Here is a 72,089-nt window from a genome sequence, read left to right on the forward strand (position 1 = left end):
AATCTTGATCCCAAATAAATAAACTTTAAGAATGATAGATGTACAGTGGGCAGCAAAAATCTACTCCTATCATAACTCGGATCGAACACGCTAGATTTACAGATTAGCAAATCTAAACAACAACATTAATGTAGTATTGCCCTTTTCTAGATTAGTACTTCATGCACGTAGTTAAACAGTAAAAAACGGCAAAAGTTTCAAAGTCTTGTCTGGGGTTGAAAATTTAGCAATAAAAAAGACAGCTACGTATCAAACTGGGAGATCGTATGATCTAGTGCATGTGAAATGCCCTTCAACTTTTAGGGCACAAATCTGAAACTTCTGTGGAGGTGCACGATACAATCATGCCAGATTACTTTAAAGGATCGTCGTCGTTGAAATACCAGGCGCTGACGCGTTTGAACAGGCAGATGTTATAGGCATCATCTTTCACATGGGATTAGGTGACCAGTTCCTTGGTTTCTTACGAATGTGGAGAGGAGATACTATGCCTTTGGTTGCATGTGGGAGATGACCCATTTGTGCCTGCTACAATTGCTCTGTGCAGTTTTATAATGGAAGACAACGAAGAAGATGCATGCATTGGACAAATTTAAAACTTACATATCACGGGGTGATCCAGATGAGTGTTTACGTGTAGAAGCAAACACAAGCTAAAACATATATATATATATATATATATATATTAAGTTAGAAGTTAATTTAATGACTAATTAAATGATCATGATTATTCTTTCCTATTAACAATTAAAAACTCAGCCACATCAAGAGAGTTTAAGTAAATATACAACCATTTTTAAGAACTAACCTAATAACTTTACTTTTAGGTTGACTAAGTTTCTAGCCATAAAAAAACTAGTTACATGAAAATCCTATTCAGAAAAAAATTCGTTGATGTTCTTAATATTCCATACAGATCGTAGCATAAATTTTTAAATAGATATAATTTTGCTTTCTGCAATTCACTTCCAATTATTTTTTTTGAAAAACGTTTTTATGATCTTTTGTCTAACAATTGTACGTTATGCTAAATTAAGAATCAAAAGAAATTTATTTAGGAAATTAATGCATATCATAACATAAATAGTCGTCATCAATCACAAAATTAAATTTTATGAAATTAAATTTAAGATCAAAATACAAAAATCTTAAAACAACAGGTTTAAAAATTACGAAAATTGACACTTTAAAAATCAAATTAAAGTTTTTCCTGCCTTATCAAGAGTGAAAATGAAAAAGGTTTTTTTTTTTTTTTTGTTAAATATTGTACTTGTTATTTCAGTTTTTTTCAACTATAACCTGAATTTCAATTTTACAATATTGATTTTTAATTTAAAAATAAGGCATTCTTAGACACTTTAAATACACAATAGCATGTAAAGAAAAACATATCCGAACACATAAAATGATGCAAATATAACTTGCAATGATAAAAATAACAAAGAAAAAAAATATTCGATGACTAAAATGAAAAAAAAAGCAATATTCCTTAAGTACCATTAGAAAATTGAAAAACATTAACGGAATACTTCGATGGTGAATAAATACAATTTCATCGACTATTTGCATTGCCGATGGAGTTATCGAGAGAAACACATAGTTAGAAATATTTTTATTAGATATTTGCTATCTGTCAACATTACAAATTACTGACGAAAACATTGATAAAATATTAATGCCAAAGAAATAAAATGCACCAACCACATATTCTATCAGTCATTTCATAGATAAATAAAGATACAAACAAATTACAATTTTTTTAATAAATTAACTTAAAATATAAATGGATTACAGAAAGAGTTTGCTTATTTTATTTATCAAAACTTTACAAAAAAAAAACAACAATCAATGCTAACATTGTGGATAGATGTAAATCAATGCCAGCAGATTGGGGTGGCTAACTTTGTGAGAAAATAGAGTGGGCGGCTGCTGGTATCTTTTTAGCAGGAGAAGGAAGAAGAAGATGAAAAAGAATAGGGGAGGAAGTGTCGGTTATAACTTATTTATATTTGTTGATTATAATATTTCGTCAGCAATTCTGTTAGTAATCATGATGTATAAAATTGACAGAATCGTCAATGAATTTTTTTTTATTTTTTATCCCATCAAATATTTTATAAATAATTATTGACAAAACATAATCCAATGTTATTTCTATCAGAAATTACCGACAGAAATTCTCCTTCATAATTTCTTTCAGAAATTAACAATTGTTTTCTCCAATTATTTTTGGTAATGGAATAATAACGTTCATAATGAAAGCTGAGTAAGTGATCAGCAGCTGTAGCATTTTTCATTGTTAGTGGTAATTTTTAAAACATCAATTTTATTTTAATTTCTCACATTGATTATAGAATAATATAATTTCAAATGCTTTATTACATCACTTGCAAATTCTTTTACTCAATGCCTTTTGACCTTTTAATTATTCTTCAGAAAACATGCACATATATTTCTTTAATCAAATATATATAAAAATGAGAAATCATATGAAACATATTTAAAAGAATTCAACATGTGAATATAATAAAAAAGTTGGATTAAATAAATATACTATATCTAATAATTGAAGATTGATTATTAGCATGACAAATAAAACTTCAATTGAATTTAGTATTAGTCATTTGATAACTTTAATTGATCGAACTAATGAAAAAATGTATTTTTATTTTATTAATTATATATAGAAGTTGTTTGTTTTTTTAGATACTGGTACCAAATTCAAACTTAATATTATGTGTATATTTCATCACATAATAAAAAATCAATTAGATAAGTACATTTTATCACATAATATGGATTAAAAAATAATTCATTGCATCAAATTAAGGACTAAAATGAAATTCTCAATGCATCTTTGCTTCTTTTCCACAAATACCCCTAAAACTCTATTACTAAAAGCAATAATTAAAACTTAGCCACATTCCAACCTCAAAGGTCCCATGGTCATAAGACTCATAACCTTAATTGGGACTTGGGAGTTTGGAAATACAACTTGTAATCATTGCAAATAAAAGAGAAGGGGTATAATAGTAATGAGTTACTGTTAGTATAATACATTCCACATTGTTGATGCATACAAATGAGCAAAACCCTGAGACGACAAGATAGAATGAAAGAAATACAGTTATCACTTCTTCTTCCCTGCTTTCCCTTCCTTTAATCTTATAACTTCATTGGCATACCTCACACCCTTACCTTCATATGGTTCAGGGGGTCTCCATCTCCGAATTGAAGCGGCAAACTCACCAATGGAGCACTTGTCATTTCCACTGACAGCAATCCTGGTGTTCTCTTCCACCTTCACTTGTAGGTCACCAGGGGTTGTCATCCTAACTGGATGAGAGAACCCCAGACTTAACACCAAGTCTTTTCCTTCTATGTTTGCACGAATAACCGACACCAACTAGTTGAAGGTCTCTTCTCAAAATCGTTAGATACTCCCACCACCATGTTGTTGGTAAGTGTCCTGTGTGTATCAATTTGCTTAAGGGTTCAAGTAAGGCATAAAAAGAAGACCTTGGCGAACATTTTCCAAGGCAGGTATCGATATTTCTGTATTTAGTTTCTCCTGTCCTTGATGTCCATATCAGTATAAAAAGTTTCTGAGAAAATCCTTAACAGATACTGCCATGAAGATAGGCACTTTGGGTAGAATATCAAACAGCTAGCGGTGTTTATTTTCTCATACAAATCATGCAGCTCTAAACACAAACAAGCAGTATCAATGGTCATGAAACAGGGGCTGCTTGATTTGCATTCAGTTCTGAAATTTCATCTAGTTCCGCATCTAAGGGTTGACACTATTACATTATTGTCAATTGGTACTTCTACAGCAGTTTCTACGTTCAAGCATCCTAAGTGAAAATGCTCTTGTTTCAGAAAACAAAGTCATGAACATTTTGTTGGATCCTATATCTATTACTTTATTTGGCATGATTCACATTGTCATATCTATAAAGGTGGAATTGTCAACACATAATCCATGTCCATAATCAGAGTTAGACCTGAAATGACTACTTCAAAGATCGAAGTTTCCTTACAGAAAAGACGAGACATGTCAAAATCACAGCGAATTATTCCCATCAAAGACTAGGCAATAACCTCAACTAAAAGTAGAATGAAAACCCTCATTAAAAAAGAAGTTAAAATGAAGATAATTGGTGAAATACATTATATATCAATAAAGTCAGCAATTCATATCCAAATTCTTTAACTGTGCACAGTCACGTTAGCATGTATGATTTTGGTCAAATCCTAATACAGCAAGTATAATCTTCCACAGACAGGATGCTTCAGGAACACCAGAACCAGGTCAACAGTGTCAAGTGAGGTTTAGGTTTCAACAGTTCCATCATTATTGAAACAACATAGTTGGCTTGTAAACTACAATTTAGAAGTAATCATCATGGCAGCAAATTCTTTACAAATAAATTTTCTTCTAAAATTATTTATTCTTCTTCTCTCCCAAAATTTGCATGCATGATACAGAGTAGGTAACCTCTCTTAGTCCCTAAATTTGTCAATGTCGCATGCCAGAACTAGTTCAAAACCAGATTGAAGCAGTTTACGCATTCCTAATACAACCTCTGAAGGTCCAAGAATAAAGCGTTTGAAAATGAAATAAGTAGTTAGTCTAATAGAAAGCATCAAGTGCAACAATACTAAAAACAAAGAAATAAAAGGCAATCAAAATATTAGAGCCAAATGATGGAAGACTTTACCTGAAAAGTCCATGCATTTGGTTTGCTATTCTAGTGTCCACAGCCTTTTTGACCTGAAGGATTCCATTCTCGTCCCTCTCAATCTTTACTTCTTGTGGATAATTCCTTGAAAGTCCCCCCAATAGACCCTTTACTTTTAAATTCTGGCCTTCCAATGTGATTGTCACATTAAATGGAACTTGAACTGGTTGCTTCCCTATCCACGACTCCTTACATTCTATAATCTCTCTCGAGAAACCAACACGAGTTACAGGAACACTAGGTGCACAAATTCCGCTTCTTTCGTCCAAAAATACAGATCTCAAATTGCTGATACACCAGAAGAAGAGAAAACTTCAGAATGCTTTTACAAAATATGAACTCATTTTCCCTTCAGTTATGTACGTAACAAACAGATTTCTGAGATACAAGACCGTATCTTACGTACTAGCAATTTATACAAGCATGCAAATAGTTAATATCACCCAATAGCTATGAGCACTACGTTTCTTCTTTTGGCCATTTAAGATACAAAAAGGAAATACCTAGTGGCTACATCATTAATCCAAATCAATAATAACACACTCTCTTATTCTCATACCTCCTCTTTTAATACACATTTATATTCCTAACAGCCTACGAAGCTGAAAATCAGCCAACAAATTTCTCAATCAAGTTACATTTGTACTATTGAATTATATGATTCCATTATGTAGTTCAACAGCAGTATTCCATTGCCATTGAAGACGAACAAGAGCACTCATATAATATGGGAAAGACCACCGATCAACAAAAACCAACCAACAAACTTCAACAGATAACCCCTATTATCCAACAAGTTTCAACACCCAAGATATCATAATCTTTTAGAAAGCACTTAACTTATATTACCAACAATGCAGGTTAGAATGCAATTGCTGCTCTTCATAATCCATAAACCACTACTTTTTATGTCCATATTCGATGCATAACACAAGCCGACTCTTAAATACTTTCGTACTGTGGTCATTTCCCTTCAAATCATTAACATGTTTGCAGATAGCATGCCTAGTTGACTCAAAAACTTGACACTTGACAATGAGACACAAAGTTCAGTCATTACAAAGCTTCCAATTAAGCAAACCCATGTAATAATTTCTAGTTTTAGCCCAACCAAATCATCTATTTCAAGAAATCTTAAATTCTCCTTAAAGAAAACCAGCATTTTGGTTACCAAGAACTACCCATGACACAAAAACGTAATGTGCAAAAAACCCTTTAATAACGTAAGATAGTTGAAAATGATAATAGAGGGTTAGTTTCTTGACCTGGTCTGAAAAGAAAAGTGATTGAAGAAGAAGCCATTGTCAAGAGCTTTCCAGCATCAGTGAGCAACTGTTTCGCTAGTTTTGATAAGAGAGGGAGAAAAGGGCCTCTCCAAAACGACCGTTTATCCAGCTATTCTTCAGAATGGCGAAATTACCATTTCTATGGAGATTGAAATCTTTGCTATCGTTCCTTTTCTTGTCTGGACATTTCTACCCCGATCCTAGTGCTCGGCTCTAACGGCTTACTAGGTAGCATTTGATTGTTATCGTAAACAGATAAAAAAAAAAGATAATAAAGATAAAAATATATTTAATTAAAATAAAAAATTATATTTATGAATAATTTTATAGTGAGTTTTTATAATTTTAAAGTAGAAGGTAGAAAAAGAAAATGTTGAGATATTATTTTTTTATTTTTAAAATATATTTATGAAAAACTCTCAATTCTAAAATTGTTCAAAAATATATAACGATTCAAATAATAATTATTATAATTTTTAAAACTAACTTGAAGGTTGATCTAAGATGAGATCCAAGTCGTGAGCCGAAAAGATTAACATCAGAATAAAAATGGTTGTTATTATAATTTTAAAATTTCAATCGAGGGTCGATTTAGGGTAAAGGGGGTCATAGGTTGGGTTGACCGTTGACCTTTGTTAACTCAGGTCAATAAAAAGATAAAATTAGTTATTATCATAGATTTAAAATCTGAATCGGGAGTCGACCTGAGGCAAGACCTGAGTTATAGATCGGAAGGGACAACATAATAGTTAAAATGATTATTATTATAGTTTTAAAACCCGACTATGAGGTCGACCCGAGTCACGGGTCAAAAAGATCAACCCGGGTTGACCCGAGTTAATATAAAAATAAAAGTGGTATAGTTTTAAAACCTGACTCTTGGGTCGACCCAATGATAGGTCGTGAGGGTCAACTCAAGTTAATGTAAGGATAAAAATAATTGTTATCATAATTTTTAAACCCAATTTAGATATCGACTCGAGATGAACTACCATAAATCCCGTGATAGATTTAATTAGTCATTAAATTAACTTCTAACTTAATATATATATTAAGTTAGAAGTTAATTTAATGACTAATTAAATGATCATGATTATTCTTTCCTATTAACAATTAAAAACTCAGCCACCTCAAGAGAGTTTAAGTAAATATACAACCATTTTTAAGAACTAACCTAATAACTTTACTTCTAGGCTGACTAAGTTTCTAGCCATAAAAAAACTAGTTACATGAAAATCCTATTCAGAAAAAAATTCGTTGATGTTCTTAATATTCCATACAGATCGTAGCATAAATTTTTAAATAGATATAATTTTGCTTTCTGCAATTCACTTCCAATTATTTTTTTTGAAAAACGTTTTTATGATCTTTTGTCTAACAATTATACGTTATGCTAAATTAAGAATCAAAAGAAATTTATTTAGGAAATTAATGCACATCATAACATAAATAGTCGTCATCAATCACAAAATTAAATTTTATGAAATTAAATTTAAGATCAAAATACAAAAATCTTAAACCAACAGGTATAAAAATTACAAAAATTGACACTGTAAAAATCAAATTAAAGTTTTTCCTGCCTTATCAAGAGTAAAAATGAAAAGTTTTTTTTTTTGTTAAATATTGTACTTGTTATTTCAGTTTTTTTCAACTATAACCTGAATTTTAATTTTACAATTTCTAATTTAAAAACAAGACATTCTTAGACACTTTAAATACACAATAGCATGTAAAGAAAAACATATCCAATACATAAAAGGGTGCAAATATAACTTGCAATGATAAAAATAACAAAGAAACAAAATGTTCGATGACTAAAATTAAAAAAAAGCAACATTCCTTAAGTACCATTAGAAAATTGAAAAACACCAACGGAATACTTCGTTGGTGAGTAAACACCATTTCATCGGCTATTTACATTGCCGATGTAGTTACTGAAAGAAACACATCATTAGAAATGTTTTTGTTAAAAATTTGCTTTTTGTCGACATTACAAATTACTGACGAAAATATCGATGAAATATTGGTGCCAAAGAAATAAAATGCACCAACTATATTCTATCAGTCATTTCATTGATAAATAAAGATACAAACAAACTATAAATTTTTTAATAAATTAACTTAAAACATAAATGAATTACAAAAAATGAATGAATTTGCTTATTTTGTTTATCGAAAACTTTACAAAAAAATTCAACAGCTAATATTGTGGATATATGTAAATCAATGCCAGCATATTGGGGTGGCTAACTTTGTGAGAAAGTAGAGCGGGGGCTGCTTGTATCTTTTTAGTAGGGGTGAGCAAAAAAACCGAGAAACCGAGTAAACTGAGTAAACCGAGAAAAAAAACAACCAAAAAAACCGAACCGAAAAAAAAACCGAGTAAATCGATTATTTTTTTTGTTAAAATTTTCGGTTGGGTTTGGTTTCGGTTTACAAAACCGGAAACAGGCAAAACCCCAACCGAACCGAACCGGTTCGGTTTAAGGGGTACTATAAATACGAAAAAAAAAACACTTTCTCATTTCTAAAACCTAATTAACCCTAGATTCTCTCCTCTCCAGCGACTCCTTGCAGCCGCTCCCTCAATCCTCACAGCCGCACTTCACAATCCACACTCTCACTCACTCTGTAACAAAATCAAGTAAATCCATCTTCGATTCTTCATCCATATCTCTCTCTGGCTCTCCCATACCATCTTCATCTTCAAAACAAACAACCTAGCCAGTCAGCCACATCCCTCTCCCACACGGCCACAAGTCGCACGATACACACACACCACTCCAGAGTCCAAATCTAGCAAACCAGTCCCTCCCTCTTTCACATCCAAACTTGAATCGCGTCCCAACTCACACCAGGTATGATTTTTTTTTCTATCAATCTCTGCTTTTTTTATTTGTTTTACATATGCTTTGTGATTCTGTGTATTTTTTGGTATATCGTTACAAAAAAATCAATGTTTGAGCATTCTGTGTATTTTTTTGTTGATTTTTATAACTATGCCATTTTTCCTATTATTTTTTCAAATTGTGCTACCTTGTCATTTTTTCTTGCTGTGTGATGAAAAAAACAAACTCTGTGTTTGAAGGGAAAACATGATCAACCTGTGGGCTAGTTTGAGACCATAAAGTCTGTTCTGTTGCTGCCTCAAGTTGCCTTTCACACCCGAAATTAAATCGTGTCCTAACTCGCACAGGTATGATTTCTTTTTTCTGTCAATCTCTGTTTTTATTTTTTTCCTTTTTATTTAGTTTCTTGGTTCTTTTAGTTTGTTTTTATATTTTGTTTCCCTGTTCTTTGTCAATCATTTTAGGTTGTTTGTTGCTGCAGTGTGTTACTCTGTTTTATGTGTATTTATTATTTTTTTCTTCTTCAAAATTAGGGTGTATTAGTATCTGGGAGTTGCATAATATTTTTCTTTTGTTGCTGTTTCCTAATTGTTTGTTGATTTCTCATCATATGTCTCTTCACAGTATTGAAATTGCTATTGGATTTTTCTGGTTGCCATCTTTGTTATTTTTTAAGGTAGATGCTATTTTCTTCATGCTGTTGTTTACAGTTCAAGTTCTGGAAAAGCATTGTGTGATTTCCTCTTTCATTTTGATATTGGTTGGAAGGAAAAGATATAGATGTTGTGAAATTGGTTATGTTTGGCAGCATGTTTCATTATGCACAGACATTGTTAGGATTGTCTTCAAAACTGGTTTCTATGACTAAGAATTTGTTGCTTTTATAATATAGGATGTAAATTTGTTCTTATTGCATCTTGAAATAGACTGTTAATCAGAATTTCAAGGACAATTTGATGGTTGGCAGATGGCAGTGAACTTAGGATTGGTTGGCAGTGAACTTAAGCTTGGCAGATGTTTTGGCTGATATTACTTTCCATTTTGTTTTTTTTTTGTTTGCCTGACATTTAAGTTTTTATTAGTTTGATAATTTCTTTGAATTTTAGTACATTTAAGTCTATTATAAATTATAAAATTGGTTGCATCATGGATCAATTTCAACTGATATTAGAAGCTTGATAAATGATCTTGAAACCTACGAAAACCTTGAGTCAGGTAAATTTTTTTTAATAAACTTGCACCTATTATTTTGTAATTTATTAATTAAATTTTTTGCAATCATCTAACATGTCTACTTTTTTATTTTGTAGAATTTGGTGGAAAGTTACATTTAGTAACGGATGATAATTAGTTCAAAAGTTACTATGATGGTAAAAAACTACTTTTTATTTTTACATATTCTAATTTATTTTATCATGTTATAATTTTAGATCTTGATTTTCAGGTTTTGATGTCAATGGTATTACGGAATCAAAGTGCAATGTTCTTGTCATCTTGATGTGCTTTTTGATTGGGATGATGTGCACAATGAAGATTTATATTTTTTGCATGAAGTGTTTTATTTTTTATGGTAATGTTATTTGTTGTTTTTTTTAAGCTTTTTTGAAGGCAATGCTTTGTAATTTAAATTTTAATTTGGTGTGTGTGTTATTTAAACTTTGATGCATGAGGAGTCCAAACTCCAAAACACAAATATTAGAAAGACTTGCAACAATTAAACACAATATTAGCACTAATAATTTAATATATATAAATATTTAGTGACAAAAAATATTAAATATATTATAGAATTTTGTAACAAAATTAGATAATATTTACATTAATTCCAAGCCTATTAGAAAGCTCATCAGAAAACCCATTAGAAAGCCCAAAAAGGCCCAAAAAATCATAATACAGGTTTTCCGGTTTTTCTGTTAAAAAAACCGAACCGAACCGAACCGAAACCGGTCGGTTCGAACCGGTTTCGGTTCGGTTTCAGTTTGCATTTTTAAGTTTTTTAAATTTTGATTTTGGTTAGTTTTTTAGTTAAAAACCGAACCGAACCGGTTTTGCTCACCCCTGCTTTTTAGCAGGGGAAGGAAGAAGAAGGTGAAGAAGAATAGGGGAGGAACTGTTGTTAAATAATATTTATCTAGTTTTATTTATTAAGGGTAGAATATTATTTTCAGTTTAACCTATATATAATTTCTTTGTATTTAGGTTAACTTAAGCATTCATAATATACAGATTATTCAGAATTCTAGCCTCCTTTTTATGTTTGATCTGAATTATTTTAACATGGTATCAGAGCCTGGTTGGTCGAACCCTTGTCTTGCTAATTTTATGGAACTCACTGTCTATGTAGAAATCATGTTCACCAATGTCAGAGCCACTGCTGGTATCAAAATTGTTATCATCATCCACTTTATTCCCTGTAGGATGTTCCAGCACACTCAATGCATTCCTTTGAAGCTTAACTTCAGATCCATTTTTCAAAACATCAGACATGGGTTGTTTGACCTATTAAAAGATGGAGGATGAAGATCAAGTTTTGTGCTTTCGGCTGAAGAATTAATATCTGAACCTTTATTTTGGATTCTTCAGCTTCTGCAATTTGATATTTCTGTTCTGTCTCTGTAATTGTTTTAGTATTTCATCTTCTCTTCAGTTTCTGCAATTTGGTATTTGCGTTCAGTTTCTGTAATGTTTTTTGGAGTGATATTTTGTCTTACGCTTCTGCAAAATCTGGTATTTCGACATTCCTTCAGTTTCTGCAATTTGGTATTTCTGTTCTGTCTCTGCAATTGTTTTGGTATTTCTTCTTCTCTTCAGTTTCTGCAATTTGGTATTTGCGTTCAGTTTCTGTAATGTGTTTTGGAGTGATATTTTGTCTTCCGCTTCTACAAAATCTGGTATTTCGACATTCCTTCAGCTTCTGCAATTTGGTATTTCTGTTTTGTCTCTGTAATTGTTTTGGTATTTCGTCTTCTCTTCAGTTTCTGCAATTTGGTATTTGTGTTCAGTTTCTGCAATGTTTTTTGGAGTGATATTTTGTCTTTCGCTTCTGCAAAATCTGGTATTTCGACTTTCTTTCAGCTTCTGCAATTTCGTATTTATGTTCTGTCTCTGCAATTGTTTTGCTTCTGCCATGACATCTACTACCAAATAGATTATTTGGTTACGTTGGTTACTTGCTGATATGAGAGTTTTCTTTTCTCATCCTACTCGTATGTATTGTGACAACTAGAGTTCTATTCAGATCGCTCATAACTTGGTTTTTCATGAGCGAACTAAGCACATTGAGATTGATTGTCATCTTACTCGTCATCATCTCAAGCATGACATCATTACTTTGCCTTTGGTTCCTTCTTCCTTGCAGATTGCAGATTTCTTTACCAATGCGTATTTCATCTCTCGTTTTTGTTTTCTAGTTGGCAAACTCTCGATGCTTGTAGCTGTCGCATCATGAGTTTGAGGGGAGATGTTAAATAATAATTATCTAGTCTTATTTATTAAGGGTAGAATATTATTTTCAGTTTAACCTATATATAATTCCTTTGTATTTAGGTTAACTTAAGCATTCATAATATACAGATTATTCAGAATTCTAGCCTCCCTTTTATGTTTGATCTGAATTACTTTAACAACTGTCACTTATAACTTATTTATATTTGTTGCTTATAATATTTCGTCAACAATTCTGTTAGTAATCCTGATATATAAAATAAACAGAATTGCCAATGAATTTTTTATTTTTTATCCCATTAAATATTTTATTAATAATTATTAACAAAACATAATCCGATGTTATTTCTATCAGAAATTACTGGCATAAATTTTTCATCGTAATTTCTTTCAGAAATTAACAATTGTTTTCTCCAATTATTTTTGGTAATGGAATAACAATGTTCATATGATCAGCAGCTGTAGCATTTTTCATTGTTAGTGATAATTTTTAAAACATCAATTTTATTTTAATTTCTCACATTGATTATAGAATAATTTATGTATCAAGATATAATTTCAAATGCTTTACATCACTTGCAAATTCTTTTACTCAATGCCTTTTGACCTTTTATTCTTCAGAAAACATGCATATATATTTCTTTAATCAAATATAAAAATAAGAAATCATATGAAACATATTTAAAAGAATTCAACATGTGAATATAATAAAAAAGTTGGATTAAATAAATATACCATATCTAATAATTGAAGATTGATTATTAGCATGACAAATAAAACTTCAATTGAATTTAGTATTAGTAATTTGATAGCTTTAATTGATCGAACTAATGAAAAAATGTATTTCTATTTTATTAATTATATATAGAAGTTGTTTGTTTTTTAGATACTGGTACCAAATTCAAACTTAATATTATGTGTATATTTCATCACATAATAAAAAATCAATTAGATAAGTACATTTTATCACATAATATGGATTAAAAATTAATTCATTGCATCAAATTAAGGACTAAAATGAAATTCTCAATGCATCTTTGCTTCTTTTCCACAAATACCCCTAAAACTCTATTACTAAAAGCAATAATCAAAACTTAGCTACATTCCAACCTCAAAGGTCCCATGGTCATAAGACTCATAACCTTAATTGGGACTTGGGAGTTTGGAAATACAACTTGTAATCATTGCAAATAAAAGAGAAGGGGTATAATAGTAATGAGTTGCTGTTAGTATAATACATTCCACATTGTTGATGCATACAAATGAGCAAAACCCTGAGACGACAAGATAGAATGAAAGAAATACAGTTATCACTTCTTCTTCTCTGCTTTCCCTTCCTTTAATCTTATAACTTCATTGGCATACCTCACACCCTTACCTTTATATGGTTCAGGGGGTCTCCATCTCAAAGCAGCAAACTCACCAATGGAGCACTTGTCATTTCCACTGACAACAATCCTGGTGTTCTCTTCCACCTTCACTTGTAGGTCACCAGGGGTTGACATCCTAACTGGATGAGAGAACCCCAGACTTAACACCAAGTCTTTTCCTTCTATGTTTGCACGATAACCGACACCAACTAGTTGAAGGTCTCTTCTCAAAACCGTTAGATACTCCCACCGCCATGTTGTTGGTAAGTGTCCTGTGTGTATCAATTTGCTTAAGGTTCAATCCGACCGTTGGATCGCGCTCAAAGTTTTACAGAAGTTTTCGGAGGCCGTTTTCCTTGTATTACCTACGGAATCCTTACTCGTTGAAGAGGATGCCTTGTGGAGCCAGACCGGAATAACAGCTGAAAAGGGCCATAAATTTTGATACTCCCACCGCCATGTTGTTGGTAAGTGTCCTGTGTGTATCAATTTGCTTAAGGTTCAAGTAAGGCATAAAAAGAAGGCCTTAGCGAACATTTTCCAAGGCAGGTATCAATATTTCTGTATTTAGTTTCTCCTGTCCTTGATGTCCATATCAGTATAAATAGTTTCTGAGAAAATCCTTAACAGATACTGCCATGAAGATAGGCACTTTGGGTAGAATATCAAACAGCTAGCGGTGTTTATTTTCTCATACAAATCATGCAGCTCTAAACACAAACAAGCAGTATCAATGGTCATGAAACAGGGGCTGCTTGATTTGCATTCAGTTCTGAAATTTCACCAACTTCCACATCTAAGGGTTGACACTATTACATTATTGTCAATTGGTACTTCTACAGCAGTTTCTACGTTCAAGCATCCTAAGTGAAAATGCTCTTGTTTCAGAAAACAAAGTCATGAACATTTTGTTGGATCCTATATCTATTACTTTATTTGGCATGATTCACATTGTCATATCTATAAAGGTGGAATTGTCAACACATAATCCATGTCCATAATCAGTGTTAGACCTGAAATGACTACTTCAAAGATCGAAGTTTCCTTACAGAAAAGACGGGACATGTCAAAATCACAGCGAATTATTCCCATCAAAGACTAGGCAATAACCTCAACTAAAAGTAGAATGAAAACCCTCATTAAAAAAGAAGTTAAAATGAAGATAATTGGTGAAATACATTATATATCAATAAAGTCAGCAATTCATATCCAAATTCTTTAACTGTGCACAGTCACGTTAGCATGTATGATTTTGGTCAAATCCTAATACAGCAAGTATAATCTTCCACAGACAGGATGCTTCAGGAACACCAGAACCAGGTCAACAGTGTCAAGTGAGGTTTAGGTTTCAACAGTTCCATCATTATTGAAACAACATAGTTGGCTTGTAAACTACAATTTAGAAGTAATCATCATGGCAGCAAATTCTTTACAAATAAATTTTCTTCTAAAATTATTTATTCTTCTTCTCTCCCAAAATTTGCATGCATGATACAGAGTAGGTAACCTCTCTTAGTCCCTAAATTTGTCAATGTCGCATGCCAGAACTAGTTCAAAACCAGATTGAAGCAGTTTTCGCATTCCTAATACAACCTCTGAAGGTCCAAGAATAAAGCGTTTGAAAATGAAATAAGTAGTTAGTCTAATAGAAAGCATCAAGTGCAACAATACTAAAAACAAAGAAATAAAAGGCAATCAAAATATTAGAGCCAAATGATGGAAGACTTTACCTGAAAAGTCCATGCATTTGGTTTGCTATTCTAGTGTCCACAGCCTTTTTTACCTGAAGGATTCCATTCTCGTCCCTCTCAATCTTTACTTCTTGTGGATAATTCCTTGAAAGTCCCCCCAATAGACCCTTTACTTTTAAATTCTGGCCTTCCAATGTGATTGTCACATTAAATGGAACTTGAACTGGTTGCTTCCCTATCCACGACTCCTTACATTCTATAATCTCTCTCGAGAAACCAACACGAGTTACAGGAACACTAGGTGCACAAATTCCGCTTCTTTCGTCCAAAAATACAGATCTCAAATTGCTGATACACCAGAAGAAGAGAAAACTTCAGAATGCTTTTACAAAATATGAACTCATTTTCCCTTCAGTTATGTACGTAACAAACAGATTTCTGAGATACAAGACCGTATCTTACGTACTAGCAATTTATACAAGCATGCAAATAGTTAATATCACCCAATAGCTATGAGCACTACGTTTCTTCTTTTGGCCATTTAAGATACAAAAAGGAAATACCTAGTGGCTACATCATTAATCCAAATCAATAATAACACACTCTCTTATTCTCATACCTCCTCTTTTAATACACATTTATATTCCTAACAGCCTACGAAGCTGAAAATCAGCCAACAAATTTCTCAATCAAGTTACATTTGTACTATTGAATTATATGATTCCATTATGTAGTTCAACAGCAGTATTCCATTGCCATTGAAGACGAACAAGAGCACTCATATAATATGGGAAAGACCACCGATCAACAAAAACCAACCAACAAACTTCAACAGATAACCCCTATTATCCAACAAGTTTCAACACCCAAGATATCATAATCTTTTAGAAAGCACTTAACTTATATTACCAACAATGCAGGTTAGAATGCAATTGCTGCTCTTCATAATCCATAAACCACTACTTTTTATGTCCATATTCGATGCATAACACAAGCCGACTCTTAAATACTTTCGTACTGTGGTCATTTCCCTTCAAATCATTAACATGTTTGCAGATAGCATGCCTAGTTGACTCAAAAACTTGACACTTGACAATGAGACACAAAGTTCAGTCATTACAAAGCTTCCAATTAAGCAAACCCATGTAATAATTTCTAGTTTTAGCCCAACCAAATCATCTATTTCAAGAAATCTTAAATTCTCCTTAAAGAAAACCAGCATTTTGGTTACCAAGAACTACCCATGACACAAAAACGTAATGTGCAAAAAACCCTTTAATAACGTAAGATAGTTGAAAATGATAATAGAGGGTTAGTTTCTTGACCTGGTCTGAAAAGAAAAGTGATTGAAGAAGAAGCCATTGTCAAGAGCTTTCCAGCATCAGTGAGCAACTGTTTCGCTAGTTTTGATAAGAGAGGGAGAAAAGGGCCTCTCCAAAACGACCGTTTATCCAGCTATTCTTCAGAATGGCGAAATTACCATTTCTATGGAGATTGAAATCTTTGCTATCGTTCCTTTTCTTGTCTGGACATTTCTACCCCGATCCTAGTGCTCGGCTCTAACGGCTTACTAGGTAGCATTTGATTGTTATCGTAAACAGATAAAAAAAAAAGATAATAAAGATAAAAATATATTTAATTAAAATAAAAAATTATATTTATGAATAATTTTATAGTGAGTTTTTATAATTTTAAAGTAGAAGGTAGAAAAAGAAAATGTTGAGATATTATTTTTTTATTTTTAAAATATATTTATGAAAAACTCTCAATTCTAAAATTGTTCAAAAATATATAACGATTCAAATAATAATTATTATAATTTTTAAAACTAACTTGAAGGTTGATCTAAGATGAGATCCAAGTCGTGAGCCGAAAAGATTAACATCAGAATAAAAATGGTTGTTATTATAATTTTAAAATTTCAATCGAGGGTCGATTTAGGGTAAAGGGGGTCATAGGTTGGGTTGACCGTTGACCTTTGTTAACTCAGGTCAATAAAAAGATAAAATTAGTTATTATCATAGATTTAAAATCTGAATCGGGAGTCGACCTGAGGCAAGACCTGAGTTATAGATCGGAAGGGACAACATAATAGTTAAAATGATTATTATTATAGTTTTAAAACCCGACTATGAGGTCGACCCGAGTCACGGGTCAAAAAGATCAACCCGGGTTGACCCGAGTTAATATAAAAATAAAAGTGGTATAGTTTTAAAACCTGACTCTTGGGTCGACCCAATGATAGGTCGTGAGGGTCAACTCAAGTTAATGTAAGGATAAAAATAATTGTTATCATAATTTTTAAACCCAATTTAGATATCGACTCGAGATGAACTACCATAAATCCCGTGATAGATTTAATTAGTCATTAAATTAACTTCTAACTTAATATATATATTAAGTTAGAAGTTAATTTAATGACTAATTAAATGATCATGATTATTCTTTCCTATTAACAATTAAAAACTCAGCCACCTCAAGAGAGTTTAAGTAAATATACAACCATTTTTAAGAACTAACCTAATAACTTTACTTCTAGGCTGACTAAGTTTCTAGCCATAAAAAAACTAGTTACATGAAAATCCTATTCAGAAAAAAATTCGTTGATGTTCTTAATATTCCATACAGATCGTAGCATAAATTTTTAAATAGATATAATTTTGCTTTCTGCAATTCACTTCCAATTATTTTTTTTGAAAAACGTTTTTATGATCTTTTGTCTAACAATTATACGTTATGCTAAATTAAGAATCAAAAGAAATTTATTTAGGAAATTAATGCACATCATAACATAAATAGTCGTCATCAATCACAAAATTAAATTTTATGAAATTAAATTTAAGATCAAAATACAAAAATCTTAAACCAACAGGTATAAAAATTACAAAAATTGACACTGTAAAAATCAAATTAAAGTTTTTCCTGCCTTATCAAGAGTAAAAATGAAAAGTTTTTTTTTTTGTTAAATATTGTACTTGTTATTTCAGTTTTTTTCAACTATAACCTGAATTTTAATTTTACAATTTCTAATTTAAAAACAAGACATTCTTAGACACTTTAAATACACAATAGCATGTAAAGAAAAACATATCCAATACATAAAAGGGTGCAAATATAACTTGCAATGATAAAAATAACAAAGAAACAAAATGTTCGATGACTAAAATTAAAAAAAAAGCAACATTCCTTAAGTACCATTAGAAAATTGAAAAACACCAACGGAATACTTCGTTGGTGAGTAAACACCATTTCATCGGCTATTTACATTGCCGATGTAGTTACTGAAAGAAACACATCATTAGAAATGTTTTTGTTAAAAATTTGCTTTTTGTCGACATTACAAATTACTGACGAAAATATCGATGAAATATTGGTGCCAAAGAAATAAAATGCACCAACTATATTCTATCAGTCATTTCATTGATAAATAAAGATACAAACAAACTATAAATTTTTTAATAAATTAACTTAAAACATAAATGAATTACAAAAAATGAATGAATTTGCTTATTTTGTTTATCGAAAACTTTACAAAAAAATTCAACAGCTAATATTGTGGATATATGTAAATCAATGCCAGCATATTGGGGTGGCTAACTTTGTGAGAAAGTAGAGCGGGGGCTGCTTGTATCTTTTTAGTAGGGGTGAGCAAAAAAAACCGAGAAACCGAGTAAACTGAGTAAACCGAGAAAAAAAACAACCAAAAAAACCGAACCGAAAAAAAAACCGAGTAAATCGATTATTTTTTTTGTTAAAATTTTCGGTTGGGTTTGGTTTCGGTTTACAAAACCGGAAACAGGCAAAACCCCAACCGAACCGAACCGGTTCGGTTTAAGGGGTACTATAAATACGAAAAAAAAAACACTTTCTCATTTCTAAAACCTAATTAACCCTAGATTCTCTCCTCTCCAGCGACTCCTTGCAGCCGCTCCCTCAATCCTCACAGCCGCACTTCACAATCCACACTCTCACTCACTCTGTAACAAAATCAAGTAAATCCATCTTCGATTCTTCATCCATATCTCTCTCTGGCTCTCCCATACCATCTTCATCTTCAAAACAAACAACCTAGCCAGTCAGCCACATCCCTCTCCCACACGGCCACAAGTCGCACGATACACACACACCACTCCAGAGTCCAAATCTAGCAAACCAGTCCCTCCCTCTTTCACATCCAAACTTGAATCGCGTCCCAACTCACACCAGGTATGATTTTTTTTTCTATCAATCTCTGCTTTTTTTATTTGTTTTACATATGCTTTGTGATTCTGTGTATTTTTTGGTATATCGTTACAAAAAAATCAATGTTTGAGCATTCTGTGTATTTTTTTGTTGATTTTTATAACTATGCCATTTTTCCTATTATTTTTTCAAATTGTGCTACCTTGTCATTTTTTCTTGCTGTGTGATGAAAAAAACAAACTCTGTGTTTGAAGGGAAAACATGATCAACCTGTGGGCTAGTTTGAGACCATAAAGTCTGTTCTGTTGCTGCCTCAAGTTGCCTTTCACACCCGAAATTAAATCGTGTCCTAACTCGCACAGGTATGATTTCTTTTTTCTGTCAATCTCTGTTTTTATTTTTTTCCTTTTTATTTAGTTTCTTGGTTCTTTTAGTTTGTTTTTATATTTTGTTTCCCTGTTCTTTGTCAATCATTTTAGGTTGTTTGTTGCTGCAGTGTGTTACTCTGTTTTATGTGTATTTATTATTTTTTTCTTCTTCAAAATTAGGGTGTATTAGTATCTGGGAGTTGCATAATATTTTTCTTTTGTTGCTGTTTCCTAATTGTTTGTTGATTTCTCATCATATGTCTCTTCACAGTATTGAAATTGCTATTGGATTTTTCTGGTTGCCATCTTTGTTATTTTTTAAGGTAGATGCTATTTTCTTCATGCTGTTGTTTACAGTTCAAGTTCTGGAAAAGCATTGTGTGATTTCCTCTTTCATTTTGATATTGGTTGGAAGGAAAAGATATAGATGTTGTGAAATTGGTTATGTTTGGCAGCATGTTTCATTATGCACAGACATTGTTAGGATTGTCTTCAAAACTGGTTTCTATGACTAAGAATCTGTTGCTTTTATAATATAGGATGTAAATTTGTTCTTATTGCATCTTGAAATAGACTGTTAATCAGAATTTCAAGGACAATTTGATGGTTGGCAGATGGCAGTGAACTTAGGATTGGTTGGCAGTGAACTTAAGCTTGGCAGATGTTTTGGCTGATATTACTTTCCATTTTGTTTTTTTTTTGTTTGCCTGACATTTAAGTTTTTATTAGTTTGATAATTTCTTTGAATTTTAGTACATTTAAGTCTATTATAAATTATAAAATTGGTTGCATCATGGATCAATTTCAACTGATATTAGAAGCTTGATAAATGATCTTGAAACCTACGAAAACCTTGAGTCAGGTAAATTTTTTTTAATAAACTTGCACCTATTATTTTGTAATTTATTAATTAAATTTTTTGCAATCATCTAACATGTCTACTTTTTTATTTTGTAGAATTTGGTGGAAAGTTACATTTAGTAACGGATGATAATTAGTTCAAAAGTTACTATGATGGTAAAAAACTACTTTTTATTTTTACATATTCTAATTTATTTTATCATGTTATAATTTTAGATCTTGATTTTCAGGTTTTGATGTCAATGGTATTACGGAATCAAAGTGCAATGTTCTTGTCATCTTGATGTGCTTTTTGATTGGGATGATGTGCACAATGAAGATTTATATTTTTTGCATGAAGTGTTTTATTTTTTATGGTAATGTTATTTGTTGTTTTTTTTAAGCTTTTTTGAAGGCAATGCTTTGTAATTTAAATTTTAATTTGGTGTGTGTGTTATTTAAACTTTGATGCATGAGGAGTCCAAACTCCAAAACACAAATATTAGAAAGACTTGCAACAATTAAACACAATATTAGCACTAATAATTTAATATATATAAATATTTAGTGACAAAAAATATTAAATATATTATAGAATTTTGTAACAAAATTAGATAATATTTACATTAATTCCAAGCCTATTAGAAAGCTCATCAGAAAACCCATTAGAAAGCCCAAAAAGGCCCAAAAAATCATAATACAGGTTTTCCGGTTTTTCTGTTAAAAAAACCGAACCGAACCGAACCGAAACCGGTCGGTTCGAACCGGTTTCGGTTCGGTTTCAGTTTGCATTTTTAAGTTTTTTAAATTTTGATTTTGGTTAGTTTTTTAGTTAAAAACCGAACCGAACCGGTTTTGCTCACCCCTGCTTTTTAGCAGGGGAAGGAAGAAGAAGGTGAAGAAGAATAGGGGAGGAACTGTTGTTAAATAATATTTATCTAGTTTTATTTATTAAGGGTAGAATATTATTTTCAGTTTAACCTATATATAATTTCTTTGTATTTAGGTTAACTTAAGCATTCATAATATACAGATTATTCAGAATTCTAGCCTCCTTTTTATGTTTGATCTGAATTATTTTAACATGGTATCAGAGCCTGGTTGGTCGAACCCTTATCTTGCTAATTTTATGGAACTCACTGTCTATGTAGAGATCATGTTCACCAATGTCAGAGCCACTGCTGGTATCAAAATTGTTATCATCATCCACTTTATTCCCTGTAGGATGTTCCAGCACACTCAATGCATTCCTTTGAAGCTTAACTTCAGATCCATTTTTCAAAACATCAGACATGGGTTGTTTGACCTATTAAAAGATGGAGGATGAAGATCAAGTTTTGTGCTTTCGGCTGAAGAATTAATATCTGAACCTTTATTTTGGATTCTTCAGCTTCTGCAATTTGATATTTCTGTTCTGTCTCTGTAATTGTTTTAGTATTTCATCTTCTCTTCAGTTTCTGCAATTTGGTATTTGCGTTCAGTTTCTGTAATGTTTTTTGGAGTGATATTTTGTCTTCCGCTTCTGCAAAATCTAGTATTTCGACATTCCTTCAGTTTCTGCAATTTGGTATTTCTGTTCTGTCTCTGCAATTGTTTTGGTATTTCTTCTTCTCTTCAGTTTCTGCAATTTGGTATTTGCGTTCAGTTTCTGTAATGTTTTTTGGAGTGATATTTTGTCTTCCGCTTCTACAAAATCTGGTATTTCGACATTCCTTCAGCTTCTGCAATTTGGTATTTCTGTTTTGTCTCTGTAATTGTTTTGGTATTTCGTCTTCTCTTCAGTTTCTGCAATTTGGTATTTGTGTTCAGTTTCTGCAATGTTTTTTGGAGTGATATTTTGTCTTTCGCTTCTGCAAAATCTGGTATTTCGACTTTCTTTCAGCTTCTGCAATTTCGTATTTATGTTCTGTCTCTGCAATTGTTTTGCTTCTGCCATGACATCTACTACCAAAGAGATTATTTGGTTACGTTGGTTACTTGCTGATATGAGAGTTTTCTTTTCTCATCCTACTCGTATGTATTGTGACAACTAGAGTTCTATTCAGATCGCTCATAACTTGGTTTTTCATGAGCGAACTAAGCACATTGAGATTGATTGTCATCTTACTCGTCATCATCTCAAGCATGACATCATTACTTTGCCTTTGGTTCCTTCTTCCTTGCAGATTGCAGATTTCTTTACCAATGCGTATTTCATCTCTCGTTTTTGTTTTCTAGTTGGCAAACTCTTGATGCTTGTAGCTGTCGCATCATGAGTTTGAGGGGAGATGTTAAATAATAATTATCTAGTCTTATTTATTAAGGGTAGAATATTATTTTCAGTTTAACCTATATATAATTCCTTTGTATTTAGGTTAACTTAAGCATTCATAATATACAGATTATTCAGAATTCTAGCCTCCCTTTTATGTTTGATCTGAATTACTTTAACAACTGTCACTTATAACTTATTTATATTTGTTGCTTATAATATTTCGTCAACAATTCTGTTAGTAATCCTGATATATAAAATAAACAGAATTGCCAATGAATTTTTTATTTTTTATCCCATTAAATATTTTATTAATAATTATTAACAAAACATAATCCGATGTTATTTCTATCAGAAATTACTGGCATAAATTTTTCATCGTAATTTCTTTCAGAAATTAACAATTGTTTTCTCCAATTATTTTTGGTAATGGAATAACAACGTTCATATGATCAGCAGCTGTAGCATTTTTCATTGTTAGTGATAATTTTTAAAACATCAATTTTATTTTAATTTCTCACATTGATTATAGAATAATTTATGTATCAAGATATAATTTCAAATGCTTTACATCACTTGCAAATTCTTTTACTCAATGCCTTTTGACCTTTTATTCTTCAGAAAACATGCATATATATTTCTTTAATCAAATATAAAAATAAGAAATCATATGAAACATATTTAAAAGAATTCAACATGTGAATATAATAAAAAAGTTGGATTAAATAAATATACCATATCTAATAATTGAAGATTGATTATTAGCATGACAAATAAAACTTCAATTGAATTTAGTATTAGTAATTTGATAGCTTTAATTGATCGAACTAATGAAAAAATGTATTTCTATTTTATTAATTATATATAGAAGTTGTTTGTTTTTTAGATACTGGTACCAAATTCAAACTTAATATTATGTGTATATTTCATCACATAATAAAAAATCAATTAGATAAGTACATTTTATCACATAATATGGATTAAAAATTAATTCATTGCATCAAATTAAGGACTAAAATGAAATTCTCAATGCATCTTTGCTTCTTTTCCACAAATACCCCTAAAACTCTATTACTAAAAGCAATAATTAAAACTTAGCCACATTCCAACCTCAAAGGTCCCATGGTCATAAGACTCATAACCTTAATTGGGACTTGGGAGTTTGGAAATACAACTTGTAATCATTGCAAATAAAAGAGAAGGGGTATAATAGTAATGAGTTACTGTTAGTATAATACATTCCACATTGTTGATGCATACAAATGAGCAAAACCCTGAGACGACAAGATAGAATGAAAGAAATACAGTTATCACTTCTTCTTCCCTGCTTTCCCTTCCTTTAATCTTATAACTTCATTGGCATACCTCACACCCTTACCTTCATATGGTTCAGGGGGTCTCCATCTCCGAATTGAAGCGGCAAACTCACCAATGGAGCACTTGTCATTTCCACTGACAGCAATCCTGGTGTTCTCTTCCACCTTCACTTGTAGGTCACCAGGGGTTGTCATCCTAACTGGATGAGAGAACCCCAGACTTAACACCAAGTCTTTTCCTTCTATGTTTGCACGAATAACCGACACCAACTAGTTGAAGGTCTCTTCTCAAAATCGTTAGATACTCCCACCACCATGTTGTTGGTAAGTGTCCTGTGTGTATCAATTTGCATAAGGGTTCAAGTAAGGCATAAAAAGAAGACCTTGGCGAACATTTTCCAAGGCAGGTATCGATATTTCTGTATTTAGTTTCTCCTGTCCTTGATGTCCATATCAGTATAAAAAGTTTCTGAGAAAATCCTTAACAGATACTGCCATGAAGATAGGCACTTTGGGTAGAATATCAAACAGCTAGCGGTGTTTATTTTCTCATACAAATCATGCAGCTCTAAACACAAACAAGCAGTATCAATGGTCATGAAACAGGGGCTGCTTGATTTGCATTCAGTTCTGAAATTTCATCTAGTTCCGCATCTAAGGGTTGACACTATTACATTATTGTCAATTGGTACTTCTACAGCAGTTTCTAGGTTCAAGCATCTTAAGTGAAAATGCTCTTGTTTCAGAAAACAAAGTCATGAACATTTTGTTGGATCCTATATCTATTACTTTATTTGGCATGATTCACATTGTCATATCTATAAAGGTGGAATTGTCAACACATAATCCATGTCCATAATCAGTGTTACACCTGAAATGACTACTTCAAAGATCGAAGTTTCCTTACAGAAAAGACGAGACATGTCAAAATCACAGCGAATTATTCCCATCAAAGACTAGGCAATAACCTCAACTAAAAGTAGAATGAAAACCCTCATTAAAAAAGAAGTTAAAATGAAGATAATTGGTGAAATACATTATATATCAATAAAGTCAGCAATTCATATCCAAATTCTTTAACTGTGCACAGTCACGTTAGCATGTATGATTTTGGTCAAATCCTAATACAGCAAGTATAATCTTCCACAGACAGGATGCTTCAGGAACACCAGAACCAGGTCAACAGTGTCAAGTGAGGTTTAGGTTTCAACAGTTCCATCATTATTGAAACAACATAGTTGGCTTGTAAACTACAATTTAGAAGTAATCATCATGGCAGCAAATTCTTTACAAATAAATTTTCTTCTAAAATTATTTATTCTTCTTCTCTCCCAAAATTTGCATGCATGATACAGAGTAGGTAACCTCTCTTAGTCCCTAAATTTGTCAATGTCGCATGCCAGAACTAGTTCAAAACCAGATTGAAGCAGTTTACGCATTCCTAATACAACCTCTGAAGGTCCAAGAATAAAGCGTTTGAAAATGAAATAACTAGTTAGTCTAATAGAAAGCATCAAGTGCAACAATACTAAAAACAAAGAAATAATAGGCAATCAAAATATTAGAGCCAAATGATGGAAGACTTTACCTGAAAAGTCCATGCATTTGGTTTGCTATTCTAGTGTCCACAGCCTTTTTGACCTGAAGGATTCCATTCTCGTCCCTCTCAATCTTTACTTCTTGTGGATAATTCCTTGAAAGTCCCCCCAATAGACCCTTTACTTTTAAATTCTGGCCTTCCAATGTGATTGTCACATTAAATGGAACTTGAACTGGTTGCTTCCCTATCCACGACTCCTTACATTCTATAATCTCTCTCGAGAAACCAACACGAGTTACAGGAACACTAGGTACACAAATTCCGCTTCTTTCGTCCAAAAATACAGATCTCAAATTGCTGATACACCAGAAGAAGAGAAAACTTCAGAATGCTTTTACAAAATATGAACTCATTTTCCCTTCAGTTATGTACGTAACAAACAGATTTCTGAGATACAAGACCGTATCTTACGTACTAGCAATTTATACAAGCATGCAAATAGTTAATATCACCCAATAGCTATGAGCACTACGTTTCTTCTTTTGGCCATTTAAGATACAAAAAGGAAATACCTAGTGGCTACATCATTAATCCAAATCAATAATAACACACTTTCTTATTCTCATACCTCCTCTTTTAATACACATTTATATTCCTAACAGCCTACGAAGCTGAAAATCAGCCAACAAATTTCTCAATCAAGTTACATTTGTACTATTGAATTATATGATTCCATTATGTAGTTCAACAGCAGTATTCCATTGCCATTGAAGACGAACAAGAGCACTCATATAATATGGGAAAGACCACCGATCAACAAAAACCAACCAACAAACTTCAACAGATAACCCCTATTATCCAACAAGTTTCAACACCCAAGATATCGTAATCTTTTAGAAAGCACTTAACTTATATTACCAACAATGCAGGTTAGAATGCAATTGCTGCTCTTCATAATCCATAAACCACTACTTTTTATGTCCATATTCGATGCATAACACAAGCCGACTCTTAAATACTTTCGTACTGTGGTCATTTCCCTTCAAATCATTAACATGTTTGCAGATAGCATGCCTAGTTGACTCAAAAACTTGACACTTGACAATGAGACACAAAGTTCAGTCATTACAAAGCTTCCAATTAAGCAAACCCATGTAATAATTTCTAGTTTTAGCCCAACCAAATCATCTATTTCAAGAAATCTTAAATTCTCCTTAAAGAAAACCAGCATTTTGGTTACCAAGAACTACCCATGACACAAAAACGTAATGTGCAAAAAACCCTTTAATAACGTAAGATAGTTGAAAATGATAATAGAGGGTTAGTTTCTTGACCTGGTCTGAAAAGAAAAGTGATTGAAGAAGAAGCCATTGTCAAGAGCTTTCCAGCATCAGTGAGCAACTGTTTCGCTAGTTTTGATAAGAGAGGGAGAAAAGGGCCTCTCCAAAACGACCGTTTATCCAGCTATTCTTCAGAATGGCGAAATTACCATTTCTATGGAGATTGAAATCTTTGCTATCGTTCCTTTTCTTGTCTGGACATTTCTACCCCGATCCTAGTGCTCGGCTCTAACGGCTTATTAGGTAGCATTTGATTGTTATCGTAAACAGATAAAAAAAAGAAGATAATAAAGATAAAAATATATTTAATTAAAATAAAAAATTATATTTATGAATAATTTTATAGTGAGTTTTTATAATTTTAAAGTAGAAGGTAGAAAAAGAAAATGTTGAGATATTATTTTTTTTATTTTTAAAATATATTTATGAAAAACTCTCAATCCTAAAATTGTTCAAAAATATATAACGATTCAAATAATAATTATTATAATTTTTAAAACTAACTTGAAGGTTGATCTAAGATGAGATCCAAGTCGTGAGCCGAAAAGATTAAAATCAGAATAAAAATGGTTGTTATTATAATTTTAAAATTTCAATCGAGGGTCGATTTAGGGTAAAGGGGGTCATAGGTTGGGTTGACCATTGACCTTTGTTAACTCTGGTCAATAAAAAGATAAAATTAGTTATTATCATAGATTTAAAATCTGAATCGGGAGTCGACCCGAGACAAGACCTGAGTTATAGATCGGAAGGGACAACATAATAGTTAAAATGATTATTATTATAGTTTTAAAACCCGACTATGAGGTCGACCCGAGTCACGGGTCAAAAAGATCAACCCGGGTTGACCCGAGTTAATATAAAAATAAAAGTGGTATAGTTTTAAAACCTGACTCTTAGGTCGACCCAATGATAGGTCATGAGGGTCAACTCAAGTTAATGTAAGGATAAAAATGATTGTTATCATAATTTTTAAACCCAATTTAGATATCGACTCGAGGCAAGGCTCGAGTCACAGGTTGGGAGGGTCAACTTGGGTTGACCTAAAAAAATTATTTTAATAAAAGAATCAAAACAACTTTGTTTTGACCAATTATTTTTTTTTAAAAAATCAACATGTTTTTGACTTGTATTTTATATCCTGAATCCACTTAGTCATATGTCAACCTAAGTTTTTGATGGGTCAAGTTATATCGATCTTTTCTCTATTTTTTTCCAAACTCGGAATGGTTTAGATCTTAGTTTAACTTGTCAGATTAATCTAGGTTTTACAACTATGATTATTATAATATTATTAATTTCAATATTTAATATAAATTAAATTAAAAAAAATAATATGTAATAATTATTTTTAAATATGTAAGTTTTATAGTAATATATATGAAGGGTAAATTTTACATTTTATGCAAAGCTGGCCAGCATTGCACACCCTCCTTTAGGTGATATATTTTAGACAAGGACAAAAGATATATGTGCTTCTCTTTCACAGGTAGAGTATATTAACGTGAAAACCTGTGGGTGCTTCCTTTTCTCGCCACACACATTTAAAAAAGTGAGCATGCTTTTTCTTTACCGCCTTTTTTTTTAACAAGAGAAACCCATAGTCTTTACATCTGGTTTCAGTCTAAGTTTTTTTTAGAGGAAACTCTTTCTACCCTCATGTCCAAACATCCTCCTAGCATGTTATAACCTGTGTACAGACGAGGTGGGGAGCCTATATCTATAATCAGGATGTTGAATGATTTTCGTGTCTCCTAACTGTCTGGAGCTTCTTCCCCGTGAGCTTAGCAGCCAAAGAAAATATGCAACTTTAATAAAGTTGCAACCTTGAAGTTGATATGCAAGGAATCGCGAGTGAGGCTTGCTATAAATATTGGTTCTTGGAGTCTTGAGTGACTGAAGTTAAATATATGTGGCATGAAGTGTTGTTGGGGCTGACAATGGAAGCTATGGTTTGCACTGGTGTTTAATGATCTGGAGATGGTGCTGGAGGGATGCAATAGGGCAACAGTTATAATTAGTTTTTAATGGCCGTGGTGGCTGTCTCTCTCCTCCTTTCCAGGCTACTTGGGTTAGGATTTTGTGAGGTATATAGGAGAAATGAAGAGGTTCTGGAGCTTGTGAGCTGGTGGAATCTTGATTCTCGATGTTTAAGAAGAAATTATGATCATTAATTATAGCCAAGAAAGAAAGGTTGTCCTGCTCTGTAATTTGCATGGAGAGAACACCAACAGTCTCATATTTCAGACTATTGAGGATGAGTTTTTTACGTGTCACGAGAGCAACTTGGAGGCAAAGAAAGAAGATCTAAATGGTTGAAACTGGATAGGAACATCATGGTCATTAATTTAGGCACCTATGATCTTGATTGATTAAGAGATGAAATTGTAGAAGAGTGCAACTCGAGCACGTTCTTTATGATCCATGATTGAGATGGGTCATTGTGGTATTTTTTTGGGATATTTGGAGATAAAATAACTTATTCTTGATGGTTGGATCTTGTTGAGGGGGATCATTGCTGCATTTTGGGATAATTTTAGGGTATTTTAGTGAAAGGATGAGGGATAAAATTGGATTAAAATAGGGCAACTTTTAGTCCATGCCCTGCCCTTCTTTTCTGAGGTGATCCATCTTCAATCATCAAAAGGTTTTGATGAAGTTCACTAAACTATCATTTGGCTAATGCTTGCAATGAACTCTTTGCCACTAGCTGATTTAGATATTATCCATTACCCCTTATAGGGTACACAACATTGCTCTCCGGTTACTCAACTTTCAAATGATAATCCATAAGAAGTGTCAATATCATCTCACGAACTTTGCAAAGTCATTCAATGACCTCTTTTGTTTGAAAATTATTTTCATGTTTTGGACTCAAATCACAAATTTCAAGAATCATAGCTATTCAAGTTTAATTGTTGCGAACAAATCATGAAGATATAATTTTAAAAATGCTTCTTTGATCGTGACCCTAGGACACACCATTCAACACTAAAATGCAACTTTCATGCATAAGGATAAGAAGGAAATGTCAGCTAACCAAGTTATCAATGGCTAAAATAAACATTTTGAAATTTGAATCTTGTATTTTAAAAGTAGAAATTTATCCGTTGTGAGCTTTGATTTTTTTTTTTACTTTCCGGTAACTTCCAAGGGGTTTCTCTTTAGGGAAAGGATTATTTGATGTTTTATGCTAGTAAGATTGAAATTAATGAAAGTATATGATGATATGACCTTCTGTTTTTTAGTTTCAATACAAAAGACTCGAGCAAAAGTTCAAGGTTTTGTTTGAGGAAAAAATTATCTTATTTTTTAGCACTCATTTTATCAGCAGGAATAATAACGAGTATCTTATTTGTCATGTAATAAATCTTATGAAAAAATCTTTTGTATTTTGAGAATACCATTTAATGGTCTAAGTTGCTTGCTTGCTTGATTAAAAAGAAATTTTAACAACATGTAATGCGTGCTATGACTCTTGACAATGAAAGAAAAAGATTCATAGACTTAAAGAGTGTTTAAGATTCTAAAGACTTAGGATCACAATCATTTATTTGACTCTTTGTTTATTTCATTCTTGTTTTCTTTCATCATATTTCTTTGATTTGCCCTACCTTTGTTGTCATGGTGAGGCATCCTTACCTTGACCTGATCATTTGGATTTCTCGGGCTTTTTTTTTTAATGGATTTCTCATGACATCTCATTAGTCTTTCATTTTTTAATTTCTAATTGCATAATAGTATGGGGTATGATTTTAGTCAGAATCAACTCTTGATCTTTGGAACATTCATTTTCCCGTAGTGTGGGGGTGTGATGATAGTCATAATCAACTTATGATATCTGGAATTTTCATTTGCCCCCAGTATAAGTATGATCTTGATAAGAGTTTTTATGGAGAAGAACTTATTCAGGTTCAAATAGGGACCACAAATGATATATTTTTAGAATGTGAAAGGGATAAAAAGATGGTCTTTCATCATTTCAAGCGCAAGCGGTTAGAGTTGATAAGTCTTTTTATTGTGCAGTATAATGGTTTGGATTTTGCAAAGAATTGCATTTTTGTGGATTCTTGACTAGGGAATCCACTACATGCAATAATGCATTTAGTTAAAACACAACTCAAGAGACATGGTGAAATCAATTGTGATTTTTGGTTGAATTCTTATTTTATTTGAGGCTCGCAGGTTACATTTGGATTAGAATTGCTTGAATGATTCATTTTCTACCTTTCAAAAAGGGGTTTAAACTCTATTTTGAGAAAAATATCGAATTATTTTATTTGAGGCTTGTAGGTCATCGAATTATTTCTTGATATAGGGCAACCGAAACATCTTTTTTTTTCAAGTTAAAATGAAGAAAAAACGAATACTAACTAAACAACGCGCCGTTTATGGTTTCTCTTTAAAAAATAAACAACCTGTTGTCTACAATAACTTCTTCAATTTAATCCTTACTCGTTTAAATTTTGTAATAAAACCCTCAATTGAACCTGATTTTTGGGAATTTTTTCAATTTCACCTCTAACCGTCTTCAATTGGATTCTTTTCTTTTCGGGCCTTCTACACAATGATCCTTGGTTTTAGGATTCTCCAATTTGATTCTTAATTAACCTTCAAACTTCAAATCTCTTTTAATCTCTTTTAATAATTAGAATAAATATAGAAACAAAGCACATCACGTTTATAGCGATTTGTTTGTAAAGAATTGAAACCATAATTTATTACAATCATCTTAATATTAATTTTGTGTTCTTAATGATTTAATTATAAAATGTTATTCTTATTTCATTTAAATTAAAAATTATGAAGAATTATACATGTTAACTAGAATTTCTTTTAATTAAATTTATGACACTAACTGAATATAAACATGTAGAAAATATAATTTTAATGTTTTACATTGCTAAAAACTGATTGGATTTAAAATAAAATAATGAATTATTCATCGTCTTAGATTCTTTTTTCATTTAGAAAACAATGAAAAATTTATAAGAAAAAATTGTAAACGAAAACCTCTAAAATGTGTTCTCCAAGCCAAATACAAATTTACAAAATTTGAAAACAAGTTTACGAATTCTCTGAGTAGAGAAATATTATTTTATTAAAAGAAACAGGCTTAACAATAAAGAAACAGGCCTAACAATAAAGAAAGAGACTTAATGATATATAATAGTAAATAACCTATTTAATTTTATTAACCTATATCAACTTCATTAAACACACATTAAAGATGTATTAATGAACAAAGTAATAACTGACCAAGCATTCGAAAGCCTTTTACTTATAAATTAATTAGCAAGTCGTGTCCTTCAATTCAATTAAAGAATCCACAATCTTCATCTCTTCCCGGGTAGTTGAGTTTTAAGCAAGATGGCAATTTTTCAAACAAAATATTTCATGGTTCTATTGTGTTTGATTGGTGTATTTATGGGTACACCAGGACTCGCAGGACGCAGTATTGCACCATCGGGAGAATCTATGCCCCAGCTTAGCAAATATTTAGCAGGTTGTGCTGCAAAGTTGACTGGAAAATGTGGAGCAGAGATTTTTCTTAGTTTTAGTGGCAACAATAATAATCCATCAGACAGTTGTTGCCAGAAGCTCGTCGCAACAGGAATAGATTGTCATAATGCATTTACAGAATTTCTCGAAGCAAAAGAGCCCCAAGAAAATCCATCTAAGATTTCTCTAAGGAGCCTGGATATTTGGAATCATTGTGTTGCTGTTGCAGCTAAACCATAGAAACCCTTTCTCTTGACAGTTTAACAAATGGTTGTGTTTCTGTCGCAGCCCAACCATTACTCATCAATATGGTAATTTGTTTCCCCACAAAAACTATTATGCTATTTTAATAATACATGCTACCAAAACGCCTGCCTCTCTCGTTCCAATTGAAGTTGTAATATCTTTTACTTCAAAATTTCTTTTTTGAAAGTTACATTAGGATTTTTTTTAGCGAATCTGATCTCATTAAAAAACCTAAAAGGCTGTTTGTAACTCTCTCAATTCAATTCAGAAATTTAAATAAAATCTCATGTTTAAAATAATTATAAGTGCCAAGAACTGAATTTGAAATGAAATTCAATTTCTAAAAGTAGTAGAAAAGTAAATTAGAAGCCAATGTCTCTAATTTGTTGTACTAAAAAGAAATTAATGTTAAAACTAGCCTTTTCAAAGCACCCATCTACCTGTCAAAGAACCATCTCACCCAATAGCTTAAATTTTTGGGTTGAATTGGTTCTTTGACATGATATTAAAGCCTTGATGACCAAGCGGTCACGAGTTTGATTCTCACAATCTCTATTTATTTGATAAAAAGTAAGCACAAGCTAATGTGGGCCTATGCAAGTTTCAAGCCCAAAAAGCTTTCACTTGAGGGGGTGTGTTAGAGAATAATATAAATTATATCTTGAAACCTCACCAAATAGCTTAAGTTTTTGAGTTGAATTGGTTCTTTGACACTACCCACTCATTTTTTGAAAGATCTATGAAGGGAAGGCAAGGAGAGTAAAATAGAAAATAAAATGAATTGAAGTATATATCTTATAAATATGTGAATTGAACTTTTTTTCAATTAAATTCAAATTAAACAATATAATTGATTTGAATTATAGTAAAGAATCAGTTGCAACCAACATGTAAAAAATTATTAATCATCTTCATTGCACGATGCGAACAAGTTATATGATTAAAAAAACACCATTAATTACACACACACACACACACACACATACTCAGTTCACCGTGGATTGCTTCTGTAAATTTAGTTAATGAATTGCAATGAGTGAGGGAGATTTTAGGTGAACCAAACCAAATCGATGATTGGATCAGAATGGAACTGATTATCAATAGAACATATTTCATGGTTGGATTTATTGGAGTGTGGTCTTGATAAAACTCTTGAAGAACTAGCTAAGTTTGAAGCTTTTGTCTGAGTTGTATACCAGCCAATAATCCCTGCTCTTCCAAGTTAAGAGAGAAGAAAAACTGAGGATGTGAGTGAAGTCTTTCTCTGTTATGCTGTTATTATTTATGAAGAACGTGAGCATACAATGCTTGATAGATTTTACAGCAATAATTCTCAAAAGTATCCTTTACAATGATGGTAGTATTGTATTTAAAGAATATTGAAGAGCACATTTACAAGGATTCAAAGAGCTAATAACTAGGGATTATCTTCCATATAGTTTGATAGTAGTTATCTTGTTCTACGTGAACAAGGATATGGAATGGCATTTGAATTTGTCATCACAGAATCCTTTTAGTTTCAGGAGAATCACAACAATTTTCTTATCTTGTTAGACTATCATTCTGACTTGAATTTGTTGTCTGGTTGGTCGTCGGAACCACTAAAATATAATTCTGACTTAACTATCACAAACAAAATAAATTTGTAGTATGATTGTGAAAACCAGGTCGAACCCAAGGAAAATTTTGTTTAATCTTTTTACAGTATACTGAAATGAGAAAGAATGGAGGATTTGGATGAAAAATTCAAGAAATAATAATTCTGAAAATAATAAATTGATATCGTTAAATCAGTTCAAGGGTCCACACATCCATTCCTATAAATATGTTGATCATCGAAGTAAAATAAATATTCTTTCACGTCAAGCAAATAAATTTAATATCCCTTAAAGCTAAGGAAAATCAATGATATTATGAATACATTAATTAGGAAAAGCTCTCTAATCAATTTCTTACCATTAAGCGAATGTAATATTGAAAGCAATTTTCATTCACTTGGCAGTAGTCTTAGGAATAAAATTTATGCATTTATTCTAAGCAAACGTTTAAAAGCTTGACAATTTTAACTTAGTTTGTTCTTCCCTAATAAATTAAGATGAGAGTTGCAACAATCAAATTAATTCTTTTGCTTCTTACTCTAGTCCCTAACAACAATTACGGATTGAAAGATACTAGAAAGTATACATGCTATCTCAAAACAATTCAATAAACTTGAATAACAATCAATAGCATAATTCTGAACAAGGAAAAATAAATACTTGAATCTGAAAGAATTATAATGATAATGTTACTTCTCACAACGTGCTAATAGAGATGGTGTGTATCCCTCTTGAACCAAATTCAGGAGTTTAGTTCATGGTTGCTCGAAAATTGACAAAAACAGAGAAGAAAGGAATGTTTTCGGGCCTTGTTTCAGCTGTGTTCTGCTCTCTTTATCCTAACCTTTGGTACCAAAATCTTCAAGATTCTTAGACTAATTAGGAGTCTTCATGATGCTAAATTCATTCCTATTTATTTGGTCTTTAAGGTTGGATAAATCTCTCAGAATTTGTGTTGAAAACTGATTCTGCTGTAACAATTCTCTTGTAATTCCAACTCTGCTGCAACTTAGACTTTGTTTCTGACTTGGTTTCTTGCAATATCCGACTATCCCAGCTGTATTCATTCATTCATTCATGGTGTGTTAAAGGCTTGATATGCATCTTTCTTGGGTCCTAAGGCCCATCATTTTTATATCAGACTCTCAGCCATAGTAGGATGCTTGACATTGTTGGTTTCCTGATCACAGTAGGAAACCCATCTCGTCCTCCAGATTGCGTCCAGAGTTTGGCCTTGGAAATGATTTTATCTGAATTGGAATCCTTCATCAAAGTTGTAGTACTGGATGTGTAGATGAATTTGGGCTTTTGAATCTCTTGATTTTGATATCTGAAGCTCAAGATATTCCCGTTTGAATATCTAGTGTGAAAGTAGAGAATCTTGCTGCGAGTAGGATTCTGACCTGAGTTTGCAAGTGTGATTAGAGATCCAAATGAGATCGAGTTTTTGCCCATGATACCTTCCTGGAAAGCTTGACATGTGCACTTCAATTTAGATTAAGCCCACATTCTCATTCGGGAACTCTAACTTGGCCCAAAAACACTATTACAAGAAGCTAGGTCCAAAACATAAAATGCAGAATTTCTTATCTTTTAACAATTAATTCACGAAGTCTCTTCTGCATGCAAAACTCATAAAAATAACTTCCAATCAAGTCAAATAAGTTCAAAATATATTAAAAAGCATAGTGTAAAAGGAATAAAAACATATGTATATTTTGCACTTATTCTCAAAAGTATCCTTTACAGTGATGGTAGCAGAGTATTTAAAGAATATTGAAGAGGAAATTTGCAAGGATTCAAAGACCTAATAACTAGGGATTATCTTCCATATAGTTTGATAGCAGTTACCTTGTTCTGCATGAACAAGGATATGGAGTGGCATCTAGATTTGTCATCACAGAATCCTTTTAGTTTCGGGAGAATCACAACAGTTTCCTTATCTTGTTAGACTATCATTCTGTCTTGAATTTGTTGTCATTGAAGCATCTTTATCCCTAACTTTTCTCTAGCAAAAGGTGCCAATTTTGTAGGCATCCATTGGCAGCATTGTAAGAGAATTTTGCCTTATTGCTCTAGTAGCTTTTCAACCTTATCTCTCCATTGAATTCTCACAATGCTTGCTGTCAGATTGTGTTGTGCTAACACCCTCCGGCAAACTTGGTCGGGGCTGGAGGAAAAGTTTGGGCTGAAAATAATTGAGGGCAACTTTTGATACGGGTTTGGTGAAGATGTCAACAATTTAATTATTGGAGTTTATATGTCGGGTGATAAGATATCCAATAACAACTCGTTCTCGTACAAAATGATAGTCCAATTCAATATGTTTACTATGAGCATGAAACACTAGATTGATTGTCATGTGTAGTGCACTCAGATTGTCATAGTATAGTACTAGAGGAGTTGTGGGTGGGATGTGCAGATTTTTGAGAAGAAATGTCGGTCAAGTGATTTCGACTGTTGTATTAGCCATAGAGCGAATCTCAGCTTTAGTGCTTGAGCGAGAGATTGTATGTTGTTTCTTTGAACACCAGGAGATAAGATTTTTGCTAAGGAAAATGCAATAACCAGTAGTAGAGCGTCTGATTGAATGACAACCTGCCCAATCAGCATATGAAAAAGCAGAGAGATTAAGTGTAGTATATGAAGTAAAATGTAGCCTAGAGTAGTGTTCCTTTCACAAAACGTAAGATACGATGGACCATTTTTAAATGTGTGGTATTTGGGGCACATATAAATTGAGATACAAAATTAACACTATACAAAAGATCTGGACGTGTGAGAGTAAGGTATTGTAGAGACCCAACAAGGCCTCGAAAATAGCTTGGGTCGTCCAAAGGAGTGTCAGTTGAGGAGATCTTGGTCTTTGCTTTAAGAGGCGTGCTCATAGGTTTACAATCGATCATGTTCGCATGTTCAAGGATGGTAGGGGCATAATGAAACTGTGAGAAGTGAAGGCCATTCGGTGAACATGACCCAAGTCTTTCATGGCAAATTCACTACTAAGGATTTGTATACAATCTTTAATAAGTGGTCTAGTTGAACCTGTGAGTAGTATGCTATCAACATAGAGGAGAAGAATTAGTGAGCCATGATCAGCATGATAGGTGAATAAAGAAGGATCTGCTAGACTGCATAAGAAACCATATTTAAGTAAAAAGGTGTTGAATCAATCAAACCAAGCACAAGGTGCTTGTTTAAGGCCATATAGAGCATGTTGAAGCTTGCAGACATGTTTGGATATTAGGAATATGACATTCTAGGTGGTTGTTCCATAAATATATCTTTGAAGAGGAAGCCATACAAGAAAGCATTTTTTACATCAAGTTGTCGAATGGACCACCGCTGAACAAGGGCTACTATAATGACCATGCGAATTGTTGTAACCCATTTTTGGGTCCCCACAAAATATATATATAAAAATATATATCTAGCCAAAGGAGGTTAGAAAAATAACAGGAGGTAGAAGCGTTCAGAAAATGGTCGGAAAATTGGTCAATGAGGTTAAAAATACAAAGATTGGATTTTTGACAGTATATTCTTGAAGGAGGAGAGCCCTGTTGGAAGAAGAAAATTTAATTTGAAGAGAAAAGGCCAAAATTGGATATTTATGGACTCAATTGGATTTTATTGAAGGTTTAGTTGAATTTATAGAGGTTTTGATTGCAAGGAAAATTGATTTTTAAGTCAATTTAGGCCTTAATTGGAAGAAATTTAAGTTCTGGGGCCAAAATATATTTTTTAGGAATTTATTAGGTCAAATCAGGGGCTTAATTGCATAAATATTGAAGTTTAAGGGCCAATTGGGGACTTAATTGAGAAAATCCAAAACCAGGGACCAAATTGGAAGAGGCGCATAAATGGAGGGGCAGCAATTAATTGATTCAGGGGCTTAATTGAAGAAATTGGAAGTTTATTGATCAATTAAGGGCTCAATTGCATAAATCAGAGACCAAGGACTAAAGTGAAACATGCGGCCAACAAGAGGGGCAGAGACCGAAATTGGCAGGGATGCAATTGAAGAAGAAAAAGATAATTGAGGGCTGCCTTGCAAATTGACGCGTTTTGGCGTTTTGCAGGACTTAAATGAAACAGCGCGTTTTGCCTAAAACGACGCCGTTTCATGTAAAAAAAAAAAAAAGAAAAAAAAAGAGAAGACCGGAACGGTGTCGTTTTGAACGACACTGTTCCTCTTTCTTCCTCCCCTGGACGTGCAGCAGGGGAAGAAAGAAAAATGGTGGGTTTTTCTTCTTCAAGTGTGCTGCCTCTCTCTTGACCGCATGCCTTGCCAGAAAACCGAGGGAGCCGCACCTCGCCAGCCACGCCCGCTGGCCGACCACCCGCCGCGCGCCTACCCGAAAAACAGGGAGCGGAACCTCGACAGCTGCACCCAAATGGCCGACCAACCGCCGCAGCCCTTGCTCCCCATGTGCAACCATAAAAAGCCCTGCCCCTTGGCTCTATAAATAGAGGGAAGAACACTGAAGAAAGGAAAAAAAAAAAAGAGAGAGGAAGGGAAGGAGAAAGAACCCGAACAAAGAAAAAACCAAAGAGAGAAAAGAGGAGAGAAACAACCGAAACAGAGAAGAGAGACACCGAAAACCCAACACTGAGAGGAAGGAAAGCTAGAAACCGCGAGGGAACGGAGAAAACAAAAGCACAACAAGGAACCCGGAAGAACGTCGCGGAACAGTAGGAGACAGTCGCACCGCTTGGAGCTGCCGTTGGAACCACAGCACCGCAGCACCGCCAGCGAAGCCGACCGACCAGTGACGCACCGCCCCCCCCTCTGCGCCAGGTAACCCTTCTGCTCCCTCACTCTTGCGTTTTATTTTTTTCTTTCTCTGCATGCAGAACGAATAGCGTTCTGCATGCAGGGGTGGGGGAAAATAATTCCCCCGCCCGTTTTGGTTGCTGGGCCAGGCGGATCCTGGCCCAGCCCAGCCTTCTGGGCCGGGCCTGGCCCAGAAGGGGAATATTAGTTTTTTGGGCCGAGATCGGCCCAATCCATTTTGGGCCGAAATCGGCCCAACACCTTTTGGGCTGAGTCCGGCCCAGTTGGTTGGGCCGGACCAGCCCAGCCCATTTAATATTGTATATTATATATATGAAAAAATTATAAAAATTCTGCAAAAAAAAAATTATTTAAAAAAATATGTGATTTTGTTGTAATTTTATTACTGTATTTTGATTAATATTGGTTGGTATTTTTATACTATAAAGATACAAACCCAGTATTAAAATACCCGATTTGCGTCAAAACACACAAAAAAAATACATAAATTAAAAAGGTTTTGTTTTCGTGCATACGGCCTAGTCTCTCCAAAATATATATATAAATATTATAACATTATATTTTCACACAACAAAAGAAAATTTCAAAAACAATATATGTATTAGCATGCATTTTGGCTTTAATAACCAGTTTATTCAAGCCATGAGAACTAGGCCAATATTTCAAAAATTCTAAAAAATCTTTTTTGTCTTATTTTAGTATATGGGATTACGAATTTAAACATAAAATGTATTCCTGATATTAAAAATATAGTTTTTTACATAGACATTAGAACGGTTAGGTTTTACCCGATGAGATAAGGACCTCCTTATTGAGGAGGACTTTTCTTGAACCATAGACGGACCAACATAGACGTTAGAACGGTTAGGTTTTTACCCGATAAGATAAGGACCTCCTTATTGAGGAGGACTTTTCTTGAACCATAGACGGACCAACATAGACGTTAGAACGGTTAGGTTTTACCCGATAAGATAAGGACCTCCTTATTGAGGAGGACTTTTCTTGAACCATAGACGGACCAACAACTAGGAAACACAACGAGACCTTGAATTTTATCAGACAAATAAACAATGCAGCTTACCTTAGGTAGGGCGTATTTGGGGTGCTGATACCTTCCCTTTACGCAACCAGTCCCCGTGCCCGATCTCTGAGACCAGTTAGGGTTCCTAGTGACCAAAATACTAGGTGGCGACTCCCACACCATTTTTCACTGCTAAGAGACAAAGAATTCCTTGTCTCCCCATATTGACCACATATACACCCCCCCATCACACAATCGAGGGTGGAAGATCGCCGCGACGTCTTGCACGTGCGACACGAATGGTGCTTGGTTTGACAACAGGTGAGAACGTTTCAATAAAGTCAATGCCATCAATTTGATGAAAACCTTTGGCAACAACCCTTGCTTTCAGCCGATCTAGAGAGCCATCAGGTTTGAGCTTTGTCTTGAGTACCCATTTGGATATGATAACATGCATATCAAGAGTGCGAGGAACCAGTATCCATGTCTGGTTTTTGTGCAGAGCAGTTAATTCTTCAGTCATTACTGCTTGCCAGCCTGGATGAGCTAATGCTGCCTATGTAGTTTGTGGCTGTCGTGGGATAGAGGGAGAGTATATGGTTGACAGAGCATACTTGGGATTTGGCTTAACAATCCCATGGTGTGAGTCATGGAAGGAGGGAGGTACCTGGGGAGACTGATTTGGACTAGGTGAGTCATTAGTAGAGCGGATTGATGAGGCTGAGACTAGTATGCTCATCCGGATGAAGCATATGCATAGGAGCTGTCGATGCTTCTGATTCAGGCAGAACTTATTGACTTTCCTCATGAAGCACAACAGGTGGGGGGTGATAGGCCATTGATTGCAGGTGCTGCCGTATTTGATCTTGTATCTATGGTTCAAGTCTTGAAGCATGAGTATCCGCAAGCCTCACAGTCTGCTGTGTTGTGCGATCAGCATGTGTGATTGTGTGTTCAACAAAATTGTCGGGTTGTGTCGTGCACACAATAGCAGGAACTAAAGAAGTAGAGGATGCTGCACTAGTTTTTGGAGAAAAAGTTTCCTCTTCCTGCACACAGTTATGTGTGGTGCCATCAGTAGGGAGAACTAAAGGAGCAAGAGATGAAGATGTTTCACCAAGGGGTGCTGGTGTAGACGTGTTAACAGTGGGCAATGAGTTCTGACATGGTGGTGTTGCTGCTGGCATAGATGATTCTGTAGAGATGTTAGTACGAGGCAACCATTCATCATATATGCTAAGAGCAAGTTATGAAGGAGGAGCAGGAGCAGAATTACTTTATATGGAAAAATAATTCATCAAAGACCACATGTCGTGAAATAAAAACTTTTTTGCTTTTTGGATGGAAACATTTATATCCTTTGTGAATATTGCTATATCTTACGAAGATGCAAGGAACAATTTTGGGATCAAATTTATTGAGTCGTGTGTCCCAAGTGTAGAGAAAGCATTTGGAGCCAAAGATACTTATTGAAGAATAATCAGATGAGTATAATATAGCTTAAAGGATAGAGTTTCAAAATTAATTGATGATGAGGGCAATCGTTTGATGATATAAATAACAGTAGTAAATGCTTCTACCCATAGAAATAAAGGTGCCCAACTGTGAAATAACATGGTCACACCTAGCTCTTGTATGACGCAATGGCATTGTTCGACCGTACCTTTCTGTTTAGGGGTATACAAATATGATACCTGATGGATAACTCCCGTGAAAAGAAAATGAGAGGAGAGTTTTGAGTTGACAAACTCTCCACCTCCATCTGAATGAAAAACTTTGATTTGCTTGTTGAATTGTCTTTTAGCATACTGTTCAAAAGCTAAAAATGCATTCGTAAAATCAGATTTAAATTTGAGAGGGATTATCCATGTATACTTATAGAAATCATCAACAAAGCAAGCATAATATCTAAATTTTCCAATAGATAAAATAGGCGGCAGGTCCCCACAAATCACAATGAATTTTTTAAAAAATATCAGTACTTGAGTGTTCAGAACTAGAAAAAGGTAATCTACTGAGTTTTTCTAATTGACAACTATCACAAAGATATTCAGTTTTCATTGCTCATATGACATCAATCAATCCTTTATGTTTTTAATAACTGCAAAGTTGAAAATTGAGAGTGTCATAAACGTTAATGCCAAATATATGCTAATCCAGATTTAAAATGATGGGAAAAATATAGTTCTAGTGAGTTGTGTAGAACATAAAGGTCACCCTTGCGTCGTCCTGTGATCACTAGTTGTCCAGCTGCTCGTTCCTTAACATAGAAATCAACATCAGAAAATTCACAATTAATAGGAAATTGAGTAGTTAGTTGACTTACCAAGAGCATATTTTTTTTTTCAAGTCTAGGACAAACAAAACATTATTTAGAGGTAAAACAATATTCTTTTGTTTAACAAGAGTATCATCAATACCAAGAATTGGTACAGAAGAGCCATTTCCTATAATAACATATTTTGTGCCATAATATTCATGAATATTAGACAACATACCTGGCTGGCTTGTCATGTGATTTGATGCTCCTGTGTCTGATGTCCATTTAGTTTCTGCTACCGTGTTATCAAGAGTGAGTGTAGCAAGGGCTTGTGGGATATCATCAAGTTCTGTAGACTTCTTGGGCACCCACCAGCAAATTTTAGCAATATGACATGTGGTGCCACAATACTGACATTTTTCATTATGGTAGAGAGTTCTTTCCACTAGAGTCATATGACGCTCTCCTAATGGAGGAGAACGTCGCTGTTGTGGAGTATGACCGTTTTTCCCTTCATCTTGAGTTTGTTGTGCCTGGAAACCTCTTCCATTAAATGAAAATTTGTGTGAGTTATTATGATGCCTGTAAGGGAGATGGTGTTGTTGTTGTCCATAAAGGGCTAACTGCGGGCTGAATGGAGAGTTTGTTGTATCTGAATGACTGGAAAACCAATTGCGTCGTTGATCAAGATTTTGGAGTTGTGAGACAAACTTTGTGTATGACCGTCTTGGTGGTTTTAGCATGGTAGTTGTAAAGTTTTTGTACTGAGGACCGAGACTTGTGAGAAGGCAAAAGACTTTTTCTTTATCAGGAACAGGCTTCCTAATGGCAGCAAAGCTGTCATATAATCCCTTGAATTTCTGAATATGCTCACCTATGGTTTGGTCTTTCTCTTTACGAAAATATGTTACCTATTGCTGAAGTGTGAATTAATGTTCTTGTGAATTTTGTGCATATGCATTTTTAAATGCTTCTTAAAAAGCATGTGCTATGTCAAGTCCTACAACAAGACTTAGTGTTTCCTCATAGAGTGTTCTGATGATCCACCCTCGTAGAAGGCGGTCTGCTTTCCTCTAGGAAATGAAGGTTTCTGTTAGTTTGGGTTCAAGTTTTTCTCCAGATGTGATGTTATTGATATCCGGTGTGGTGTATTGAATGGGTGCAGGGTCTTCATTAGTTAGATGGCCAACTAAGTCTTGGCTTTCTACAAGGGCCAAGGCTTGCTCACGCCACGAGGGATAATTGTTTGGGTTGAGTTTGAGAGTGATGAAGTTTCCAATATTTAGGGACAGTAAAGACATTATGTTTTTGTATGCTCATACAAGCTCTGATACCAAGAAGAAAAACTAAAGATGTGAGTGAAGTCTTTCTCTGTTCTGCTGTTACTATTTATGAAGAACGTGAGCATACAATGCTTGATAGATTTTACATCAATAATTCTCAAAAGTATCCTTTACAGTGATGGTAGCAGAGTATTTAAAGAATACTGAAGAGGACATTTACAAGGATTCAAAGAGCTAATAACTAGGGATTATCTTCCATATAGTTTGATAGCAGTTATTGTGTTATGCATGAACAAGGATATGGAGTGGCATCCGGATTTGTCATCACGGAATCCTTTTAGTTTCAGGAGAATCACAACAATTTCCTTATCTTGTTAGACTTTTATCCCAAACTTTTCTCCAGCAAAAGGTGCTAATTTTGTAGGCATCCACTAGCAGCATCGTGGACAATTCTGTCTTATTGCTCGAGTAGCTTTTCAACCTTTCTCACAATGCTTGCTGACCTTATCTCTCAATTGAATTCTCACAATGCTTGCTGTGAAATTGTGTTGTGCTAACAAAGAGAATAATATATTAATATTGTCAATTCATTTTCTTACACCCTGAAAAAGTTTTAATTGAAAATCCAAAAGTTGATGGCTACCTTTAATTAAATATAGTTGGAATTAAAGGAACTAATACACCATAAAAAAATTGTAAAAGAAAACTAAAGAACAAAGCAGATCATTTGACCCAGGGTGCTCTATTTTTTTTTTAATTTAATTTTAAGGCAATAGAAATGATTTTTCAAATTACTATTGAAAATAGCTCTGAAGATTTGAAATAAATCTATAAAATACTTTTTTTTTATATAAAATCTCGTTTCTATTTTTAATGTATTTTATATAAAATATTATTTTGATTAGAAGTTCTATTTCTTAAACAAAAACTTGTCATAATCTTAAAAGCAAATTTTAATAAAATAAAAATAAATAAATAACGGATTGATAATTTTAATGTGAATCTATTAAAAAGACATAATAAAATAGTATTGAGAAAATTGTATGAAAACTTTACAATAAAACTTTTAAAAATACATATTCCATACACATTTAGGTTCACAAATACTAATTAAAAGTAAATTGTTAATATTACCATGAAAGACACTAATATTATTTAAAAATAACAATAAAATTGAATAATTATTTAAAAATCATTTAAATAATTTTATTTTAAAATAATTAAATTAAAACAATAATACAAGAAGAAAACAACGAGAAATTGTTTTAAAGGGCCAGGTGCACATGGCCTAGAAATACGTGTCTGATCCAACATGAAAATTTAGGTGCGCATTAGTCTGAAAACCCATGTTCGCGTGTTTTGATATTTAATTCTTTTGTATTAAGGCGTTATAGTTATTTTTTTTCAAATTTATAAGGAAAAATTGTAAAAGAAAACCTCTAAAATGTGTTATCCAAGCCAAATACAAATTTACAAAATTTGAAAACAAGTTTTCGAATTCTCTGAGTAGAGAAATATTATATTTGAACAAGAAGTTCCTGTTTAGAAAAGTAAAATCACTCTGAATTTCTCTCTATGTTTTTTCATAAGAAAAAAGCATTAACTTCAGAAAAAAACATATGAAACGACATAAGAATAAATAGCAATAATAACGATAAAGAAACAGCCTTAACAACAAAGAAAGAGACTTAATGATAATAGTAAATAACTGACCAAGCATTCGAAAGCCTTTTACTTATAAATTAATTAGCAAGTCGTGTCCTTCAATTCAATTAAAGAATCCACAATCTTCATCTCTTCCCGGGTAGTTGAGTTTTAAGCAAGATGGCAATTTTTCAAACAAAATATTTCATGGTTCTATTGTGTTTGATTGGTGTATTTATGGGTACACCAGGACTCGCAGGACGCAGTATTGCACCATCGGGAGAACCTATGCCCCAGCTTAGCAAATATTTAGCAGGTTGTGCTGCAAAGTTGACTGGAAAATGTGGAGCAGAGATTTTTCTTAGTTTTAGTGGCAACAATAATAATCCGTCAGACAGTTGTTGCCAGAAGCTCGTCGCAACAGGAATAGATTGTCATAATGCATTTACAGAATTTCTCGAATCAAAAGAGCCCCAAGAAAATCCATCTAAGATTTCTCTAAGGAGCCTCGATATTTGGAATCATTGTGTTGCTGTTGCAGCTAAACCATAGAAACCCTTTCCCTTGACAGTTTAACAAATGGTTGTGTTTCTGTCGCAGCCCAACCATTACTCATCAATATGGTAATTTGTTTCCCCACAAAAAGCTATTATGGTATTTTAATAATACATACTACCAAAACTCCTGCCTCTCTCATTACAATTAAAGTTTAATATATATCTTTTACTTCAAAATTTATTTTTTGAAAGTTACAATAGATTTTGTTTAGCGAATCTGATTTCATTAAAAAACTTAAAGGTTATTTGTAACTCTCTCAATTCAATTCAAAAGTTTAAATAAACTCTCATGTTTAAAATAATTTTAGAGTCAAGAACTGAATTTAAAATGAAATTCAATGTCTAAAAAAAATACAAAAATAAATTAGTAGCCAATGTCTCTAATTTGCTGTACTAAAAAAAATTAATGTTAAAACTAGGTTTTTCAAACACTCATCTACCCATCTTATTTTTTGAAATATCTTTGATGGAATAAGATGAAGGTAATGAAATAAAATGAATTGAATTATTTCTCTTTTAAATATGTGAATTAAACTTTTTTTCAATTAAATTCAAATTGAATACTATAATGGATTTCAATTACAGTAAAAAATCGGTTGCAAACAACATGTAAAAAATTATTAATCATCTTCATTGCACGATGCGAGCAAGCTATATGACTTAAAAAAAGTCAATGAATTGCTACTGTAACTTTAGTCAATGAATTGCATCGAGTAAGGGAGATTTTAGATGAACAGACCAAACTGATGATTTGATCAGAATCGAACCAGTTATCAATAGAACAAATTTCATGGTTGGATTGTTTAGAGTGAGGTCATGACTAAACTCTTGAAGAACCAGCTAAGTTTGAAGCTTCTGTTTGAGTTGTATACTAGGCAATAATCCCTCCTATGTTGTGCTGGGATTGCAAGTTAAGAAAACAATATATTAATATTGTCAATTCATTTTCTTACATCATGAAAACGTTTTAATTGAAAATCCAAAAGTTGATGGTTGCATTTAGATAAATATATTAAGAATTAAAGGAAATAATAAACCATAAAAAAATTGTAAACTAAAACTAATGAATTATTATAGAATGTACCTAAATGGAAAATACTATAGGCATACTCTAGTGTTGTAATCTCTACCTTTACTATTATATATTGCCCTACATATATAAATAAAAATGGTTGGCTAACTAATAGGTTAAGCCTCATAATTTTTCTTAACTTTGTATTAGAGCCTTTTGCAATCATAACTCTTCTCTCCCTCTCCCTAATGGACTTTGCTGCTGCTGCTGACTTCTCCCTCCACCAAACCAGCGGTGTAGACCAGCCAGCTAGCCACTCACAAGCTGCTGTCGGTGGTGCTTTCCCACACCAACAACATCCCTTACATGCAGAGCAGAACCATGGTTCTTCTTCCCATGTTTCTGTCGTCCCTCTCCACATCGTGGGGACATCAACTCCATCTATAGTTGCTTTGTCCAACACTCAACAAGTTGTTTCATTAAAGCTTACAAACACCAACTATCTCTATTAGCGAATGCAGATGAAGCCATATCTTCTTGGTTAGGGTGTCTTCCACTTTATCGATAGCTTAGTGTCGTGTTCTCCCTCTCATGTATCTGACAGTTCTGATGGTTCCTTTTCAGCAATCAACCCCTCTTTTCTTTGTTGAAAGCAACAAGATCAACTTATTTTAAGCGCGTTACTCTCCTCTCTCTCCATAGATGTACTGCACCTTGTGTTAGATTGTCAGATCTCTTATTGTGTTTGGTGCACTCTCGAGAAAACGCTCGCCTCTCCATCAGATTCTCGCATTATGCAACTCCATGGGTCTTTTCAAGATCTTCGGCAAGTAGATGCTTCGGTTGCTATGTACATACAGTAAGCAAAGTTATTATTTGATGAATTGGCTACTGCTGGCTGACCTCTCTCTCTTGAAGGCTTCAACCTCTATGTATTTTGTTGCCTTTGTGGTGAGTTTAAAGACTAGGTTACTAGTCTCATGACCAATGCAGAACCGCTGTCATATACTGACCTTTATAGTCATCTTCATACTCATGAGTTTCTGCACAAGACCTCCCTTCAATCTATGGCTGCAAATCCACCTCTGCTGCCCACGCCATCTCTGCTACCCTCTGCTAATCTTGCCCAGCATCAACGCCCCAATTTCAGCCGTAATAGAGGCCGTTCTCGTGGAAATTGGCGTCCCAACAACAACCACCACAACCACCAACACATGTCTGATTTTCATGGTTTTCATTCCTCTGCTCCCACAGACTGGCAGCAGAGCAACCGACAGCAAATTAGACGGCTCTCTGGTTCTGGGCAGTGGTCTCCTCACTGCTCTTTATAGCAGAACGTCAAGTGTCAGCTGTGCTTCTCCTTCAGCCACACATCCCCTCAGTGCACTCAGTTTCACAGCAGTGGCTAACAACCCTCTACTCATCTTGCTATTGGCACTGTTTTTGCCTTTACTTGGTTTCCAGACACTGGTGCGAACCAACATGTTACGCCTGATCTTGCAACTCTAACCGATTCTGCACCCTATCTTGGTAATGGTCACTTGTATGTTGGTGACGGTAAGGGTCTCCAATACTTGACACTCACCAGACCCTGATGTGAATTAGGTCTTTCAACATATTCATCTCCCACGAAGAACGACTCATCGCTGTCAAGTGGATTCTTCGCTTTCTTAAAGGCACACTCATGGGTCTTTCCATATCCCATATTGGGCATACCATGTTACGTTCCCCTAAACACACCTTTAGATTTTCTAATGTTTTCCATGTTCCTTATATTACCAAACCACTACTATCTGTTCAAAAATTTATTGTGATAATAATGTTTATTTTGAATTTTATGCATCTGTGTTTTTTGTAAAGGATCTCATCACCAAGACAATGCTTATTCCTGGTTAGAGTAATGATGGTCTCTATGTTCTATCTGAGTCTGCTGCCACGTCCATCCCTCAAGCTTATTGGTCTCCTTGTGTCTTTACGATTGCTGATCTGTGGCATCGTCGATTAGGCCATCCTACTTCTCATATTTTCAATTTGTTAGTTTCCAAAAACAAAATAGCTTGTACTTCTAAATGCTCTCTTGTTCAATTTCAAGCTTGCCCACTAAGCAAGTTGTCGCGTCTATCGTTGAGACCTATGGGTCACAAAACTACTGCCCCACTTGATTTAATATTAGTGATGTTTGGGGCTCTGATCTTATGTTTTTCTTTGATGGTTTTCTACTTTGTTATCTTTATCGATGTACATGCAAAACATATATGGTATTATCCTCTTGTTGCAAAATCATATGTGTTTTCTACATTCCATAATTTTCAAGTGTTTGTTGAGCGGTAGTTTTCACACAAAATTAAATCTGTTCAAACTGATCGGGGTGGTGAATATTATAAATTAAACAGTTTCATACAAACTATTGGTATTCATCACAAGTTAATTTGTCCTCATACACATGAGCAAAATGACATCGTTGAGCATCACCATCGCCATATTGTCGAATCTGGCCTTACCCTCCCAGGCCAATGTAGTGCTCCATTATGATTTTGGAATTATGCATTTGAATCATTAGTACATCTCATCAATCGCATGCCTACTCTTGTCCTTTAAAATCAATCTCCTTTTGAGTGTCTGTTTAATCATACTCCTGATTATGATTTTCTACGTGCTTTTGGTTGTCTTTGTTTTCCTTTTTTGTGTCCATACCATGCTCATTAGTTGGATTTCCATTCATCTCTATATGTGTTCTTAGGATATAGTTCTTCTCATCTTGGTTATCGCTATCTTGATTTAGCATCTCAATGTATTTATGTCTCCCATCATGTTCGTTTTCATGAAGATATGTTTCCTTTTGTAAAATCTGAACAGATAGCACAACAGCTAGCCACCTCCTCTCAGCCAACACACTTGCCCACCCTAATTACCTCCCTAAATTTTCACCTCACTGCCCCGCCAATCACCAACAACAACTTTGCACCACCTCCCGCCCCACATAACTAGCGCCCCCATTCCCCAACCATGTCTACCACCATCCCAACGCCACCCAGCTCTGCCCCTTTGTTACCATCTGCTTGTTTCTCTAATGATCATTATACAGGAACAAGTTCTCCTCCTTCAGAGTTGCATGTTTTTAGGTCTGTAACTGCAGACAATATTGGTTCTGTGGCAGATTCTCCTACCTCTGTTGCTATCAACTTTAGGCCCTTCGATAGGTTCTCCAGTTGTTTTGCAACTCTTTGTTGATATCTCCTCTTGTCCCCTTTAGCAGCTCCCGAGTTTAGATTATTCTCCCCATCATTCTGGCACTCGTCAGCATCCCATGGTTCTTCATCCTTGACTGCCAAAAACTACGCTTCTAATAGCATCTGTAGCCACCTCTACAGCTCCTATATATCGGGTAATGTCTTCTCCTAACTATGAACCCATTGCATTCTCCGATGCTGACAGGTATGAGGCTTGACTTGGTGCCATGCATAATGAAATTCAAGCCTTACGCTCTAACGACACCTGGTCCTTGGTTCCTTTTCATCCTTCGATGAATATTGTTGGTAGTCGGTGGGTGTACAGGATAAAACATCATATGAATAGCAGTGTTGAGCAATATAAGGTACGTCTGGTTGCTAGAGGCTTTACTTAGTAGGAAGACATTGATTACTCTGAAACTTTCAGTCCTGTTATTAAACAAGCGACCGTCAAATTAGTCTTCTCAATTGCGGTCTCACGTAATTGGATGATTCATCAACTTGATATTCATAATTCCTTCCTCAATAACGTCCTTGTCGAAGAGGTCTATATGAAACAACCTCAAGGTTTTGTTTACTCTGCTCTTCCCTCTCATGTGTGCTGGTTGCATAAGTCTCTATATGGTTTGAAACAGGCCCTGCGGGCATGGTACAATTGTCTGAGTGATTTTCTGCTTTCTATTGGCTTTCATGCTTTCAAGGTTGACACCTCCTTATTTATCTTGTCTGTTGGTGCTGATATCTTTTATCTTATGGTTTATGTTGATGACATTCTACTTATGGTTAACAACTCTACTATGCTTCACCGTCTAATATAGTTGCTGAGCTTAGAGTTCAAGTTTCATGACTTAGGCACCATTCATTATTTTTTGGGTATTGAGGTTCAGTCCACCGCTATGGGTCTGATGTTATGACAACATAAGTATATTCTTGACATCCTTATTCGAGCTGGCATGACTTCTTGCAAACCTGTTGATACTCCTATCTCTACCTCCAAAGTCACTATACTATCAGATCCCTTGTTTTATGATCTCATACAGTTTCGTCAAATTATGGGTGCTCTTTAATATCTCACATTTACGAGACCAGATATCTGCTTTGTTGTTAACAAAGTCTGTCAATTTATACATGCTCTTACAGATTCTCATTGGGGTGCGCCGTTAAACGCATTCTGCGTTATCTACAGGGTACGACATCCTATGGCTTACATATCACTCGTGGTTCCTCCTTTGCTCTACATGGCTTTACAGATGCAGATTGGGCAGGTAGTATTGATGATCACAAGTCGACGGGTGGTTACCTTGTTTTCTTTGGTTAGACGCCGATTTCATGGAAATTAATTAAGCAAGCAATGCACAGTTGCTCGCTCCTCCGCCGAGGCTGAGTATAAAGCCTTAACAGATGACACTGCTGAGGTTATCTGGCTTTAATATTTATTGAGAGATCTGCAGATTCTTTCTACCTCTACTTTTACTATTTGGTGTGATAATCTTGGTGCTACTTATTTATCTACAAATCCTATCTTTTATGCTCGTACTAAACATGTTGAGGTCGACTATCATTTTGTACGAGACAGGGTTGTGAAGAAAGAGATTCAGATTTATTTTATCTCCTTTCAGGATCAACTTGTAGATGTTTTTACTAAGCTGTTTCTTACTGCTTCTTTTACTGCTTTTCGATTTAAGCTTCAGGTCGATCCTCCACCCTATGCTTGAGAGGACATATTATAGAATGTACCTATATAGAAAATACTATAGGCCTACTCTAGTGTTGTAATATCTACCTTTACTATTGTATATTGCCCTACAGATATAAATAGAAAAGGTTGGCTAACTAATAGGTTAAACCTCCTAATTATTCTCAACTATAATAAAGCATATCTTGTGACGCAGGGTACTATAGTTTTTTTTATTTAATTATAAGGCAATAAAATTTATTATTCAAATCACTATTGAGAACAATTCCTGACGATTTGAAATAAATCTATAATTCTTTTTTATTAAGGTGTTAGAAACATTATTTTTTAAATTTGACGACTAATACATCGCTCGCCTCGACGCTACATTCGTAAACCTTCTCATTATTGTAAGAAACTAGAATAAAAGACCAAGAATATAATGTATTAAAGACAATTGATACAACATCAGCTCTAAGAAAATAATGAGTTATAGACAATTGATACATCACTAGAGTTAAGAAAATATGACATCGTCAACTACAAGTAATAAAAAATAAATTAAAAAAATATTTAAAGTATAATATTTTTATTTGCAATTAATGAAAATTAATAATTAGAATAAATAGCGAAACAAATCACATCAAGTTTATAGCGATTTGTTTATAAAGAATTGAAACCATAATTTATTATAATCATCTTAATATTTCGTGTTCTTAATGATTTAATTATAAAATATCAATCTTATTTCATTTTAATTAAAATTTATGAAGAAAAAGTTGCACATGTTAACTAGAATTTATTTTAATTAAATTTACACTAAAATTTAAATTTATGACCTTAACTAAATATAAAAAAGTAGAAAATACAATATTGATGCTTTAAATTTCTAAAAAGTGATTGCATTTAAAATAAAATAATGAATTATTCATCATTTTATATTCTTTTTTTTTTCATTTAGAGAACAATTAAAAACTTATAAGGAAAAATTGTAAACGAGAACCTCTAAAATGTGTTCTCCAAGCCAAATACAAAAATTAGAAAATTTAAAAACAAGTTTTTGAATTCTCTAAGTAGAGAAATATTATATTTGAATAATAAAATAAAATCACTCTGATTTTGAACAACCTCAAAATTTCTCTCTATTTGTTTTCATAAGAAAAAAGCGTTAATTTCTGAAAAAATAATATGAAACGACATGAGAATAAATAGCAATAATAACGATAAAGAAACAGACTTAACAATAAAGAAAGAGACTTAATGATAATAGTAAAAAACCTTTTTTATTAACCTATATATATCAACTTCATTAAACACACATTAAAGATGTATTTATGAACAAAGTAATCACTGACCAAGCATTCGAAAGCCTTTTACTTATAAATTAATTAGCAAGTCGTGTCCTTCAATTCAATTAAAGAATCCACAATCTTCATCTCTTCCCGGGTAGTTGAGTTTTAAGCAAGATGGCAATTTTTCAAACAAAATATTTCATGGTTCTATTGTGTTTGATTGGTGTATTTATGGGTACACCAGGACTCACAGGACGCAGTATTGCACCACCGGGAGAACCTATGCCCAAGCTTAGCATATATTTAGCAGGTTGTGCTGCAAAGTTGACTGGAAAATGTGGAGCAGAGATTTTTCTTAGTTTTAGTGGCAACAATAATAATCCATCAGACAGTTGTTGCCAGAAGCTCGTCGCAACAGGAATAGATTGTCATAATGCATTTACAGAATTTCTCGAAGCAAAAGAGCCCCAAGAAAATCCATCTAAGATTTCTCTAAGGAGCCTGGATATTTGGAATCATTGTGTTGCTGTTGCAGCTAAACCATAGAAACCCAACCCTTTCCCTTGACAGTTTAACAAATGGTTGTGTTTCTGTCGCAGCCCAGCCATTACTCATCAATATGGTAATTTGTTTCAAAAAAAAAAAACTATTATGCTATTTTAATAATACATATTTCAGACTATTGAGGATGAGTTTTTTACGTGTCACGAGAGCAACTTGGAGGCAAAGAAAGAAGATCTAAATGGTTGAAACTGGATAGGAACATCATGGTCATTAATTTAGGCACCTATGATCTTGATTGATTAAGAGATGAAATTGTAGAAGAGTGCAACTCGAGCACGTTCTTTATGATCCATGATTGAGATGGGTCATTGTGGTATTTTTTTGGGATATTTGGAGATAAAATAACTTATTCTTGATGGTTGGATCTTGTTGAGGGGGATCATTGCTGCATTTTGGGATAATTTTAGGGTATTTTAGTGAAAGGATGAGGGATAAAATTGGATTAAAATAGGGCAACTTTTAGTCCATGCCCTGCCCTTCTTTTCTGAGGTGATCCATCTTCAATCATCAAAAGGTTTTGATGAAGTTCACTAAACTATCATTTGGCTAATGCTTGCAATGAACTCTTTGCCACTAGCTGATTTAGATATTATCCATTACCCCTTATAGGGTACACAACATTGCTCTCCGGTTACTCAACTTTCAAATGATAATCCATAAGAAGTGTCAATATCATCTCACGAACTTTGCAAAGTCATTCAATGACCTCTTTTGTTTGAAAATTATTTTCATGTTTTGGACTCAAATCACAAATTTCAAGAATCATAGCTATTCAAGTTTAATTGTTGCGAACAAATCATGAAGATATAATTTTAAAAATGCTTCTTTGATCGTGACCCTAGGACACACCATTCAACACTAAAATGCAACTTTCATGCATAAGGATAAGAAGGAAATGTCAGCTAACCAAGTTATCAATGGCTAAAATAAACATTTTGAAATTTGAATCTTGTATTTTAAAAGTAGAAATTTATCCGTTGTGAGCTTTGATTTTTTTTTTTACTTTCCGGTAACTTCCAAGGGGTTTCTCTTTAGGGAAAGGATTATTTGATGTTTTATGCTAGTAAGATTGAAATTAATGAAAGTATATGATGATATGACCTTCTGTTTTTTAGTTTCAATACAAAAGACTCGAGCAAAAGTTCAAGGTTTTGTTTGAGGAAAAAATTATCTTATTTTTTAGCACTCATTTTATCAGCAGGAATAATAACGAGTATCTTATTTGTCATGTAATAAATCTTATGAAAAAATCTTTTGTATTTTGAGAATACCATTTAATGGTCTAAGTTGCTTGCTTGCTTGATTAAAAAGAAATTTTAACAACATGTAATGCGTGCTATGACTCTTGACAATGAAAGAAAAAGATTCATAGACTTAAAGAGTGTTTAAGATTCTAAAGACTTAGGATCACAATCATTTATTTGACTCTTTGTTTATTTCATTCTTGTTTTCTTTCATCATATTTCTTTGATTTGCCCTACCTTTGTTGTCATGGTGAGGCATCCTTACCTTGACCTGATCATTTGGATTTCTCGGGCTTTTTTTTTTAATGGATTTCTCATGACATCTCATTAGTCTTTCATTTTTTAATTTCTAATTGCATAATAGTATGGGGTATGATTTTAGTCAGAATCAACTCTTGATCTTTGGAACATTCATTTTCCCGTAGTGTGGGGGTGTGATGATAGTCATAATCAACTTATGATATCTGGAATTTTCATTTGCCCCCAGTATAAGTATGATCTTGATAAGAGTTTTTATGGAGAAGAACTTATTCAGGTTCAAATAGGGACCACAAATGATATATTTTTAGAATGTGAAAGGGATAAAAAGATGGTCTTTCATCATTTCAAGCGCAAGCGGTTAGAGTTGATAAGTCTTTTTATTGTGCAGTATAATGGTTTGGATTTTGCAAAGAATTGCATTTTTGTGGATTCTTGACTAGGGAATCCACTACATGCAATAATGCATTTAGTTAAAACACAACTCAAGAGACATGGTGAAATCAATTGTGATTTTTGGTTGAATTCTTATTTTATTTGAGGCTCGCAGGTTACATTTGGATTAGAATTGCTTGAATGATTCATTTTCTACCTTTCAAAAAGGGGTTTAAACTCTATTTTGAGAAAAATATCGAATTATTTTATTTGAGGCTTGTAGGTCATCGAATTATTTCTTGATATAGGGCAACCGAAACATCTTTTTTTTTCAAGTTAAAATGAAGAAAAAACGAATACTAACTAAACAACGCGCCGTTTATGGTTTCTCTTTAAAAAATAAACAACCTGTTGTCTACAATAACTTCTTCAATTTAATCCTTACTCGTTTAAATTTTGTAATAAAACCCTCAATTGAACCTGATTTTTGGGAATTTTTTCAATTTCACCTCTAACCGTCTTCAATTGGATTCTTTTCTTTTCGGGCCTTCTACACAATGATCCTTGGTTTTAGGATTCTCCAATTTGATTCTTAATTAACCTTCAAACTTCAAATCTCTTTTAATCTCTTTTAATAATTAGAATAAATATAGAAACAAAGCACATCACGTTTATAGCGATTTGTTTGTAAAGAATTGAAACCATAATTTATTACAATCATCTTAATATTAATTTTGTGTTCTTAATGATTTAATTATAAAATGTTATTCTTATTTCATTTAAATTAAAAATTATGAAGAATTATACATGTTAACTAGAATTTCTTTTAATTAAATTTATGACACTAACTGAATATAAACATGTAGAAAATATAATTTTAATGTTTTACATTGCTAAAAACTGATTGGATTTAAAATAAAATAATGAATTATTCATCGTCTTAGATTCTTTTTTCATTTAGAAAACAATGAAAAATTTATAAGAAAAAATTGTAAACGAAAACCTCTAAAATGTGTTCTCCAAGCCAAATACAAATTTACAAAATTTGAAAACAAGTTTACGAATTCTCTGAGTAGAGAAATATTATTTTATTAAAAGAAACAGGCTTAACAATAAAGAAACAGGCCTAACAATAAAGAAAGAGACTTAATGATATATAATAGTAAATAACCTATTTAATTTTATTAACCTATATCAACTTCATTAAACACACATTAAAGATGTATTAATGAACAAAGTAATAACTGACCAAGCATTCGAAAGCCTTTTACTTATAAATTAATTAGCAAGTCGTGTCCTTCAATTCAATTAAAGAATCCACAATCTTCATCTCTTCCCGGGTAGTTGAGTTTTAAGCAAGATGGCAATTTTTCAAACAAAATATTTCATGGTTCTATTGTGTTTGATTGGTGTATTTATGGGTACACCAGGACTCGCAGGACGCAGTATTGCACCATCGGGAGAATCTATGCCCCAGCTTAGCAAATATTTAGCAGGTTGTGCTGCAAAGTTGACTGGAAAATGTGGAGCAGAGATTTTTCTTAGTTTTAGTGGCAACAATAATAATCCATCAGACAGTTGTTGCCAGAAGCTCGTCGCAACAGGAATAGATTGTCATAATGCATTTACAGAATTTCTCGAAGCAAAAGAGCCCCAAGAAAATCCATCTAAGATTTCTCTAAGGAGCCTGGATATTTGGAATCATTGTGTTGCTGTTGCAGCTAAACCATAGAAACCCTTTCCCTTGACAGTTTAACAAATGGTTGTGTTTCTGTCGCAGCCAAGCCAGTACTCATCAATATGGTAATTTGTTTCCAAAAAAAAAACTATTATGCTATTTTAATAATACATACTGCCAAAACTCCTGCCTCTGTCATTGCTATTGAAGTTGTAATATCTTTTACTTCAAAATTTATTTTTTGAAAGTTACAATAGATTTTGTTTAGTTCATTAAAAAACCTAAAAGGTTGTTTGTAATTCTCTCAATTCAATTAAGAAGTTTAAATAAAATCTCATGTTTAAAATCATTATAAGTGTCAAGAACTGAATTTGAAATGAAATTCAATCTCTAAAAATAGTATAAAAGTAAATTAGAAGCTAATGTCTCTGATTTGCTATGCTAAAAAAAATTAATGTTAAAACTAGGTTTTTCAAAACACCCATCTACCCATCTCATTTTTTGAAAGATCTTTGATGGAATAACTTGAAGGTAACGAGGCTAATATAGAAAATAAAATGAATTGAATTATATCTCTTTTAAATATGTGAATTGAACTTTTTTATCAATTAAATTCAAATTGAATACTATTATGAATTTCAATTACAGTAAAGAATCAGTTGCAAACAACATGTAAAAAATTATTAATCATCTTCATTGCACCATGCAACCAAATTATATGATTAAAAAAACACGACGACTAACTACACACAGTTGAGAATAATTAGGAGGCTTGACCTATTGGTTGACCAACCTTTTCTCTCTATATATATGTATAAGGCAATATACAATAGTAATGGTGGAGATGACAACATAAGAGTATGCCTATAATATTTCCTATAATAAGATTTTCTATATAGGTACATTCTATAATATGCCCCCTTAAGCTGAGGGTGGAGGGTTAACTCGAAGCTTGAAATGAAAAGCAGTAAACGGAGCAGTAGGAAGTGGCTTAGTAAAGACATCTACAAGTTGATCCTGAGAGGAAATAAAATGAATCTAAATCTCCTTCTTCGCAACTCTATCTCGGACAAAATGATAATTAACCTCAATATGTTTTGTGCGAGCATGAAAAACAGGATTCACAGATAAATAAGTAGCACCAAGGTTATCACACCAAATGATAGGAGCAGAAATAGACGAAATCTGAAGATCTGTTAATAAATATTGAAGCCAGATAACCTCGACAGTGCCATCAGCTAAGGCTTTGTACTCAGCTTCAGTAGAAGAGTGAGTAACTGTACGTTGCTTACCTGATTTCCATGAAATCGACGTCTGACCAAAGAACACAAGATAACCACTCGTAGATTTTTTATCATCAACACTACCTGCCCAATCTACACCTGTAAAGCCGTGTAAGGCAAAGGAAGAACTATGAGTAATATGGAGGCCATGTGTTGCCGTACCCTTAAGATAACATAAAATGCGTTTAACGGCAGCCCAATGAGAATTTGTAAGAGCATGCATAAACTGACAGACTCTGTTAACAACAAAGCAAATATCTGGTATTGTAAAAGTGAGATATTAAAGAGCACCCATAATTTGACGAAGCATGTAGCATCAGAAAACAAAGGATCTGGCAGTATGGTAGCTTTGAATGTCGAGATAGGAGTATCAACAGGTTTGCAAGATAACATACCAGCTCGAGTGAGGATGTCAAGTGTATATCTATGTTGTCGGAGCATAAGACCCATACCAGTAGGCATAACCTCAATACCCAAAAAATAATGAACAGTACCCTAGTTGTGAAGCTTAAAATCTGAGCTTAGTAACTGTATGAGGCGTTGACGTAGAAGAGAGTTGCTACCCGTAAGCAGAATATCATCAACATAGACCACAAGATAACAAATATCAACACCAATAGAGAAAATAAATAATGAGGTATCCACCTTAGAGGCATAAAGACCAATAAATAGCAGAAAGTCATTCAGATGTGTACCAAGCTCGCGAAGCTTGTTTTAAACCATATAAAGACATATGCAATCGACACACATGAGAGGGGAAAGAAGAGTCAACAAAACCTGGAGGTTGTTTCATGTAAACCTCCTTATCAAGGACAACATTGAGAAAGGCATTATGGATATCAAGTTGATGAATTTTCCAATCACACGAAACGACAATGGAGAAGACTAATCTGATGGTCGACTATTTGATAACAGGACTAAAGGTTTCAGAGTAATCAATACCTTGTTGTTGAGTGAAACCTCTAGCAACTAGACGCGCCTTATACCTCTCAATGTTGCCATCAAATCGGTGTTTAATCCTATACACCCACCGACTACCTACAACATTCATCAAAGGGTGAAATGGCACTAAGGTTCAAGTTCTGTTGGCGTATAAGGCCTGAATTTCCTCACGCATAGCACGACGCCATGCCTTATACCTGTTAGCATCATTAAAAGCAAGTGGCTCATGAGTAGGAAGAGAAACTACCCGACTGAAGGAGGCAACAAAGGCGATGGGAGTTGCTGTGGATAGTGTTGTCTTGGGCTATCTAAGACGGAGAACCATGGGATGTTAGTGAGTAGATGGGCATGGAGAAGAAGAACCTGTACCTGGAAGTTGCTGGAGAGGATATGAGAAGAGGTCTACACAGAGCTGCAGGTCGGCTGGAGAGTTAATGGAAGGACTGGTCTGCGCAGCAAACACCGGCAAATCTACTGCAGAACTAGGCTGTTCTGCAGCGGCATACCTGAAGGCAAGAGCATCTGGAAATGGAGAACCTGTTCCTGCATAATGATCATTTGAAAAACAAGCAGCTGGTGACAGTATGGCAGGGCTGGATGGGGATGAAGTGGATGTAGAATCAGTGGGCAAGTGGGGGGTTTGTTGGGGTGCGTAGAGGGCAGAACAGGGGTGTTGTTTGGGCTGGTTGGTAAAGTGGAAGGCTGAAAAAGTTAGGGAGGATTCAAGGGTGAAAGGTGTATAGGTTATGGGGAGGGTACTGATGAATGTGTTAGCTATTCAGAATTCACAAAAGGAAAGATATTTTCATAAAAACGAACATGATGGGAGACATAAATATGATGAGATGTTAAATCAAGACAATGATAACCAAGATGAGATGAGCTATATCCTAAGAACACACATGGAGAATAACAGAAATCCAATTTGTGAGCATGGGATGGACCCAGAAAGGGAAAACAAAGACACCCAAAAGTACGCCAAAAATTCTAATCAGGAGTACGATGAAATAGACACTCAAACGGAGATTTATTTTAAAGAACAAGAGTAGGCATGCGATTAATAAGATATACCGAGGATTCAAAAGCATAGTTCTAAAATTGCAATGGTGCACTACATTGTCCTAAAAGGGTTAGGCCAGTTTCGACAATATGTCAATGATGATGCTTAACGATGCCATTTTGTTCATGAGTATGAGGAAAAATTAACCGATGATGAATACCAATGGTCTGAAATAATTTATTTAACTTACAATATTCACCGCCCCAACTAGTCTGAACATATTTAATTTTAAGTGAAAACTGACGCTCAACAAGTGTTTGGAAACATTGAAAAATGGAAAGCACATCAGATTTGGCAACAAGCGGATAATACCATATATGTTTGGTATGCGCATCAACAAATATAACAAAGTAACGGAAGCCATTAAAAGAAAACATAGGGGCTGGACCCCAAACATCACTAAATATTAAATCAAGTGGCATAGTAGTTTTGTGACCCGTAGGTCGCGACGACTTGACGCAACGACTTGCCTAAAGGATAAGCTTGACACTGAGCAAGAGAACTTCTAGAAGTACATACGATTTTATTGCTGAAAATTAACAAATTTAAAATGTGAGGGGTTGGATGACCCAAATGACGATGCCATAGGTCGGCAGTTGTGGAGATGCAAGGAGACCAAAAAGCTTGAGGAATTGATGTGACAGAAGACTCAGAGAGGACGTAAAGACCATCATTAATCTGACCGGAAAGGAGAACTTCCTTGGTGATGAGATCCTTGACATAAAACATAGAAGAATGAAATTCAATATATACATGATTATCACGACAAAATTTCTAAACAGATAACGGTTTGGTAATATGAGGCACATGAAGAACATTAGATAATGTAAAAATGTGTTTTGGGGAATGTAACATAGTATGTATAATGTGTGATATGTCAAGGCCCTTACCATCACCAACATATAAATGATCATTACCAAGATAGGGTGCAGAATCGGTTAGAGATGCAAGATCAGGTGTGACCTGTTGATTCACGCTGGTGTCGGGGAACCAAGTTGCAGCAAAAACATTCCCAATAGCAAGGTGAGCAGAGGGTTGCTGGGTACTATTACGAAACTGGGAACAATGGGGAGCTGTGTGATAGAAACTAGAGCACAATTGGCAGCGGACATGCTGCTATCCAGACCACCGGCCAGCCCCTAAGTTGCGCCTGGTCTGCTGCCAATTGTTTGGCTGCTAGTCTGCAGTAGATTGGCCCCTTTTCTGGTGAGTGTAGTGGTTGAAGTTGGAGTTGTGATGAGACATAGCAAGATGAGTAGAGGGTTGTGGTGTTGGTAGCAGTGGTGGCTGTAGCAGCAGAGAGGTAATGACGTCTATGGACTGAAGAGAATTCTTGTGTAGAAATTCATGGGTAAGAAGATGGCTGTGTAGATCAACATACGACAACATTTCTGCCTTGGTTATAAGACTCGTTACCAAGTCTTTGAACTCACCACGAAGGCCACGAAACACATAGAGATTGAAGTCTTGAAGGGACATGGGGCGACCAACAGCAACCAATTCGTCAAATAACAATTTGGCTTGCTGCATGTAAATACTTACTGATGAGTCACCTTGCCGAAGAGCTTGGAAGGAACCATTAAGTTGCATGATGCGAGAATTAGACGAAGACGCAAAGGCTTTCTCAAAAGTGCGCCAAACACAGTGCGAGGTATGACAATCTACCATGAGATGCAACACATCCATGGAGAGAGAGGAGAGTAATGCACTCAATAATCTCTGCTATGTTGCGGTGGGATTCCAAGTTAAGAGAATAATATTTTAATATTGTCAATTCATTTTGTTACATCATAAAAATTTTTTAATTGAAAATCCAGAAGTTGATGGCTGCATTTAATTAAATATAGTGAGAATTAAAGGAACTAATAAACCATAAAAAATGTAAACAACAACTAAGGAATAAAGCAGATCTTGTGCAATAAAATTGAATTTTCAAATCACTATTGAGAACAATACCTGATGTTTTGAAATAAATCTATAATTCTTTTTTATTAAGGCGCCATAAACATTTTTTTTTTTCAAATTTGATGACCGACACATCGCTCGCCTCGACAGAGGACGCTACATTCATAAACCTTTTCATTATTGTTAAAAACTAGAATAAAAGACCAAGAATATAATGAATTATAGACAATTCATACGACATTATCTCTAAGAAAATAATGAGTTATAGACAATTGATACATCACCAGAGTTAAGAAAATATGACATCGTCAACTATACGTAGTAAAAAAATAAATTAAAAACATTGTTAAAGTATTATATTTTTATTTGCAATTAATAAAAATTAATAATTAGAATAAATATAGAACAAAGCACATCAAGTTTATAGTGATTTGTTTATAAAGAATTGAAACCATAAAGAGAACAAAAATTTGAACCTAAAATAATGCTCCCCCTCTCCCCCTCTCCCCTGTCCCCCACTAACCCTACCCCAACCAAAGCTCACTTCCCCCACAAAATCGGCGCTGCCACCTCTATTTTGCCTGGATGAACCCACATCATCACCAATAAAAACGCTAACACCGAGCCCTACCCTCAAAGGACTAATCTAGGGAGAGCATACCCAAACAACAACCCCATTTATCCAAAATATACATGCCCCACCATCATGCTCCCAACCCATCTCTCTGCATCAAACCATAGCTCCCTCTCATAAAAACCTTGTGCTGCCCACTCAGGGGTTTCAACACAAAACTATCGAATGTTTTCCCTCATGGCTCACTTTCACAGAGCTTAGGAAGGAATTCCAAAGACATGGAACAATCACAGGGCTTTTTGTCTCAAAAAGGCTAAACAAATCTGGGAAAAGGTTTGGTTTCCTATCTCTCTGCGACCCTGATGCAGAGATCACAGATAAGCTTAACAAGATATGGTTCTCTTCCTACAAGCTCCGTGTTAACATTGCAAAGTATCAAAGGCAGGTCGTAAAGCAAAAGCAATTACCTGTGTCAACTATTTCACCTTAAATGAGAGTTCCAATAAAGCAAAGGGATGAGCGTTCCTATTTGGTCTCCTCATTGTTGCTTGGAATATGGAATGCATCAAATGGCTAATGGGGGAAGAATGCAAGATCCTTGGATATGACTTAACTTCCATTAATAAAGGTGTTATATCGGGGATTAGGATTAGGCTCTGTAATATCTACAGTCTTCTTTTCAGAACCTCGAGGATCAAGCTGAAAGCGGTGGGCTGTCTGACTCTGAAAGAAAAAGGCTATATGAGTTGAAGGGTAAACAATAGAAACTCTGCAGATATGTAGAATCTATATGGAGACAAAAGGCTAGACAATCTTGGCTCAAGTTGGGGGACATAAACACTCGCTTCTTCCACATCTCAGGAAAAGTCAGGGGATGTAAAACTATATTCATCATATTATATACAATGGGAATAACCTCTCGAGTCTAGCTAAAATCAAAGAAGGAGCCAAATCATATTTCTCAAACATTTACTCTAATCCCCTAATTTCTAGACCCACGATGGGTAATGCAGGCTTTATGAAGCTTAGTGAGAACCAGGCTACATGGCTTGAAAGAGATGTTACCATAGAAGAGGTTCACTTGGCCATCTTCAGCAGTGAAGGCTCCAAGGCCCAAGCCCTAACGATTTCAACTTCAAGTTTTATAAGAAGTTTTGGGAGTTAATGAAACATGATTTATTCATAATGGCTCTTGAATTCTTCAAGAGAGGTAAACTTCTTAAAGGTATTAACACCAGCTATATTGCTTTAATTCCAAAAGTTGCTGGCAACTCCTCCTTTAATGATTATAGACCTATTAGCTTATTAAATGGGCTATATAAGATTATTGCTAAGATTCTTGCCACCAGACTAAAAGAACTTATGTGGTGTGTGGTTAGCCCCTCCCAATCAGCTTTCATTGTTGGCAGGAACATCCTGGACTCGGTTCTCATTGCCAATGAAATGCGATTCTATGAAATCTCGGAGCTGTCAAGGTTTCTTTCTTAAACTTGATTTCAGAAAAGCTTTCGACATTGTGTCCTGGTCTTACCTTAATGATGTTATGGGCTACATGAAATTTGGTGCTCGATGGAGAAAATGGATTATGGCATGTGTCTCGACCATAAGACTTTCAGTTTTAATCAACGGTTCCCCCACTCCTGAGTTCGTAGTTTCTTGTGGTCTTCGACAGGGGGACCCCTTCTCCCATTTTCTCTTTTGTTTGGCTGCTGAAGGTATCTCTGTTTTCATCAGCAGGAGCCTAAAAATTGGTGCACTGTATGGGATGGACTCTGCAAGTGTAAAAGCTATTCATCATCTGCAATTTGCAGATGACACACTTTTCTTCACCAAATAATCTTCAATGCCTGTTAAATGTCAAGAGAATGTTAAGATGGTTCAGTTTGTGCTTGGGGCTCAATGTCAACTTCCATAAGAGCAGTTTGGTGGGTGTGAATGTTGCTGAGATATATGCTGAAGGGATTTCTGGTGCTCTCAAATGCATATGTGATACTCTTCCAATCAAATACTTGAGACTCCCTTTAGGTGCTTATCCAAATAGGATCTCCATATGGAAACCTGTTCTCTCACAAATTCGAGGGAGACTCAACTCTTGGAAGGGGTGGCTATTATCAATGGCGGGGAGAATAATTCTGATCAAAAGTGTAATCTCTACCATACCTCTCTATTACATGCCCATCTCCTGCATCCCAAAGGCAGTGGCCCGTAAGATCACAGCTATGCAGTCTCTGTTTTTATGGGATGGGAGTATTGATAACAGGAAAATTCACTGATTAGCATGGGAAACAGTGGCGAAAGAAAAAGACAGGGGCGGTCTTGGTGTTGGGACTGTATCAGCAAAAAATAAAGCTCTCCTCTTCAAGTGGATTTGGAAATTGGGAAGCAATGACAAAGCTAGTTGGGCAGATTTCATTAAGGAAAAATGCAGACCAAAGTTCATAAATGGGGTGCCCTAATTCAGGAAAAAACTCTTAGGGATTTGGTGAGGTATCTGCTCTACCATTACTAGTAAGGATCTTGATAGCACTCTTATTCGTGCTAGCTGTAAACTTAAAATGGGTAATGGTAACCATGTAAACTTTTGGTCAGATACTTGGTTGTCTTGCTTCTGTTTAGCTAACTCTTATCTTGCTCTCTTCTGCCTGTCCTCCTCCAAAGCAGGGATTGTTAGCCAGATGGGATACTAGACAGACGATACTTGGTATTAGAATCTGAAATGGATAAGACCCCTTAGTACTAGTGAGAATCTATTGTTTCAAAGGCTATTGTCTGATCTTAATCTTACAGTTATTCATCGATCGAAAGAAGACATGTTGATTTAGAAATGGGGGAAGGATGGAGGCTATACTATAAACTCTTGTATGCTTGCCCTTGAAAGGATCAATTCTGCTGGAATTAAAACTTATGTTACAGATGTCTGGAAATCTATTTGCCCTCCAAAAACAGAAATGACTTTATGGTTGGCCTTAAATGAAGGCCTTTGCACAAGAGCCTTCCTGGTTAAGAGACACATCCTGAGCCCTCAAGATGATTATTTCCCTTTCTATGAGCATCATTCTGAAATTGTCTCCCACATCCTCATGCATTGCCCAGTGGTCTAAAAACTATGGAATAAAATTGTAGCTTGGAGAGGTCTGAGCTGGGTAATGCCATATGCCCTTGACAACCTTCAATGTCAATGGCTAGGTCTTCTACAGGAAAATCATTGTAAGTTTGAAAGATCTGTTTAGGGGGGCTTTATATTTAGCATTGTCTGGACTATATGGAATGCTAGGAACATTTTGATATTTGAGGAAAAGCATCCAATCTGGGAAGATGTCCTATGGCATTTGTTCTACTTTGTAGTAGGTTGGACTAGAAATCTGAATTCTTCATTTTGGTATACAGGTGCTGATCTGTATAGGAATCACGAATGTATTTCGGCTTGGTCCGCTTAAGTTATGATTTCGTTGGGTTTTTATGTTGTTGCTCCATTAGTAGGGCTGCTTGTTTCCTTATTTTTCTTCCTTGTAATTAGGTTGATGTCTAGGCTACAACCTATATAGTTAAAGCTTTGCTCTCTCTGTTCAGGTTTTCTCTTTTTATTCTATATATATTCTTGATTTCACAAAAAAAAAGAGAATTGAAACCATAATTTATTATAATCATCTTAATATTTTTTGTTCTTAATTATTTAATTATAAAAATTATTCTTATTTCATTGAAATTAAAATTTATGAAGAAAAAGTTGTACATGTTAACTAGAATTTCTTTTAATTAAATTTATACTAACATTTAAATTTATGACGCTAACTAAATATAAAAATGTAGAAAATACAATATTAATGCTTTAAATTTCTAAAAAGTGATTGCATTTAAAATAAAATAATGAATTATTCAACATTTTATATTCTTTTTTCATTTAGAGAACAATGAAAAACTTATAAGGAAAAATTGTAAACAAAAATATCTAACATGTGTTCTCCAAGCCAAATACAAATTTAGGAAATTTAAAAACAAGTTTTCGAATTCGCTGAGTAGAGAAATATTATATTTGAAGAAGAAGTTCCTGTTTAGAAAAGTAAAATCACTCTGCTTTTGAACAACCTCTGAATTTCTCTCTATTTTTTTTCATAAGAAAAAAGCATTAATTTCTGGAAAAAAAACATATGAAACGACATGAGAATAAATAGCAATAATAACGATAAAGAAAGAGACTTAACAATAAAGAAAGAGACTTAATGATAATAGTAAATAACCTTTTTTTATTAACCTATATATATCAACTTCATTAAATACAAATTAAAGATGTATTAATGAACAAAGTAATCACTGACGAAGCATTTGGAAACCTTTTACTTATAAATTAATTAGTAAGTCGTGTCCTTCAATTCAATTAAAGAATCCACAATCTTCATCTCTTCCCGGGTAGTTGAGTTTTAAGCAAGATGGCAATTTTTCAAACAAAATATTTCATGGTTCTATTGTGTTTGATTGGTGTATTTATGGGTACACCAGGACTCGCAGGACGCAGTATTGCACCATCGGGAGAATCTATGCCCCAGCTTAGCAAATATTTAGCAGGTTGTGCTGCAAAGTTGACTGGAAAATGTGGAGCAGAGATTTTTCTTAGTTTTAGTGGCAACAATAATAATCCGTCAGACAGTTGTTGCCAGAAGCTCGTCGCAACAGGAATAGATTGTCATAATGCATTTACAGAATTTCTCGAATCAAAAGAGCCCCAAGAAAATCCATCTAAGATTTCTCTAAGGAGCCTCGATATTTGGAATCATTGTGTTGCTGTTGCAGCTCAACCATAGAAACCCTTTCCCTTGACAGTTTAACAAATGGTTGTGTTTCTGTCGCAGCCCAACCATTACTCATCAATATGGTAATTTGTTTCCCCAAAAAATACTATTATGCTATTTTAATAATACATGCTACCATAACTCCTGCCTCTCTCGTTCCAATTGAAGTTGTAATATCTTTTACTTCAAAATTTATTTTTTGAAAGTTACAAAGGTTGTTTGTAACTCTCTCTATTCAAATATGATTTCATTTGTTTAGCAAATATGATTTGATTAAAAAACTTAAAGGTTGTTTGTAACTCTCTCTATTCAATTAAGAAGTTTAAATAAAATCTCATGTTTAAAATAATTTTAAGAGTCAAGAACTGAATTTGAAATGAAATTCAATCTCTAAAAATAGTTAAAAAATAAATTAGAAGCCAATGTCTCTGATTTATTGTACTAAAAAAAAAGTAATGTTAAAACTAGGTTTTTCAAAACACCCATCTACCCATCTCATTTTTTGAAAGATCTTTGATGGAATAAGTTGAAGGTAATGAGGGCGATATATAAAATAAAATGAATTAAATTATATCTCTTTTAAATATGTGAATTAAACTTTTTTTCAATTAAATTCAAATTGAATACTGTAATGGATTTCAAATACATCAAAGAATCGGTTGCTAACAACATGTAAAAAATTATTAATCATCTTCATTGCACGATGCGTACAAGTTGTATGATTAAAAAAACACCACTAACTACACACACAAACACACACAGTTCACTATGGATTACTACTATAAATTTAGTCAATGAATTGCAATGAGTGAGGGAGATTTTAGATGAACAAACCAAATCGATGATTTGATCAGAATTGAACCGGTTATCAGCAGAACATATTTCATGAGTTAAGGAATGGAAGAGACGATGAAATAGTAATAGTTGCCTAGCATATCCAGCAGCCATCCTTTGTATATATATGTTTAGGGTTGTGTACAATAGTAATAGTGGAAAACACTGCACATGATAATTACACTATGTATATGATAAGTTTTCCGTAATATGCCCACTCAAGCTGAAGAGGGAGATTCCACTCGAAGCTTGGATAAAAAATAAGCAAAAGGTACAGACGGTAGTGGTTTGGTAAGGACATCAACTAGTTGATCCTTCAAAGAGATGAACCAAACTTGAATCTCCTTCTTGGCAACTCGATCACCACAAAATGGTAGTCAACCTCAACATGTTTAGTAAGAGCATGAAAGACAGGATTTACTGATAGAAACGTTGCCCCTAAATTATCGCACCACAAGATAGTCATAGGTGGAGAGGAAAGATGAAGTTCTAATAGTAACAAACGAAGCCATAGGATTTCAGCAGTACCATCAGCTAAAGCCTTGTGTTCGGCTTATGTGGAGGATCTAGCAACAATACATTGCTTTCCAGATTTCCAAGAGACAAGAGTATTCTCAAGATATACTAGATAACCACCAGTATATTTCTGATCGTCAACACTACTAGTCCAATCTTCATCAGTAAAGCCATAGAGGGATAAGGGAGACCCTCAAGTAACATGTAAACCATAAGATGTCATAGCCTGAAGATACCGTAAAATATGTTTAACAGCCTCCCAATGGTCCTCAATGGGAGCATGCATGAACTGACACACCTTATTAACAGCATAACAGATATTACGTCTGGTAAAAGTAAGATACTATAAAGCACCAACAATCTGTCTATACTTAGTGGAATTAGAGTATATAACACTTGATAGAATGGTCAATGCAGAAGAGGGGGATGAAGAAGTGTCAACCAGTTTACAGGATGATATGCATGCTTGTCGAATGATATCAATAACATATTTCTATTGACTCAGTAGAATGCCCATAGAGGTGGTTTTTACTTCATTGCCTAAAAAATAATGCACAATACCCAAGTCTCGAAGCTTGAATTTTGAGCTCAGTAATCTAATTGGCGGAGTAACTCAGAATTACTCCTAGTCAACAGAATATCATATATACACAAGTAAATAAAATAGAGCACCACTATAAGAGAGGATGAATAGAGAGGTGTCAGCCTTGGAGGCTTGGAAACCAATGGAGAGTAGAAAATCACTTAATTGCATGTACCAGGGCCGAGGTGCTTGCTTAAGACCATAAAATGATTTATAAAAATGACACACATGAGTAGGAAAATCAGAATGAACAAAACCACGGGGTTGGTTTATGTATACCTCTTCTTGAAGAATGCCATTTAGGAAAGCATTGTGAACATCCAATTGATGAATCAACCAACCATTCGAGATAGCAATTGTGAGTACTAGCCAAATGATTGTAGGCTTGATTACAGGACTAAATGTCTCGGAATAGTCAATCCCCTCTTCTTGAATAAACCCCTGAGCCACCATCCGGGCTTTGTATCTCTCAACACTACCATCAGCACGCCGTTTGATTTTATAAACCCATCGACTGCCAACCAAGTTCATAAAGAGCTGGTACGGGACTAGGGTTCATGTACCATTATCATGCAAAGCCTAGATTTCCTCTTGCATAGCTTGTTTCCAAGGTAATGATCGTTGTGCCTCCTAGAATGTGGAAGGTTCATGTGTAAGGGAAGAGGAAGAGCCCAGAGCAGAGGTGACACTGAGATTAGCAGTCTTGGCTTTCCGTGGCCTAAGAACCATGGTGTGCTGGCGAGGAGCTAGAGGAGGAGATGCTGAAACACCATTGTTCAAGACTTGTTGAAGATTAAAATGTGAGAGATCAATGACTAAATTCAATGCAGGAGGAGAAACAGTAGGGAGACCTGTTGGTGAGTTGGCCAAGTCTGAACCAAGTCGAGAAGAAATGTTTAGCAATGGGAAAGCCAACACGGGATCAAGCTGTTGCAACGTTACTGATTTTGGTGAAGCATGATGAGACGTTGAAGCCACACCTGTACCTGGACATTGATCAACAAAAATAGATGCATGTGAAGATAAAAGGGGCGGACTAACTCTCATGAGGGGAGTCAAAACAGGGACAGACGGGGCTAGTGTAGGGGATGTGGGTGGGGTAGGGGAAATAGAGGCAAGAAACGGTGATAAAAGGGAAGAGCACAAAGGGAGTGCGAGGGAATAGTGGAGGTAGACATATGCTGGTGTCTGATGGTGAGGGAGAGTTATTTTGTTCAGAAGTTGCTAGTGGGAAAGTGTGTTCGTGGAATCAAACATGACGGGCCATATAGATATGATAGGATGATAAATCGAGACAACAATAACCTAAATGGGAGGTGTTGTAACCAAGAAAGACACAAGGAGAGGAACAAAAATCGAGTTTATGGGCATTATAAGGATGAAGAAAAGGAATGTAGAGACACCTAAAAGTACGAAGAAAACTATAGTCAAGAGTCGACCGGAAAAGACATTCAAAAGGTGACTTGTAATTAATAACAAGAGTTGGCATACGATTTATTAAATAAACAAAAGTTTCAAATACATAGCACCAGAATTTTAGAGGGGCTTTACATTGACCCATAAGCGTAAGGTCGGTTTCAACAATATGTCGGTATCGACGTTCAACCATGCCATTCTATTCATGAGTATGTGGGCAGATCAAATGATGGTGAATGCTAATAGATTTGAAAAATGTATTTAATTTACGATACTCGCCACCCCAGTCTGTTTGAACAGATTTAATTTTTACAGAAAACTAATGCTCAACTTGAGTTTGAAATTGATGGAAAATAGTGAAAACATCATATTTTGCAACTAAAGGAAAGAACCAAATATACTTCGTATAAGCATCAACAAATATAACAAAATACCAAAAACCATCAGAGGACAACATGGGGGAAGGTCCCCAAACATCACTATAAATTAATTCAAGAGGAGCTGACGTTTTGTAACTCGTAGGTCCTAAAGACAGATGCGATGATTTTTCTAACATACAATCCTGACAGTCAAAATGAAATTGTTTTGACGTACATGACACTTTTTTATTTAATACTAGTAAACTTAAAATCCGTGAACTAGGATGCCTAAGTCGGTGGTGCTAGACATCAGTATAAGTGGATCGACGTGCAGTCAAGAAAGCTTGAGGCAATGAGGTGGCAGAGGACTTAGA

General features: G+C 34.2%; 3 protein-coding genes and 1 pseudogene across 3 annotated transcripts; 1 reads left to right on the forward strand and 3 right to left on the reverse strand.

Moving 5' to 3' along the window:
* Window positions 1-2,815: 2,815 nt before the first annotated feature.
* On the reverse strand, window positions 2,816-8,724 carry LOC127904989 (50S ribosomal protein L6, chloroplastic-like). The gene is given in 5 exon segments (XM_052450401.1): window positions 2,816-3,391; window positions 3,393-3,416; window positions 3,418-3,469; window positions 4,725-5,033; window positions 8,660-8,724. Coding segments are annotated over 5 exon segments (711 nt in total). The 3' UTR covers window positions 2,816-3,130.
* Window positions 8,725-13,337: 4,613 nt separating this feature from the next.
* On the reverse strand, window positions 13,338-22,069 carry LOC18103736 (50S ribosomal protein L6, chloroplastic-like; annotated as a pseudogene).
* A 1,952-nt stretch (window positions 22,070-24,021) lies between these two features.
* LOC18103738 (50S ribosomal protein L6, chloroplastic-like) lies at window positions 24,022-40,907 on the reverse strand. The gene is given in 5 exon segments (XM_024595036.2): window positions 24,022-24,597; window positions 24,599-24,622; window positions 24,624-24,675; window positions 25,931-26,239; window positions 40,636-40,907. Coding segments are annotated over 5 exon segments (918 nt in total). The 3' UTR covers window positions 24,022-24,336.
* Window positions 40,908-64,220: 23,313 nt separating this feature from the next.
* On the forward strand, window positions 64,221-65,493 carry LOC112326566 (uncharacterized). Its single transcript, XM_024595037.1, has 4 exons — window positions 64,221-64,331; window positions 64,427-64,695; window positions 64,893-64,935; window positions 65,032-65,493. Exons 1-4 carry the CDS (start codon window positions 64,221-64,223, stop codon window positions 65,491-65,493), a joined length of 885 nt encoding a protein of 294 aa, XP_024450805.1.
* The last annotated feature ends 6,596 nt before the right edge of the window (window positions 65,494-72,089 follow it).

Source organism: Populus trichocarpa, chromosome 2 (assembly GCF_000002775.5).
Source record: "Populus trichocarpa isolate Nisqually-1 chromosome 2, P.trichocarpa_v4.1, whole genome shotgun sequence".
NCBI classification, from domain to species: Eukaryota; Viridiplantae; Streptophyta; class Magnoliopsida; order Malpighiales; family Salicaceae; genus Populus; species Populus trichocarpa.

Coding starts and splice junctions, on each gene's coding strand:
- LOC112326566 (XM_024595037.1), top strand. CDS start 64,221: ATGGGTAATGCAGGCTTTATGAAGCTTAGTGAGAACCAGGCTACATGG. Junction 64,332..64,426: donor TCAGCAGTGAAGGCTCCAAG/GCCCAAGCCCTA, acceptor GAATTCTTCAAG/AGAGGTAAACTTCTTAAAGG. Junction 64,936..65,031: donor CTTTTGTTTGGCTGCTGAAG/GTATCTCTGTTT, acceptor TGCAATTTGCAG/ATGACACACTTTTCTTCACC.